At 49.9% G+C, this 72,089-nt stretch overlaps 1 protein-coding gene across 1 annotated transcript; it reads left to right on the top strand.

Moving 5' to 3' along the window:
* The first annotated feature begins 42,641 nt into the window (after positions 1-42,641).
* On the top strand, positions 42,642-71,679 carry LOC149470519 (uncharacterized). The gene is made up of 2 exons (XM_089662970.1): positions 42,642-42,754; positions 68,577-71,679. The coding sequence occupies exon 2, from the start codon at positions 68,881-68,883 to the stop codon at positions 70,111-70,113; it is 1,233 nt and encodes a 410-aa protein (XP_089519096.1). The 5' UTR covers positions 42,642-42,754; positions 68,577-68,880; the 3' UTR covers positions 70,114-71,679.
* Positions 71,680-72,089: the final 410 nt, after the last annotated feature.

Here is a 72,089-nt window from a genome sequence, read left to right as displayed (position 1 = left end):
AGGTAGGACATACTTGGCATTATGTTCAACCTGTATTTGCTTAGGTGATAGAGCCAACAACCATTGAGAAAATCTTTGGTTGGAAACTCCAGGAACATTTTTCTCAAAAAGAAACTTCAAAGTGCTATGTGGAGTTTGTAGAATAATTTTGTTGAATCCTACAATATGCTCTGTTGCTTTTACTGCATAATGTACTCCCACAAGTTGTCTGACACAATCATCAAAACCTTTCTCTACTGGAGTAAGCAGACGTGAGAAGTATCCAAGACTTCTCCAGACTCCTCCCTGTTTCTGAATCAAGACAGCTGAGATTGCAGTTTCTGAAGCATGCACTTGCAAAGCAAATGGTGCTTGCTTATCAACAGTAGCCAAAGCTGGAGCTGTTTGCAAATCATTTTTCAACATCTCAAAAGCTTTTTGCTGTATTTCTGTCCAGGGACCAAATACATTTTCCTCATTGTACTTCAACAAATCATACAATGGTTTGGCTTTTTCTGCAAATGATTCGATAAAATCTCTAGAGAAATTTACCAAACCCAAAAACTGTCTCAGTGCTTTGAATGTTGTTGGTACAGGAAGTGACGCAATAGACTCAATTCTTTCCTGTAAAGGCTGTCTCTTTCCTGGACCAATCAAAACTCCAAGAAATTTTACTTCATTTTTCATGAGCTGAACTTTGCGTGTATTCAGCTTGAGACCTTCATCTTGCAGAAGTGTAAACAATTCTGCTAAGAGAGTCCTGTGTTCAGTTTCAGAATTCGTCATAAGCAAAATATTATCCACATATTGTATTAAACAATCAGGTCTAGAAAATTTAGACAAAACATTTGCTAAAGCCTGATGTAAGATATACTTAGCAGAATGATATCCTTTTGGAAGACGTTTGAGACAATATTGGACATTTTTGTGGACAAATGAAAACTTGTATTGGCAACTCTCAGCCAATTTAATACTAAAAAATCCATTTGCAATGTCAAGAACAGAGAACACTTTCGCATTGGCATTTATTTGTGACATGATGTCTGGAGTTTCTGCCACAATGGGTGTACAACTTGGAGTGTATTTGTTTAACATTCTTAGATCTATCAATAATCTATATGCACTAGGGTCATCACGCTTTGCCACTACCCACAAAGGATTATTAGTAACTGAATTAGCTTTCCTGATGATACCCTGTTCCAAAAATTCTTGTATGATTACTGATACAGGTTCATCAGATTCTGGCGGCAACTTGTATTGTTTTAATGGGGGATGGTCTGTGCCTTGAATATTAACTTCAATATTCTTGAACAGTCCAGCTTCATTTTTACCTTGACTCCACAGTTTTTTGTGTAGTTGTACTAAATGTTTCAATTCTAGATTATCTCCAGTATCTGGCCATTTATAGTCAGCATCAATTGCTTCTGTCAAACAGATGCTACCGACTTCACAATAATCTGCTGGGTCAATTACCATAGGCTTACGATTAGCAGAGCCCTGCCAAACAATGCCATTGGCTAAATCAAGTATCCACCCTCTTTGAGACAAAACATCAGCACCAATAATGTTCTCTGATCCTTGACAATACCAAAAGTCTATCTCCATTTGCGAACATCCTGGTATTTCAAAAGACACATTTTTACATTTTTTAGCTTGAACATCACCTTTTCCATTGAAACCTACAACTGTGCATACTGTTGCATTAGATGGAATTGGTATTTTCATGCCTAAAACACTTATTTGGGCTCCTGAATCCAATAAAATAGAAGATTTCTGTCCATTAATTTTAGCTTTTACATAAGGGCGGCCACACTTGTCCAAGAAAATTGGAGCTACATATTCCAGACAATGGAGTTCAACTTCCTTTTCTTTTGCTAGTCATGGTGAAGGTAATAATGGCTGTCTTGAAGTACTGGATGAATGTGAGTTGTTCACATTTCCTCCATTACTAATTGACATTTCACTAATCTCTCTGATCAGAGGAGCGTAGGGTGAAGATGACTTAACTTCCTGTGAACGAATTGGAGCTGACGGTTCAGGAGAAATAAGTCCATTTTCTTTACCCAAATTTCTCATCTGAATGTCTTTCAAAAACTTCCTACACTGCCATTTCAAATGCCCAGGTTTTGCACAATAGTAACAAGTGAGTGGTCTTTGATTCCCTTGTCTTACTCTGTCATTCCTGCGGGGGGCAGCATTTCCTGTCTTGACTTTATCCTGACTGTCAGTCTTAGGATAATTATTCTCAATTAAAGCAATTCTTGGTCTTACATTATTTAGCTTTAATTGTCTCCTAATTTTGTCAATAATATAGGCAGCGTCATCCAAATTATCCTTTTCATTAGCAATCAATAAAGATGCTGGATCAAGGTACTTAAATTTTTTTACAAAATCCTTGACCATAGCAGGGGTCTCATCTTGTAAATTAAAAATCATCCTGTATGCCTTAGAATATCTAATCCTAAAATCATAAGGGTCATCATTAATAGTAGCTCTTAAGGAGTCTAAAATTTCCAAACTAGGTGTCTCCTCTCCTGTTGTGAACAGTAATAACTGTCGTAGTCTATCAGTAGCATTGCTATGAATTTCCATATCATCCTCATTCATGAAAGGAGTCTTGACTAACCTACGAGCCATAAAACTGGGGATCCACAACCCAAAAATGCGATTTCTTTGCTCATCAGTTAATTGAAACCTATCACAAAAATTCTCAAAAACATCGGAATTATGGAAAGAATTTTCTCTCATGTTATATGCTGGTATATCCTTCAATATTTTCATTAACTGATCCTGAATCTGTAACTTCAACTTAGATGCTCTAGCAAGTAATTTCTGTCTCTGAACAGTAGTCTCACCACCTTCCTCATCACCCCTGGGTGTGTCCGGGATAAATGAGGCCTGGGCCATTTCTGATTGTTTTTTCTTCGCTACCACAGCTATTTGCTTATTTTTTAATATTGCAACATTTTGAGATTCAATTTCTTGCTCAAGATGTTCAATATAGGTACAAAAAGTTTCACAGTTTGCACAATCGGATTCAACAGTATCCTGCATGTCTGTACTCTGTAAGACATTTTTGCTATCTGTCTGAACAACACAAACCACATTTTTCTCTGGCAATTCAAACACCATAGAATTGAAAACTCTAACTAGCTTCACAATGTTACGCAATTTTCTTTTCATCTTATTAAACGTAAATCTAGAGCTATCAATATCAACATTAGCCTGCATACATTGATCATACATAGCTTTCCATAAACCAGTATCAGAAGCATGGCTAGCTAAACCTTGAAATTCCAATTTACTTTCATTAGCTAATGAATCAATAAATTCCATTTTTCTACTCACCGAATGTAGTAAATTTCCTCTTTTGTCCTGACTTAGAGACTTTTCTGGTCACCACTTGAATCCTCAGATCTCCACAACCAACGTTTTCCGTTCCAGGTTCTGCAATCTTTCCGAAGCTTAATCAATAGAAATAGTTCATCTCAATCCCCTCTGAAGAAGCGAGGATAAATTGAAAAAACGTGGAAAAATCGAATGGCTGGCACTCGCCAATAATGTTAGATTTCCAGAGTTATGAAAAAACTCTATTAATATTTCTAGGTTCTTGTAGATGGTTGTGGGAAGAAATCCTTATGAAAACCAGGTCAGTATGAGCAGTGTGACTTTATTTGATCACACACCAAATACAAAGTCAATAAAAAACAGTAAATTCAGACATATGTAGCTTAAAATGAAATAAAAATAAAGAATAAATTGCCTTGAATATTAGGAAATAATGTAGTTCCTTTGCATATCTTAGATAGAAGTTTTCTTGGCCTAGTTTAAGAAATGACCTTGTGAGATTCAATTTCTTTTGTTCTTTGTCCAAGCATGTGCTTTGAGTAAGAGTGTGTGAAAAGAATGTCTCTGTGTGTGTGAGTGAATGAAGTGAAGTGTAGTCTATCTGAGAAACTTCTGCCTCGTTGTTTGAAAAGCTGCATACTTAAAATGCATGAGAAATTAGATCCTCCCATTAAGCTTTGTTTCAAATTCGCGGGCTTCTAAACCACTCCCATAATCAACTCCTAGTTTGAATAGAAACAGATGTTCCCATTCAAACCACCAAGTCATTATCATGATTGACATACAGATTATGAGAAAGGTTTCTAAAGTTCTTATATTACATACAACTGTCAAAATCCATGATTTATGACTACAATTTAAACTCTCAGACTCATTAAACGAATTCACAGTATGGTATACATTACATGAGTATTTTAAAAGAAAACATGACTTTAAACCTCTACTGATTACCTAGACTCAAACACAAATAATTCACATCTGACCACTCTAATACAAAACCTCACATTCACATCCAATTAAGAGGGAATATATATATATTCTGCCAGCATATATTTCAAAAACTACTAAAGACCGAATTAAAGTTTGGATATTAAAAAATTAATATTACAGACACAGAATTGTTACTGAGGGCCACAGAACCGTTACTTAGGGCCACAGAAACGTTAATCAGGGACACAGAATTGTTACTGAGGGCCACAGAACCGTTACTTAGGGCCACAGAATTGTTACTCGGACAGACACAGAATTGTTACTCAGAGACACAGAATTGTTACTGAGGGCCACAGAACCATTACTTAGGGCCACAGAATTGTTACTCAGGGACACAGAATTGTTACTGAGGGCCACAGAACTGTTACTTAGGGCCACAGAATTGTTACTTGGACAGACACAGAATTGTTACTCAGGGACAGACACAGAATTGTTACTCAGGGACACAGAATTGTTACTGAGGGCCACAGAACCGTTACTTAGGGCCACATAAACGTTAATCAGGGACACAGAATTATTACTGAGGGCCACAGAACTGTTACTTAGGGCCACAGAATTGTTACTTGGACAGACATAGAATTGTTACTCAGGGACACAGAATTGTTACTGAGGGCCACAGAACCGTTACTTAGGGCCACATAAACGTTAATCAGGGACACAGATTTGTTACTGAGGGCCACAGAACCGTTACTTAGGGCCACAGAATTGTTACTCAGGGACAGACACAGAATTGTTTCATGAGGGACACAGAATTGTTACTGAGGGCCACAGAACCGTTACTTAGGGCCACAGAAACGTTAATCAGGGTCACAGAATTGTTACTGAGGGCCACAGAACCGTTACTTAGGGCCACATAAACGTTAATCAGGGACACAGAATTGTTACTGAGGGCCACAGAACCGTTACTTAGGGCCACAGAATTGTTACTCAGGGACAGACACAGAATTGTTTCTTGAGGGACACAGACTTGTTACTGAGGGCCACAGAACCGTTACTTAGGGCCACAGAAACGTTAATCAGGGACACAGAATTGTTACTGAGGGCCACAGAACCGTTACTTAGGGCCACAGAATTGTTACTCAGGGACAGACACAGAATTGTTTCTTGAGGGACACAGAATTGTTACTGAGGGCCACAGAACCGTTACTTAGGGCCACAGAAACGTTAATCAGGGACACAGAATTGTTACTGAGGGCCACATAACCGTTACTTAGGGCCACATAAACGTTAATCAGGGACACAGAATTGTTACTGAGGGCCACAGAACCGTTACTTAGGGCCACAGAATTGTTACTCAGGGACACAGAATTGTTACTGAGGGCCACAGAACCATTACTTAGGGCCACAGAATTGTTACTCAGGGACACAGAATTGTTACTGAGGGCCACAGAACTGTTACTTAGGGCCACAGAATTGTTACCCAGGGACACAGAATTGTTACTGAGGGCCACAGAACTGTTACTTAGGGCCACAGAATTGTTACTCGGACAGACACAGAATTGTTACTCAGGGACACAGAATTGTTACTGAGGGCCACAGAACCGTTACTTAGGGCCACATAAATGTTAATCAGGGACACAGAATTGTTACTGAGGGTCACAGAACCGTTACTTAGGGCCACAGAATTGTTACTCAGGGACACAGAATTGTTACTGAGGGCCACAGAACTGTTACTTAGGGCCACAGAATTGTTACTCGGACAGACACAGAATTGTTACTCAGGGACACAGAATTGTTACTCAGGGACACATAATCGTTGAATTAAAGAGTATGTCAGACAACATGCAGAGGAGTGGCAGAGGAGGCAATGTTTTAGGAGCGAGCAGACATGGCAGCAGAGGAAGGGGTCGAGGCAGCACTATTCGCAGCCAGAGGCCAGTGCTCCCGGTGTCATCCAGCGGTCGTGTCTCCACCGACAACCCTGCCGTCATCGATTGGTTGGCTCGGTCGTCTTCCTCTTCCCAGGTCACCTCTGACACCTACAGCCAACGGTCGGTGGGTACGTCAGACACAACCGTTAGTTGGCATGGCCCGGGAGCAAGCCCACTGAAATCACATGTCCTCTACCTGCCCCTGTCCTTTGCTGTTCCCTCACCAAGCGAAGTATCGCATGCTGTGGGCTCAGCCCCACTGTACAGTGAGGAAGAGCTAACAGAGGGCGGTCAGGAACGGGGGGAGACATCCGCCTTTTCAGCAGCCAGGCGAACAAGTACTGGCGAGGAGAGTGGCTCGGTAGCCGGTCTAGAGACAGGTCTGTCTTCTGACCCAGACGCAGCCGAGGGGGCTAGTAGTGAGGCGGAGACCCTACTTGATGATGAGGAGGTTGATCGCACTTGGCTGCCTCGTCGTCATCAGGCAATTTCTTCTGCATCATCAGGAGAAGAGGGTGCCAGCTTGGCAGCGAGCGAAACAGTCGGTGGGTTGCCCAGGAGGCAGCAGGGTCGCATCAGTGTCAGTGGAGCCAAACGGCCACGGAGTAGAGCACCAGCTCCACTGCAGCCTACCACCACGGCCAGTAGTGGTGCCGGTGCGCACGGAGGAAGTAGCAGTCAGCCAGTGAGGAGTAGCGGGGGCAAAGTTTCCTACTCGGTGGTGTGGCAATTTTTCGTCAAGCCGCCCGAGGAAGTAAACGTAGCCGTATGTCGACTATGTGGCCAAAAATGCAAGCGTGGCCATGGGGCCCATGTTGGGACTACAGCGTTGCGTCAGCATATGCAGCGTCACCATTCGGTGGCCTGGGAAAACCGTGATAAAGATACGGCGGTTTTGCCTGCCCCAGCCCCCGCTCCATCACCCGCTCCGTTACTTGCTCCGTCACCCGACGTCGTCAATCGCCCTCTATCAGCCAGTCAAGGCTCCAACACCTCTGCTGAGGGGAGTTGTCGCTCGTTGGCATCTTCCGCTCGTTCAGATGCTCCTTCTCCTGCTACTCCTCTTCTCGGATTCCGTCAACAGTCTTTCTTGGAAGCCGTTTCCAAGAGACAACAGTTTGCGAGCACGCACCCGACGGTGCAAAAGCTGAACGTCCTCCTGTCCAAGTTGCTGGTGCTGCAGTCCCTCCCTTTCCAACTGGTGGACTCAGCACCTTTCCGAGAAATGATGGCTTGTGCCGCGCCGCGGTGGAGAGTGCCAAGCCATCATTTCTTCGCCATAAAGGCAGTGCCAGCCCTGCATTCACATGTAGAAGAGATGGTGGGCCAGTCTTTGAGCATGTCGGTCTCTGCCAAAGTGCACGGCAGCGCCGACGTGTGGAGCTGTAACTACGGTCAGGGACAGTACATGTCATTTACGGCCCACTGGGTGAACGTGGTGCCGGCACAGCCGCACCAGCAACTTGGACAGGTCACGACGCTTTTGCCTCCACGTTTGCACGTCCTTGGTCCAGCAAACATGTCCGCCTCTACCACCTCTTTTTCCGCCATGTCCTCAGCCGCCACACCCATGCCAAGTCCCATTCCCGACCGGCATATCACATGTGCAGGGCGCAACGGTGTCACGCTGTGCTGCACCTGGTATGCCTTGGCGAACGTAGTCACACAGGGGAGGAACTTCTGAGTGTAATGAACAGAGAAATCGACAGATGGCTGTCTCCGCGCAAACTGAAAATCGGAACCATGTTGACCGACAACGGAAAGAACATGGTGTCTGCTCTGCGTCAAGGAAGGTTGTGCCATGCGCCATGAATGGCTCACGTGTTCAATCTGGTTGTCAAGCGGTTCCTAAAATCCACCATCCCACTGCAAGACATCCTTAAAATGTCACGTAAACTGTGCATGCATTTCAGCCATTCCTACACCGCAAAGAACACCCTCATTGAGCTGCAGCGGCAGAACGGAATTCCACAGCATCGCCTGATCTGCGACGTTGCAACAAGGTGGAATTCAACCCTACACATGTTAGACCGCCTTTACGAGCAGCGAAAGGCCATCACCGATTTCCTGATGTTACAAGCGGATAAAGGTACTCCCCTGTGTAACTTCGATGTCAGCCATTGGCAGCTCATGCGTGACACCTGCCGCTTGCTCAGGCCCTTTGAGGAGGCCACGCTATTCGTGAGTCGGCAGGACTATGGGATGAACGACGTCATTCCTCTGTTGCACGTCCTGGAACAAATGCTGTTAACAATGGCTGGTCAGGGTGCGGTAGACGTGGCGCACAGATCTCAACGCCACATGACCCCTGTGGGGGCAGGACAGGAAGAAGAGGAGGAGGTAGAGGAGGACATTTGTGCTCAGGAATTATTGAGTGAAATGGGTGGTTTTTCCACTCAGCGGACAGGAGTGGAGGAGCAGGAGCATCTGGTAGAGGAGGAGGAGGAGGAGACAGAGGACCCAGACGCACTGTGGCAGTATGCTGTGGAGATGGAGGCAGGGAGTCCCTCGTATTCCTTGGCACAAATGGCCCATAGCATGCTCGGTTGCTTGCGTAGCGACAGCCGAATAATAACCATCAGACAGAGGGATGACTTTTGGCTGTCCACCTTGTTGGACCCTCGCTATCGTTCCAAAATGGTGGCCTTTTTCACACCTGCTGAGAGGGAGGCCAAAATTACGTACTATAAAAACCACCTATGTAGTCAGTTGGTCTCTGCCTTTGTGCGCCAACGTCCATCCTCAGACACTGTGGGCCCTGTGCGCTCGCGTTCCGCTGCCATGGCAGCAGGGGAGGGGTGGGGTGGTAGGAGCAGTGGCAGCTCCACCAGCAGCGGCTGCCTCAGTCTGCAGTCGATGATGAGTAGCTTTCTTCACCAGCGCAGTGAGGAAACTACTAACCAGCCGCAGCAGCAGCATCAGGTGGACCTGGAGCAGGAGCTCAAACAACAGGCTTGGGCCTACTTGGACAGCACCCTGCCAACCGAGGTAGACAATCCCCTTGACTACTGGGCAACAAAACTTGACCTTTGGCCCCAACTAGCTGAATTTGCCCTTGAAAGGCTGTCATGCCCGGCCAGTAGCGTGGCATCGGAGCGCGTGTTTAGTGCGGCAGGAGGTATTGTAACTCCGCGGAGGACACGACTGTCCACCCAAAGTGTGGAGAGACTCACGTTTGTGAAAATGAATCAGGCGTGGATTAGTCTGGATTTCAAACCACCAGTTCCTGACACAACTGACTAAATCCACCATGAATCATGCCACAAACATGTGCCACTTTCAGGTCTCCTCACACACTGCTGGTGTGTTCCATTTTTTGTCATAGGGTGCTGGCAGATTACGGGCCTCCCATTGCTGCTGTCTCCATCGCCACACTCTGCCATGTGCCACATTCAGGTCTCTTCACACTGCTGGTGTGTTGAATTTTTTGACATAGGGTGCTGGCAGATTATGGGCCTCCCATAGCTGCTGCCAGGCCCCTAATCTGCCATGGGCCCCTATATACCGCCTCCTCATGCTGCTGCCAAGTCCAGAGTCTGTCATGGGTCCCTGTACGGCCTCCCATTGCTGCTGTCTCCATCGCCACACTCTGCCATGTGCCACTTTCAGGTCTCCTCACACACTGCTGTTGTGTTCAATTTTTTGACATAGGGTGCTGGCAGATTACGGGCCTCCCATAGCTGCTGCCAGGCCCCTAATCTGCCATGGGCCCCTATACCGCCTCCTCATGCTGCTTCCAAGTCCAGAGTCTGTCATGGGTCCCTGTACGGCCTCCCATTGCTGCTGTCTCCATCGCCACACTCTGCCATGTGCCACATTCAGGTCTCTTCACACTGCTGGTGTGTTGAATTTTTTGACATAGGGTGCTGGCAGATTACGGGCCTCCCATAGCTGCTGCCAGGCCCCTAATCTGCCATGGGCCCCTATATACCGCCTCCTCATGCTGCTGCCAAGTCCAGAGTCTCTCATGGGTCCCTGTACGGCCTCCCATTGCTGCTGTCTCCATCGCCACACTCTGCCATGTGCCACATTCAGGTCTCTTCACACTGCTGGTGTGTTGAATTTTTTGACATAGGGTGCTGGCAGATTACGGGCCTCCCATAGCTGCTGCCAGGCCCCTAATCTGCCATGGGCCCCTATATACCGCCTCCTCATGCTGCTGCCAAGTCCAGAGTCTCTCATGGGTCCCTGTACGGCCTCCCATTGCTGCTGTCTCCATCGCCACACTCTGCCATGTGCCACTTTCAGGTCTCCTCACACACTGCTGTTGTGTTCAATTTTTTGACATAGGGTGCTGGCAGATTACGGGCCTCCCTTAGCTGCTGCCAGGCCCCTAATCTGCCATGGGCCCCTATACCGCCTCCTCATGCTGCTGCCAAGTCCAGAGTCTGTCATGGGTCCCTGTACGGCCTCCCATTGCTGCTGTCTCCATCGCCACACTCTGCCATGTGCCACATTCAGGTCTCTTCACACTGCTGGTGTGTTGAATTTTTTGACATAGGGTGCTGGCAGATTACGGGCCTCCCATAGCTGCTGCCAGGCCCCTAATCTGCCATGGGCCCCTATATACCGCCTCCTCATGCTGCTGCCAAGTCCAGAGTCTCTCATGGGTCCCTGTACGGCCTCCCATTGCTGCTGTCTCCATCGCCACACTCTGCCATGTGCCACTTTCAGGTCTCCTCACACACTGCTGTTGTGTTCAATTTTTTGACATAGGGTGCTGGCAGATTACGGGCCTCCCATAGCTGCTGCCAGGCCCCTAATCTGCCATGGGCCCCTATATACCGCCTCCTCATGCTGCTGCCAAGTCCAGAGTCTCTCATGGGTCCCTGTACGGCCTCCCATTGCTGCTGTCTCCATCGCCACACTCTGCCATGTGCCACTTTCAGGTCTCCTCACACACTGCTGTTGTGTTCAATTTTTTGACATAGGGTGCTGGCAGATTACGGGCCTCCCTTAGCTGCTGCCAGGCCCCTAATCTGCCATGGGCCCCTATACCGCCTCCTCATGCTGCTGCCAAGTCCAGAGTCTGTCATGGGTCCCTGTACGGCCTCCCATTGCTGCTGTCTCCATCGCCACACTCTGCCATGTGCCACATTCAGGTCTCTTCACACTGCTGGTGTGTTGAATTTTTTGACATAGGGTGCTGGCAGATTACGGGCCTCCCATAGCTGCTGCCAGGCCCCTAATCTGCCATGGGCCCCTATATACCGCCTCCTCATGCTGCTGCCAAGTCCAGAGTCTCTCATGGGTCCCTGTACGGCCTCCCATTGCTGCTGTCTCCATCGCCACACTCTGCCATGTGCCACTTTCAGGTCTCCTCACACACTGCTGTTGTGTTCAATTTTTTGACATAGGGTGCTGGCAGATTACGGGCCTCCCTTAGCTGCTGCCAGCACCCTAATCTGCCATGGGCCCCTATACCGCCTCCTCATGCTGCTGCCAAGTCCAGAGTCTGTCATGGGTCCCTGTACGGCCTCCCATTGCTGCTGTCTCCATCGCCACACTCTGCCATGTGCCACATTCAGGTCTCTTCACACTGCTGGTGTGTTGAATTTTTTGACATAGGGTGCTGGCAGATTACGGGCCTCCCATAGCTGCTGCCAGGCCCCTAATCTGCCATGGGCCCCTATATACCGCCTCCTCATGCTGCTGCCAAGTCCAGAGTCTCTCATGGGTCCCTGTACGGCCTCCCATTGCTGCTGTCTCCATCGCCACACTCTGCCATGTGCCACATTCAGGTCTCTTCACACTGCTGGTGTGTTGAATTTTTTGACATAGGGTGCTGGCAGATTACGGGCCTCCCATAGCTGCTGCCAGGCCCCTAATCTGCCATGGGCCCCTATATACCGCCTCCTCATGCTGCTGTCAAGTCCAGAGTCTCTCAAGGGTCCCTGTACGGCCTCCCATTGCTGCTGCCAGGAGGCAGCAGGGTCGCAGCAGTGTCAGTGGAGGCAAACGGCCACGGAGTAGAGCACCAGCTCCACTGCAGCCTACCACCACGGCCAGTAGTGGTGCCGGTGCGCACGGAGGAAGTAGCAGTCAGCCAGTGAGGAGTAGCGGGGGCAAAGTTTCCTACTCGGCGGTGTGGCAATTTTTCGTCAAGCCGCCCGAGGAAGTAAACGTAGCCGTATGTCGACTATGTGGCCAGAAAGTCAAGCGTGGCCAGGGGGCCCATGTTGGGACTACAGCGTTGCGTCAGCATATGCAGCGTCGCCATTCGGTGGCCTGGGAAAACCGTGATAAAGATACGGCGGTTCTGCCTGCCCCAGCCCAGGGTTCCATTTTGTCATAGGGTGCTGGCAGATTACGGGCCTCCCATAGGTGCCGCCAGGCCCCAAATCGGCCATGGGCCCCCATACCGCCTGGTCACGCTGCTGCTGAGCCCACAGTGTGACCTGGGTCCCTGTACCGCCTCCCATTGCTCCCACTCTACCATGTGCCACTTTGAGGTCTCCTCACACTCCTGCGGTTTTCCATTTTGTCATAGGTTGCTGGCAGATTACAGGCCTCCCATAGGTGCCGCCAGGCCCCAAATCGGCCATGGGCCCCCGTACCGCCTGGTCATGCTGCTGCTGGTCCCACAGTGTGACCTGGGTCCCTGTACGGCCTCCCATTGCTCCCACTCTGCCATGTGCCACTTTGAGGTCTCCTCACACTCCTGCGGTTTTTCAATTTGGCATAGGTTGCTGGCAGATTTCAGGCCTCCCATAGGTGCCGCCAGGCCCCAAATCGGCCATGGGCCCCCGTACCGCCTGGTCACGCTGCTGCTGGTCCCACAGTGTGACCTGGGTCCCTGTACGGCCTCCCATTGCTTCCACTCTGCCATGTGCCACTTTGAGGTCTCCTCACACTCCTGCGGTTTTCCATTTTGTCATAGGTTGCTGGCAGATTACAGGCCTTCCATAGGTGCCGCCAGGCCCCAAATCGGCCATGGGCCCCCGTACCGCCTGGTCACGCTGCTGCTGAGCCCACAGTGTGACCTGGGTCCCTGTACGGCCTCCCATTGCTCCCACTCTGCCATGTGCCACTTTGAGGTCTCCTCACACTGCTGGTGTGTTCAATTTTTTGACATAGGGTGCTGGCAGATTACGGGCCTCCCATTGCTGCTGCCAGGCACGTAATCTGCCATGGGCCCCCGTACCGACTCCTCATGCTGTGACGTTGCAACAAGGTGGAATTCAACCCTACATATGTTAGACCGCCTTTACGAACAGCGAAAGGCCATCACAGATTTCCTGATGTTAAAAGCGGATAAAGGTACTCCCTGTGTAACTTAGATGTCAGCCATTGGCAGCTCATGCGTGACACCTGCGCTTGCTCAGGCCCTTTGAGGAGGCCACGCTATTCGTGATTCGGCAGGACTATGGGATGAACGAGGTCAAATCTGCCATGGGCCCTCGTACCGCCTGGTCACGCTGCTGCTGGTCCCACAGTGTGACCTGGGTCCCTGTACGGCCTCCCATTGCTCCCACTCTGCCATGTGCCACTTTGAGGTCTCCTCACACTCCTGCGGTTTTCCATTTTGTCATAGGTTGCTGGCAGATTACAGGCCTTCCATAGGTGCCGCCAGGCCCCAAATCGGCCATGGGCCCCCGTACCGCCTGGTCACGCTGCTGCTGAGCCCACAGTGTGACCTGGGTCCCTGTACGGCCTCCCATTGCTTCCACTCTGCCATGTGCCACTTTGAGGTCTCCTCACACTCCTGCGGTTTTCCATTTTGTCATAGGTTGCTGGCAGAGTACAGGCCTCCCATAGGTGCCGCCAGGCCCCAAATCGGCCATGGGCCCCCGTACCGCCTGGTCACGCTGCTGCTGGTCCCACAGTGTGACCTGGGTCCCTGTACGGCCTCCCATTGCTTCCACTCTGCCATTTGCCACTTTGAGGTCTCCTCACACTCCTGCGGTTTTCCATTTTGTCATAGGTTGCTGGCAGATTACAGGCCTTCCATAGGTGCCGCCAGGCCCCAAATCGGCCATGGGCCCCCGTACCGCCTGGTCACGCTGCTGCTGGTCCCACAGTGTGACCTGGGTCCCTGTACGGCCTCCCATTGCTTCCACTCTGCCATGTGCCACTTTGAGGTCTCCTCACACTCCTTCGGTTTTCCATTTTGTCATAGGTTGCTGGCAGATTACAGGCCTTCCATAGGTGCCGCCAGGCCCCAAATCGGCCATGGGCCCCCGTACCGCCTGGTCACGCTGCTGCTGGTCCCACAGTGTGACCTGGGTCCCTGTACGGCCTCCCATTGCTTCCACTCTGCCATTTGCCACTTTGAGGTCTCCTCACACTCCTGCGGTTTTCCATTTTGTCATAGGTTGCTGGCAGATTACAGGCCTTCCATAGGTGCCGCCAGGCCCCAAATCGGCCATGGGCCCCCGTACCGCCTGGTCACGCTGCTGCTGGTCCCACAGTGTGACCTGGGTCCCTGTACGGCCTCCCATTGCTTCCACTCTGCCATGTGCCACTTTGAGGTCTCCTCACACTCCTTCGGTTTTCCATTTTGTCATAGGTTGCTGGCAGATTACAGGCCTTCCATAGGTGCCGCCAGGCCCCAAATCGGCCATGGGCCCCCGTACCGCCTGGTCACGCTGCTGCTGGTCCCACAGTGTGACCTGGGTCCCTGTACGGCCTCCCATTGCTTCCACTCTGCCATGTGCCACTTTGAGGTCTCCTCACACTCCTGCGGTTTTCCATTTTGTCATAGGTTGCTGGCAGATTACAGGCCTTCCATAGGTGCCGCCAGGCCCCAAATCGGCCATGGGCCCCCGTACCGCCTGGTCACGCTGCTGCTGGTCCCACAGTGTGACCTGGGTCCCTGTACGGCCTCCCATTGCTTCCACTCTGCCATGTGCCACTTTGAGGTCTCCTCACACTCCTGCGGTTTTCCATTTTGTCATAGGTTGCTGGCAGATTACAGGCCTTCCATAGGTGCCGCCAGGCCCCAAATCGGCCATGGGCCCCCGTACCGCCTGGTCACGCTGCTGCTGGTCCCACAGTGTGACCTGGGTCCCTGTACGGCCTCCCATTGCTTCCACTCTGCCATGTGCCACTTTGAGGTCTCCTCACACTCCTGCGGTTTTCCATTTTGTCATAGGTTGCTGGCAGATTACAGGCCTTCCATAGGTGCCGCCAGGCCCCAAATCGGCCATGGGCCCCCGTACCGCCTGGTCACGCTGCTGCTGAGCCCACAGTGTGACCTGGGTCCCTGTACGGCCTCCCATTGCTCCCACTCTGCCATGTGCCACTTTGAGGTCTCCTCACACTCCTGCGGTTTTCCATTTTGTCATAGGTTGCTGGCAGATTACAGGCCTTCCATAGGTGCCGCCAGGCCCCAAATCGGCCATGGGCCCCCGTACCGCCTGGTCAAGCTGCTGCTGGTCCCACAGTGTGACCTGGGTCCTTGTACGGCCTCCCATTGCTTCCACTCTGCCATGTGCCACTTTGAGGTCTCCTCACACTCCTTCGGTTTTCCATTTTGTCATAGGTTGCTGGCAGATTACAGGCCTTCCATAGGTGCCGCCAGGCCCCAAATCGGCCATGGGCCCCCGTACCGCCTGGTCACGCTGCTGCTGGTCCCACAGTGTGACCTGGGTCCCTGTACGGCCTCCCATTGCTTCCACTCTGCCATGTGCCACTTTGAGGTCTCCTCACACTCCTGCGGTTTTCCATTTTGTCATAGGTTGCTGGCAGATTACAGGCCTTCCATAGGTGCCGCCAGGCCCCAAATCGGCCATGGGCCCCCGTACCGCCTGGTCACGCTGCTGCTGGTCCCACAGTGTGACCTGGGTCCCTGTACGGCCTCCCATTGCTTCCACTCTGCCATGTGCCACTTTGAGGTCTCCTCACACTCCTGCGGTTTTCCATTTTGTCATAGGTTGCTGGCAGATTACAGGCCTTCCATAGGTGCCGCCAGGCCCCAAATCGGCCATGGGCCCCCGTACCGCCTGGTCACGCTGCTGCTGGTCCCACAGTGTGACCTGGGTCCCTGTACGGCCTCCCATTGCTTCCACTCTGCCATGTGCCACTTTGAGGTCTCCTCACACTCCTGCGGTTTTCCATTTTGTCATAGGTTGCTGGCAGATTACAGGCCTCCCATAGGTGCCGCCAGGCCCCAAATCGGCCATGGGCCCCCGTACCGCCTGGTCACGCTGCTGCTGGTCCCACAGTGTGACCTGGGTCCCTGTATGGCCTCCCATTGCTTCCACTCTGCCATGTGCCACTTTGAGGTCTCCTCACACTCCTGCGGTTTTCCATTTTGTCATAGGTTGCTGGCAGATTACAGGCCTTCCATAGGTGCCGCCAGGCCCCAAATCGGCCATGGGCCCCCGTACCGCCTGGTCACGCTGCTGCTGAGCCCACAGTGTGACCTGGGTCCCTGTACGGCCTCCCATTGCTCCCACTCTGCCATGTGCCACTTTGAGGTCTCCTCACACTCCTGCGGTTTTCCACTTTGTCATAGGTTGCTGGCAGATTACAGGCCTCCCATAGGTGCCGCCAGGCCCCAAATCGGCCATGGGCCCCCGTACCGCCTGGTCACGCTGCTGCTGAGCCCACAGTGTGACCTGGGTCCCTGTACGGCCTCCCATTGCTTCCACTCTGCCATGTGCCACTTTGAGGTCTCCTCACACTCCTGCGGTTTTCCATTTTGTCATAGGTTGCTGGCAGATTACAGGCCTTCCATAGGTGCCGCCAGGCCCCAAATCGGCCATGGGCCCCCGTACCGCCTGGTCACGCTGCTGCTGGTCCCACAGTGTGACCTGGGTCCCTGTACGGCCTCCCATTGCTCCCACTCTGCCATGTGCCACTTTGAGGTCTCCTCACACTCCTGCGGTTTTCCATTTTGTCATAGGTTGCTGGCAGATTACAGGCCTCCCATAGGTGCCGCCAGGCCCCAAATCGGCCATGGGCCCCCGTACCGCCTGGTCACGCTGCTGCTGAGCCCACAGTGTGACCTGGGTCCCTGTACCGCCTCCCATTGCTCCCACTCTGCCATGTGCCACTTTGAGGTCTCCTCACACTGCTGGTGTGTTCAATTTTTTGACATAGGGTGCTGGCAGATTACGGGCCTCCCATTGCTGCTGCCAGGCACGTAATCTGCCATGGGCCCCCGTACCGACTCCTCATGCTGTGACGTTGCAACAAGGTGGAATTCAACCCTACATATGTTAGACCGCCTTTACGAACAGCGAAAGGCCATCACAGATTTCCTGATGTTAAAAGCGGATAAAGGTACTCCCTGTGTAACTTAGATGTCAGCCATTGGCAGCTCATGCGTGACACCTGCGCTTGCTCAGGCCCTTTGAGGAGGCCACGCTATTCGTGAGTCGGCAGGACTATGGGATGAACGAGGTCAAATCTGCCATGGGCCCCCGTACCGCCTGGTCACGCTGCTGCTGGGCCCACAGTGTGACCTGGGTCCCTGTACCACCTCCCATTGCTCCCACTCTGCCATATGCCACTTTGAGGTCTCCTCACACTCCTGCTGGTTTCCATTTTGTCATAGGTTGCTGTATGGCCTCCCATTGCTGCTGCCTCCACCGCCACACTGTGGCTCCAAACACTGGTTTTGGCCCCGTGACTGGCCAAATGAGTGAAGTGTGCGGTGATTCTAAGATCGACGGCACTCATCTGCATGTCATACTGACTGACAGTATTATTTCTCTTCCCCAGCAGACTCCAAGGGCATTTAAATTAAAGGTACAGTGTTCTGCACTAATATTAAGTCTCTCTGAAGCCTAGAAACACCCTTTTTTAAGTTAAATTCACAGCGAATATATTCGACTCGAATCAAATATTGTCCACGAATTCGCCGAATCAGTCGAATCAAATTTTTGAATACTTCGCTCATCTCTAGTTGTCACCTTCTCACCAAGCTGCTTGGCCATAGTTTGGTAGCCCAGTCCAGCCTTGTGTAGGTCTACCATCTTGTCCCTGACATCCTTGGACAGCTCTTTGGTCTTTGCCATGGTGGAGAGTTTGGAATCTGATGGTTTTATGGCTCCTGTGGACAGGTGTCTTTTATACAGGTAACACAATGAGATTAGCAGCACTCCCTTTAAGAGACTGCTTCTAATCTCAGCTTGTTACCTGTATGAGAGACACCTGGGAGCCAGAAATCCTGCTGAATGATAGGGGATCAAATCCTTCTTTCCCTCATGAACATGCAGATCCGTCATCATTTGTTAGACGCATTTCTGCTGAATTTGTTGTTGTATTCTGTCTCTCAGTGTTACAGCGAACATTCCATTGTTAGACCGATCATTTCTGTGTGAGGGGGAACATTCCATTGTTAGACCGATCATTTCTGTGTGAGGGACGAACATTCCATTGTTAGACCGATCGTTTCTGTGTGAGGGGCGAACATTCAACATCAGTAGGGGAGCAAATACACATTTCCTGCACTGTATGGGGGATTATAATGTTTCTCTCTTAGGACGTCCTGTGTGAAAAGTTCTCCATCAGCTGATTGTTTTTGATCTTCCCTATACTGCCCCTCCCCCCATAGTGACACCACATTGCCCCCCCATGGTTCCTTTCCTCCCTCCCCAGTGTCCCCCTGTACCCCCCTCCATGGCCCCCCTTCTTTCCTGATCTCTCCAGAAGTTTCTCCTTCAGCTTCTTGTCTGTGTCCGTTCTTGTAGCTCAGAGAGGGGTAAGGGTGTCCTCCATGTTCTTGTACCTCAGAGAGGGGGAAGGGTGTCCTCCATGTTCTTGTAGCTCAGGAAGGGGGTGTCCTTCCTGTTCTTGTAGCTCAGAGAGGGGGAGGGGTGTCCTCCATGTTCTTGTAGTTCAGAGAGGGGGAGGGGTGTCCTCCATGTTCTTGTAGCTCAGAGAGCAGGAGGGGTGTCCTCCATATTCTTGTAGCTCAGAGAGGGGGAGGGGTGTCCTCCATGTTCTTGTAGTTCAGAGAGGGGGAGGGGTGTCCTCCATGTTCTTGTAGCTCAGAGAGGGGAAGGGAGTGTCCTCCATTTTCTTGTAGCTCAGAGAGCAGGAGGGGTGTCCTCCATATTCTTGTAGCTCAGAGAGGGGGAGGGGTGTCCTCCATATTCTGGTAGCTCAGAGAGGGGGAGGGGTGTAACATAAATGTAGGAGTAGGGTAGTTGAGCTGTGATCCCAGTGGAAGTCATGGTTGTCACACGGGGTGGAGGATCCATCCCTACTGTGTCTATGACTTGTGTTTCTTTGATCCAAAAATCTGAAAGTCAAGTGACAGAAGTGGGCGGAGCAGATCCCACCAATGAAGGAGGCTGTGTGAATAGTATGCAGCCAGTTACAGCAGGTAACAATGTTTCAGCTGGACTCTGAGATACGGGACCTGAGGATGTCCTAGCTCTTCCAGGATTGGGGAGTTGTGAGGATGTGGTCACAAAGGAAGCCACAGTTATAACAGGGTGGGTTGGGAGGAGTCACTTCTGTGCTACCTACAGCTTGTGTTGCTTTGCCCCAAGGATCCAGAAACAAAGTGAGAGAAGTAGGTGGAGCAGATGCCACTAACATACTGTCGGGTACTGACCTGGGGGAGTGGGTAGCCCAAAACAAGCCAATGTCAACCCCTCTGAGGTCTACATCTCCACCTGAGGCCCCGGATTCACGTAACGTACTGTTGAGTGATTCAGTGCACATTGAGAATTCTGGGGAGGGTCAGGGGGTGAATGACCATGTACCGGGTCCTGGCCCTAGTGGCTCTCTGGAGTCAAGGCCTGGGGAAGAACTTAAAACCACAACAGACTCTTAAACTGACAATGTTTTGTGTGATGTAAAATATCAAGACGTGTGCAGTGCAGACCCTCCCTCTGTTGCAGTGAGGACCCTCAGCGCCCACCAGTCATCCTCACCCTGGCCCCTGCCCACTGCTACAGAGGAACTGTCTGAAGAGGAAGCTGATCAGTTCAGGTCAGACCCCTCTGAACTTGGCCCAGAGAGCCTGAGGTCTCCTCAGAATGTTGTCCACCTGGCACCTGTGGCAGATAGCTCTGAGTCCCTTGAGGCTGTAAAAATTGATGGCAGGAGAGAAGGATCTCAGGGGTCTGGCTGAAGGACCACCAGCAGTGGATGGCAGGATGAGGGTGTACAGGCAACAGGAATTTGGTTTTGTACCCATATGTAAAGAAACAGAATGTACTTCTGAAGTTCCTGGGGAAGAGGGACATTGTGTTTCAGTAAGTCCTGGTATAGACCCGTATTGTGTGCCTCTATCCCCTTGTGGGAGGAAGTTTTCTTTTGTCTGTTCCCCTGTCACCACAGATACCAGTACTGCCATTTTGGATCCTGGATGTGGAGCACAGAGGAGGGACCACACGGTGAGGGTTTAAATCTGACTCTACTCCCTCAGCAGCTGCGGCTGACGGCACTGAGTTTCCAGAGGTGGATATATTTGATGCCAGCCCAGAGGAGCTCAGGTGTTGTGCCAACAGAAGGTCGGCTAAGGACGGGGTAGAAGTGTGTGACGTGGGTCGGAGGGGAACCCCTGGTGTGTGACGTGGGTCGGAGGGGAACCCCTGGTGTGTGACGTGGGTCGGAGGGGAACCCCTGGTGTGTGACGTGGGTCAGAACACAACCCCTGGTGTGTGATGTGGGTCAGAGGACAACCCCTGGTGTGTGACGTGGGTCAGAGGACAACCCCTGGTGCTTGATGTGGGTCAGAGGACAACCCCTGGTGTGTGACGTGGGTCAGAGGACAACCCCTGGTGCTTGACGTGGGTCAGAGGACAACCCCTGGTGTGTGACGTGGGTCAGAGGAAAACCCCTGGTGTGTGACGTTGGTCAGAGGACAACCCCTGGTGTGTGACGTGGGTCGGAGGCCAACCCCTGGTGCTTGACGTGGGTCGGAGGAAAACCCCTGGTGTGTGACGTGGGTCGGAGGGCAACCCCTGGTGTGTGACGTGGGTCGGAGGACAACCCCTGGTGTGTGACGTGGGTCGGAGGGCAACCCCTGGTGTGTGACGTGGGTCGGAGGACAACCCCTGGTGTGTGACGTGGGTCGGAGGGCAACCCCTGGTGTGTGACGTGGGTCGGAGGACAACCCCTGGTGTGAGACGTGGGTCGGAAGGCAACCCCTGGTGTGAGACGTGGGTCGGAGGGCAACCCCTGGTGTGCGACGTGGGTCGGAGGACAACCCCTGGTGTGAGATGTGGGTCGGAGGGCAACCCCTGGTGTGAGACGTGGGTCGGAGGGCAACCCCTGGTGTGCGACGTGGGTCGGAGGACAACCCCTGGTGTGAGACGTGGGTCGGAGGGCAACCCCTGGTGTGCGACGTGGGTCGGAGGACAACCCCTGGTGTGCGACGTGGGTCGGAGGACAACCCCTGGTGTGCGACGTGGGTCGGAGGACAACCCCTGGTGTGTGACGTGGGTCGGAGGACAACCCCTGGTGTGTGACGTGGGTCGGAGGACAACCCCTGGTGTGTGACGTGGGTCGGAGGACAACCCCTGGTGTGTGACGTGGGTCGGAAGACAACCCCTGGTGTGTGACGTGGGTCGGAGGACAACCCCTGGTGTGTGACGTGGGTCGGAAGACAACCCCTGGTGTGAGACGTGGGTCGGAGAGCAACCCCTGGTGTGCGACGTGGGTCGGAGGACAACCCCTGGTGTGTGACGTGGGTCAGAGGACAACCCCTGGTGTGCGACGTGGGTCGGAGGGCAACCCCTGGTGTGTGACGTGGGTCAGAGGACAACCCCTGGTGTGAGACGTGGGTCGGAGGGCAACCCCTGGTGTGAGACGTGGGTCAGAGGGCAACCCCTGGTGTGCGACGTGGGTCGGAGGGCAACCCCTGGTGTGCGACGTGGGTCGGAGGACAACCCCTGGTGTGCGACGTGGGTCAGAGGACAACCCCTGGTGTGCGACGTGGGTCGGAGGACAACCCCTGGTGTGCGACGTGGGTTGGAGGACAACCCCTGGTGTGTGACGTGGGTCGGAGGACAACCCCTGGTGTGTGACGTGGGTCGGAGGACAACCCCTGGTGGAATCCTTTCTCCTGTAACTTTCCCCTCTGTCACAACATTCTTGGGTGCTGCCAGTTCAGACTCATTTCTGTGTGTTGCAGAGGGAAGTCTACAGGATGTTGGGGCAAATTCAGCCCAATCAGTGTCTTCCACCTCAGGAGCTGCAGCTGACATCACTGAGGACTTCCAGGCTGATAGATCTGATGTTGGCCCAGAGGAGGTCAGGTGTTGTGCTGACAGACATCCTGCTGAGGAGGACAGAGTAGAAGGGTGTGGCACGGGTCAGAGGATGACTTCTGGTGGAATAAAGTCTTCTGTGGATTTATCCTTTGTCCCCACAGCTATGAGTATCATGATTGAGGATTCATTGCTGTGCACAGCAGAGGAAGGTCCGCAGGATGATGGAGGAACATTGACCGATCACTCAGGAACGACCTTATGCCAGGCTCAAACATCTGGGTGCGGTAACTAATAGAGACCCACCAGGTGACCATGGGCAGGGGATGAAGATGATGACAGAACACAATGAAAGGTTTGCCTGTACCCTTCCAGTAGGTAGTCGGTGGCCAGTGGATGAAGTGGATCTGCAGGGCGATCTGCTGGCCAGTTCTGATCCAGACCCTTTAGGATCACTCAGAGATAGCTAGTCGCCGTGGGCGTGTGTTGTATCCGGGACACAGCGCAGCTCACCTCGTCACTAATAGCAACAACCCGCTCACCGCTCTGTCCTCTGATTGATTTTTCTTTGTTATTTTCATCGTTTTACTGTTTTGGTTCTCCAACAGTTCAGTGTGGACAGCATGGAGTCCCAGCGGGGTTTGTGCTTTGTCCTTTTTCTGTGTTCCTTTCACACGTTTCCCCTTTTTTCTCTTCTTTTATCAATTTTTGTTTTTATATTTTGTTTATCTAATTGGACCAGCACCATCTAGTGTCTGCTCTTCATACTGCCCCCTCAGTATTATCAGTCTGGAGTCACTTCCTGTCCTGTGTCACTTCCTGGTCCGTGTCACTTCCTGTCCTGTGTCACTTCCTGTACCTGTCACTTCCTGTCTCTGTCACTTCCTGTCCCGGGAACACTTTCCTCCTCTCAGCCATTTAGGATCGGCTTCCAGAAGGTCTTGTGATTGTCGGTCTCCATCCTGAACACACGGCCACCATAGGGCCAGCATGGGATCTTCTCCATGTCAGAGCACACGGGTAAGTCAGGTGGATCTCCTATTCCTGGTCCCGGCTATAGATGATCTGCGTGTATACATGTATATATATATCTCAGCATCTACTTCTCAGTGTTGGTTTCCTCCTCATTGCCGGCCATTAAATGGGCCTCAGAATGGCTCCGGTATTCCCTCCTAGGAAGGACATTCAGGCCGATCTCCCACCATGTTATTATTATACAGGATGGATATGGCGCCAACAGTCTGCGCAGCGCTGTACAATATAAGGGGGGCGGTACAATTACAATACATTTCAGTACAGAAGGGATAGGAGGGCCCGGCCCGTGGAGCTTACAATCTAGAGGAAGGGGGAGGTGGTACAGAAGGTGATAGCTGAGGGGGATGGTCTGGTGGAGGTGACCCAAGTACAGTTCTTGGGTGGGGGTGGGGTGAGCTTCCCTGAATAAGTGAGTTTTCAAAGATCACCTAAAGGCAGACAGGGTGGGGGCTGACCGGACATACTGGGGTAGGGAGTTCAAGAGGATGGGAGAGGCTCTGGAGGTGAGCGAGGGAGGAGGTGACAAGGGAACCAGAGAGGAAGATGCCTTGGGAGGAGCGGGCGATGTGGGCAATATCTGCGGATGAGGTTGGTGATGTAGCCGGGGGCGGGGTTGTGGATGGCTTTGTAAGGTGTGGTTAGTATTCTGAATTTTATACATTGGGTTAGTGGAAGCCAATGAAGGGAATGGCAGAGAGGGGTGGAGGACACTGAGTGGAGGCCAGTGGAGGGATTGGCAGAGAAGGGTGGAGGACACTGAAAGGAGGCCAGTGGAGGGATTGGCAGAGAGGGGTGGAGGACACTGAATGGAGGCCAGTGGATGGATTGGCAGAGAGGGGTGGAGGACACTGAATGGAGGCCAGTGGAGGGATTGGCAGAGAGGGGTGGAGGACACTGAGTGGAGGCCAGTGGAGGGATTGGCAGAGAGGGGTGGAGGACACTGAATGGAGGCCAGTGGAGGGATTGGCAGAGAGGGGTGGAGGACACTGAATGGAGGCCAGTGGATGGATTGGCAGAGAGGGGTGGAGGACACTGAATGGAGGCCAGTGGAGGGATTGGCAGAGAGGGGTGGAGGACACTGAGTGGAGGCCAGTGGAGGGATTGGTGTAGAGGGGTGGAGGACACTGAGCGGAGGTCAGTGGAGGGATTGGCAGAGAGGGGTGGAGGACACTGAATGGAGGCCAGTGGAGGGATTGGCAGAGAGGGGTGGAGGACACTGAGCGGAGGTCACAGGAGGGATTGGCAGAGAGGGGTGGAGGGTGTATATGGGAAGTTAGGTGATCTGAGGGATCTGGGTGTATATGAGGGAGGTAGGTGATCTGGGTGTATATGGGGGAGGTAGGTGATCTGTGGGATCTGGGTGTATATGGGGGAGGTAGGTGATCTGTGGGATCTGGGTGTATATGGGGGAGTAGGTGATCTGTGGGATCTGGGTGTATATGGGGAGGTAGGTGATCTGTGGGATCTGGGTGTATATGGGGAGGTAGGTGATCTGTGGGATCTGGGTGTATATGGGGGAGGTAGGTGATCTGTGGGATCTGGGTGTATATGGGGGAGGTAGGTGATCTGTGGAATCTGGGTGTATATGGGGGAGGTAGGTGATCTGTGGAATCTGGGTGTATATGGGGGAGGTAGGTGATCTGTGGAATCTGGGTGTATATGGGGGAGGTAGGTGATCTGTGGAATCTGGGTGTATATGGGGGAGGTAGGTGATCTGTGGAATCTGGGTGTATATGGGGGAGGTAGGTGATCTGTGGAATCAGGGTGTATATGGGGGAGGTAGGTGATCTGTGGAATCAGGGTGTTTATGGGGGAGGTAGGTGATCTGTGGGATCTGGGTGTATATGGGGAGGTAGGTGATCTGTGGAATCTGGGTGTATATGGGGGAGGTAGGTGATCTGTGGAATCTGGGTGTATATGGGGGAGGTAGGTGATCTGTGGGATCTGGGTGTATATGGGGAGGTAGGTGATCTGTGAGTGCAGGGGAGGTAGGTGATCTGTGAGTGCAGGGGAGGTAGGTGATCTGTGAGTGAAGGGGAGGTAGGTGATCTGTGAGTGCAAGGGAGGTAGGTGATCTGTGAGGGAAGGGGAGGTAGGTGATCTGTGAGTGCAGGGGAGGTAGGTAGTCTGGGAACTCTCTGGTTGTTGGGGAGTTGAGTCATCTGTGTCCCGGGAGGTAGGTAGTCCTTCGGATCTGTTTGTGGAGGAGGTAGGTGATCTATTGGATTATTTTTTGGGGGGAGGATGGTGAGCTCTGGGAACTGAATGTAAGATATGTATGGGGGAGGGGTGAGAAGCTGGGAGGGATGTGTATGGGGGAGGGGTGAGAAGCTGGAAGGGATGTGTATGGGGGAGGGGTGAGAAGCTGGAAGAGGTGTGTATGGGGGAGGGGTGAGAAGCTGGGAGGGGTGTGTATGGGGGAGGGGTGAGAAGCTGGGAGGGGTGTGTATGGGGGAGGGGCGAGAAGCTGGGAGGGGTATGTATGGGGGAGGGGTGAGTAGTCGGGGATGGGTATGTATGGGGGAGGGGTGAGAAGATGGGAGGGATGTGTGTGGGGGAGGGGTGAGAAGATGGGAGGGATGTGTGTGGGGGAGGGGAGAGAAGCTGGGAGGGATGTGTATGGGGGAGGGGTGAGAAGCTGGAAGGGATGTGTATGGGGGAGGGGTGAGAAGCTGGAAGAGGTGTGTATGGGGGAGGGGTGAGAAGCTGGGAGGGATGTGTATGGGGGAGGGGTGAGAAGCTGGAAGAGGTGTGTATGGGGGAGGGGTGAGAAGCTGGGAGGGATATGTATGGGGGAGGGGTGAGAAGCTGGAAGGGGTGTGTATGGGGGAGGGGTGAGAAGCTGGAAGAGGTGTGTATGGGGGAGGGGTGAGAAGCTGGGAGGGGTGTGTATGGGGGAGGGGTGAGAAGCTGGGAGGGGTGTGTATGGGGGAGGGGCGAGAAGCTGGGAGGGGTATGTATGGGGGAGGGGTGAGTAGTCGGGGATGGGTATGTATGGGGGAGGGGTGAGAAGATGGGAGGGATGTGTGTGGGGGAGGGGTGAGAAGATGGGAGGGATGTGTGTGGGGGAGGGGTGAGAAGCTGGGGAGGGATGTGTGTGGGGGAGGGGTGAGAAGCTGGGGAGGGATGTGTGTGGGGGAGGGGTGAGAAGCTGGGAGGGATGTGTATGGGGGAGGGGTGAGAAGCTGGGAGGGATGTGTATGGGGGAGGGGTGAGAAGCTGGGAGGGATGTGTATGGGGGAGGGGTGAGAAGCTGGGAGGGATGTGTATGGGGGAGGGGTGAGAAGCTGGGAGGGGTGTGTATGGGGGAGGGGTGAGAAGCTGGAAGGGGTGTGTATGGGGGAGGGGTAGGAAGCTGGAAGGGGTGTGTATGGGGGAGGGGTGAGAAGCTGGGAGGGGTATGTATGGGGGAGGGGTGAGTAGTCGGGGATGGGTATGTATGGGGGAGGGGTGAGAAGATGGGAGGGATGTGTGTGGGGGAGGGGTGAGAAGATGGGAGGGATGTGTGTGGGGGAGGGGTGAGAAGATGGGAGGGATGTGTGTGGGGGAGGGGTGAGAAGCTGAGGAGGGATGTGTGTGGGGGAGGGGAGAGAAGCTGGGAGGGATGTGTATGGGAGAGGGGTGAGAAGCTGGAAGGGGTGTGTATGGGGGAGGGGTGAGAAGCAGGAAGAGTTGTGTATGGGGGAGGGGTGAGAAGATGGGAGGGATGTGTGTGGGGGAGGGGTGAGAAGCTGGAAGGGGTGTGTATGGGGGAGGGGTGAGAAGCTGGGGAGGGATGTGTGTGGGGGAGGGGTGAGAAGCTGGGGAGGGATGTGTGTGGGGGAGGGGTGAGAAGCTGGGGAGGGATGTGTGTGGGGGAGGGGTGAGAAGCTGGGGAGGGATGTGTATGGGGGAGGGGAGAGAAGCTGGGAGGGATGTGTATGGGGGAGGGGTGAGAAGCTGGGAGGGGTGTGTATGGGGGAGGGGTGAGAAGCTGGGAGGGGTGTGTATGGGGGAGGGGTGAGAAGCTGGAAGGGGTGTGTATGGTGGAGGGGTGAGAAGCTGGGAGGGGTATGTATGGGGGAGGGGTGAGTAGTCGGGGATGGGTATGTATGGGGGAGGGGTGAGAAGATGGGAGGGATGTGTGTGGGGGAGGGGTGAGAAGATGGGAGGGATGTGTGTGGGGGAGGGGTGAGAAGATGGGAGGGATGTGTGTGGGGGAGGGGTGAGAAGCTGGGGAGGGATGTGTGTGGGGGAGGGGTGAGAAGCTGGGGAGGGATGTGTATGGGGGAGGGGAGAGAAGCTGGGAGGGATGTGTATGGGGGAGGGGTGAGAAGCTGGGAGGGATGTGTATGGGGGAGGGGTGAGAAGCTGGGAGGGATGTGTATGGGGGAGGGGTGAGAAGCTGGAAGGGGTGTGTATGGGGGAGGGGTGAGAAGTAGGAAGAGTTGTGTATGGGGGAGGGGTGTGTATGGGGGAGGGGTGAGAAGCTGGGAGGGGTGTGTATGGGGGAGGGGTGAGAAGCTGGGAGGGGTGTGTATGGGGGAGGGGTGAGAAGCTGGGAGGGGTGTGTATGGGGGAGGGGTGAGAAGCTGGGAGGGGTGTGTATGGGGGAGGGGTGAGAAGCTGGGAGGGGTGTGTATGGGGGAGGGGTGAGAAGCTGGGAGGGGTGTGTATGGGGGAGGGGTGAGAAGCTGGGAGGGGTGTGTATGGGGGAGGGGTGAGAAGCTGGGAGGGGTATGTATGGGGGAGGGGTGAGTAGTCGGGGATGGGTATGTATGGGGGAGGGGTGAGAAGATGGGAGGGATGTGTGTGGGGGAGGGGTGAGAAGATGGGAGGGATGTGTGTGGGGGAGGGGTGAGAAGCTGGAAGGGGTGTGTATGGGGGAGGGGTGAGAAGCTGGAAGAGGTATGTATGGGGGAGGGGTGAGTAGTCGGGGATGGGTATGTATGGGGGAGGGGTGAGAAGATGGGAGGGATGTGTGTGGGGGAGGGGTGAGAAGCTGGGAGGGGTGTGTGTGGGGGAGGGGTGAGAAGCTGGGAGGGGTGTGTATGGGGGAGGGGTGAGAAGCTGGGAGGGGTGTGTATGGGGGAGGGGTGAGAAGCTGGAAGGGGTGTGTATGGGGGGAGGGGTGAGAAGCTGGGAGGGGTATGTATGGGGGAGGGGTGAGTAGTCGGGGATGGGTATATATGGGGGAGGGGTGAGAAGATGGGAGGGATGTGTGTGGGGGAGGGGTGAGAAGATGGGAGGGATGTGTGTGGGGGAGGGGTGAGAAGATGGGAGGGATGTGTGTGGGGGAGGGGTGAGAAGCTGGGAGGGGTGTGTGTGGGGGAGGGGTGAGAAGCCGGGGATGGGTGAGCAGTCTGGAACGGGTATGTATGGGGGAGGGGTGAGAAGCCAAGGATGGGTATGTATGGGGGAGGGGGTGTAAGGACTCATAGGGCTCATTCCCAGCACACAGCCCATGGTATTGTGTGTAGAATGCGTGTTTTCTGGTGTGCAGTGGGGGGGCGCTGTTGTGCGGTGTAATGAGGTGTTAGGACACAGGGCGGAGCTTGCTTTCCTCTATACCAGTGGTTCTTAACCTTGTTGGAGGTACTGAACCCCACCAGTTTCATATGCGCATTCACCGAATCCTTCTTAATTGGAAAAATAAAATATGATTTTTAAAATTCAAAACATAGGTATATATTTATACATAGGTGCACAAAATGAACAAAACCGTTAAGAACATGATTTTCACACAAAAACAAAAACATAATAATGAATATTTACTGCACAAATCATATGAGTCGGGTGTGGGTCTTCACCTCTGCCGAACCCGCGAGACTGACTCACTGAACCCCTGGGGTTTGATCGAACCCAGGTTAAGAACCACTGCTCTATACAATGCTGTGGGCGGGGCTCTGTGTCATATCATACAAGGTGTGGGGACGCTCTGCACACACAATACAACCTCACATTGGTTTCTTGGATGGGGATGGAAGTCAGAGAACATCGGGAACATGGCCTTGTTCAGCTCCCATACACTAGGACAATCTCCTGCCAACATTCTCCCTGGAAGATCCTTCCATCCATTCTCCAATCATTAGTGACATCCAATAGAAGGGGATTCTGACAGCAGTGAGAAGATGATGGAAGACGTTTCCGGAATGAAGACGTTTCTAGCAGTGAGAAGATGATGGAAGACGTTTCCGGAATGAAGACGTTTCCAGCAGTGAGAAGATGATGGAAGACGTTTCCGGAATGAAGACGTTTCCAGCAGTGAGAAGATGATGGAAGACGTTTCCAGCAGTGAGAAGATGATGGAAGACGTTTTTGGAATGAAGACGTTTCTAGCAGTGAGAAGATGATGGAAGACGTTTCCGGAATGAAGACGTTTCCAGCAGTGAGAAGATGATGGGAGACGTTTCTGGAATGAAGACGTTTCTAGCAGTGAATGAGGTTTCATTCAGGAAAGTCCATTCATTCCAAAACAAAGGTTTTCCCCAGGAAATGAGAAGGACATTGGTCATGTCATCCGAGGTACAGATGACAATTGTCACATGAATGTTTGTACAGACGGTCATTGGAAAACCTACTAGTGTATGGCCAGATGGACTGTTGGTGAGAATGAGCCCTAAAGGTGACCATACACGATACAATCTGATTGTACAATCTCCTTTACATCCACCATCAACTCTATAGTACAAGGATCTGCCCCATTCCATACAGACTGATGGGGTGTCTGGGGGTCCTCCTATTACATCGTTTGGGGAAAGTAAAAAGAAATAGTTTTCTGTTCCAGAACCCCCCAATATGTACCTTGTCACCCCCTCCTATGTTCCCTGCATTGCCCCTCCCCCCATAGTGACCCCACATTGTCCTCCATAGTTCCTCCCCTCCATTATGATGACCCCACATTGTCCTCCATAGTTCTCCCCTCCATTATGATGACCCCACATCGTCCTCCATAGTTCCTCCCCTCCATTATGATGACCCTCCCATTTTCCTCCATAGTTCCTCCCCTCCATTATGATGATCCACTATTGTCCTCCATAGTTCCTTCCCTCCATTATGATGACCCCACGTTGTCCTCCATAGTTCCTTCCCTCCATTATGATGACCCCACGTTGTCCTCCATAGTTCCTCCCCTCCATTATGATGACCCCACGTTGTCCTCCATAGTTCCTCCCCTCCATTATGATGACCCCACTTTGTCCTCCATAGTTCCTTCCCTCCATTATGATGACCCCACATCATCTTCCATAGTTCCTCCCCTTCATTATTATGACCCCACATCGTCCTCCATAGTTCCTCCCCTTCATTATGATGATCCAACATTGTCCTCCATAGTTCCTCCCCTCCATTATGATGATCCACTATTGTCCTCCATAGTTCCTTCCCCCCATTATGATGATCCACTATTGTCCTCCATAGTTCCTTCCCTCCATTATGATGACCCCACGTTGTCCTCCATAGTTCCTTCCCTCCATTATGATGACCCCACATCGTCTTCCATAGTTCCTCCCCTTCATTATTATGACCCCACATCATCCTCCATAGTTCCTCCCCTCCATTATGATGATCCCCCATTGTCCTCCATAGTTCCTCCCCTCCATTATGATGATCCCCCATTGTCCTCCATAGTTCCTCCCCTCCATTATTATGACCCCACATCCTCCATCAACTCCGTAGTACAAGGATCTGCCCCATTCCATACAGACTGATGGGATGTCTGGGGGTCCTCCTATTACATTGTTTGGGGAAAGTCAAAATAAATCATTTTCTGTTCCAGAACCCCCCAGTATGTACCTTGTCACCCCATCCTATGTTCCCTGCGTTGCCCCTCCCCCCATAGTGACCCCACATTGTCCTCCATAGTTCCTCCCCTCCATTATTATGACCCCACATTGTCCTCCATAGTTCCTCCCCTCCATTATGATGACCCCACGTTGTCCTCCATAGTTCCTCTCTTCCATTATGATGATCCCCCATTGTCCTCCACATTTCCTCCCCTCCATTATGATGACCCCACATTGTCCTCCATAGTTCCTCCCCTCCATTATGATGACCCCACATTGTCCTCCATAGTTCCTCCCCTCCATTATGATGACCCTACTTTGCCCTCCATAGTTCCTCTCTCCTTTTCTTTTAGTGACACCACATTGCCCCCCCCCATGGTACCCCCCCACTTAGTGACACAACATTGCCCCCCCATGGTTCCCCTCTTTCCCTTCAATAGATGCTGTGACCCCAGTAGTCTCCCTCTATGGCTTCTTCCATCCTGATCTCTCCAGACATTTCTTCTTCAGCTTCTTGTCTGTCTCCGACTGCAGCTCCATGTAAGAGGGGGAGGGGTGTCCTCTAGTGCAGGAAAGGATGGGTAAGAGGTGATCTCAGTGTAGAGGGTGTCTTTAGTGGGGGAGGGGTGTCTTCTGTGGGGGGGAGAGGGGGTGTCTTTAGTGGAGGAGATGGAGGGTTTCTTGGGGGGAAATAACACCAGATCTAAATCCTCCTGAGAAGACAAGGGTCATTGGGGTGACATGGCAGAACTTTAGCTGAACATTAGACAGCACCGCGTATGCCAAGGGGGCTGGGAGGCCAACTGAACCCAGCTTTGTTTGTGGACAGGGAGGAGTCCAATGGTCTGTTTGCGGACAGGGAGGAGTCCAATGGTCTGTTTGCACAAGTCCTAAACAAAAGCTCCATTGTTCTCATTTCCCAAGAAGGAAGAAGCTGCTCTGGCTGTACAGATCACACAGGTGGAGTCTACACTGCAGTCTGCATTGTCAGCCGAGCAGCTGAAGGAGTCCAACATCTAACCGTCTACTAATCAGGCGTACTCCTGGAGCACCACCTACACAAGACTCACCTCGTCCATCTAGACTGCTCACTAGACCTTCTTCTACAGCCTCTGAGCCATCACTTCCCTCCTCTGCTGGTGGAGCTTTATTAGGATCTATAGAGGGACGACACCGGCCTCGTATTGTCCATCAGAATCAAGGAAACGGCAGAGATCCGGCCATAGGGGAGGTAGGAAACATCAACACTGCAACAAGGGATCTCCCACTCAGCCTACCATCCCAACAGACGATTCATCATCAACAGAAATAGACGGAATTGTCGCCTTCACCTCCGCTGGACTGACATTGGGTAAGATGGACCTTCTGGGGAAAGGTTTGGGCTTTAGCCCTAAAGGTATCATGAAGGTTTGTTGGCACAGGACTTGTATAGATGTTTCAGGAATATTAGATTGAAGGGACATTATTCCTGGAGAGGCCATATTGAGGGACCACCTGTAGTCACACCACTGAGTAGGTCTGTCTGAGGTTTACAGACAAAATGGAAGTTTCCACCACCCACTACATATGCAGCAGCAGAAATGTTCCTTCATTTGGATGGTAAAGTATGACAGTCTATAATCAGGAACTATGGGGTCATGTCCTAATCATGGGACCATTGAGGAGAAAGGTGCATTGTCATCATTAGCAGCAAGAGGAGATATAACAATGAAGCCAGCTGATAAGGGGGATGGGTGGTCATTCTGGACACAGCATATGATGACAATGAGGTCATGTGACAATCATCTGATTTACATGTATATGAGAAATTGTCAGGTGACCCTGTATTAGGTCTACAGAGAACATTGAGATCTATATTAGATGGAGGGCTGAGGAAGGGGGGCATTGCAAAGGATATTTCAGAGGATTTATGGACACAACATCCCATTACACTGCTATTATATACATTACCTAAGATACAGAAACCTCCACCCTTCCCACCAGGTAGGTCAGCAGTGGGGGGAGGGGGATCTTTATATTTTCCAGCAGATACTTTACCTGATAAGGTGCCGTCACCTCTGGTACAGAAAACTAAAGCCTATGTCAGGGTGCAGCAGATTTGTTTAGTAAGATGAGATCTCTATTCCTGGGAGATTTGGACATTTATGGAAGGATTTGTTTGTATCTTTCTGTAGGATGCCATGGGCTCTCCTTAGGTCGGTGTCGTCGGGGTCCCAGTGTTTGTATCTTTCTGTAGGATGCCATGGGCTCTCCTTAGGTCGGTGTCGTCGGGGTCTCGGTGTTTGTATCTTTCTGTAGGATGCCATGGGCCCTCCTTAGGTCGGTGTCGTCGGGGTCCCAGTGTTTGTATCTTTCTGTAGGATGCCATGGGCCCTCCTTAGGTCGGTGTCGTTGGGGTCCCGGTGTTTGTATCCTCCTGTAGGATGCCATGGGCTCTCCTTAGGTCGGTGTCGTCGGGGTCTTGGTGTTTGTATCTTTCTGTAGGATGCCATGGGCCCTCCTTAGGTCGGTGTCGTCGGGGTCCCGGTGTTTGTATCTTTCTGTAGGATGCCATGGGCCCTCCTTAGGTCGGTGTCGTCGGGGTCCCGGTGTTTGTATCTTTCTGTAGGATGCCATGGGCCCTCCTTAGGTCGGTGTCGTCGGGGTCTCGGTGTTTGTATCTTTCTGTAGGATGCCATGGGCCCTCCTTAGGTCGGTGTCATCGGGGTCTCGGTGTTTGTATCTTTCTGTAGGATACCATGGACCCTCCTTAGGTCGGTGTCGTCGGGGTCCCGGTGTTTATATCTTTCTGTAGGATGCCATGGGCCCTCCTTAGGTCGGTGTCGTCGGGGTCCCGGTGTTTGTATCTTTCTGTAGTATGCCATGGGCCCTCCTTAGGTCGGTGTCGTCGGGGTCTCGGTGTTTGTATCTTTCTGTAGTATGCCATGGGCCCTCCTTAGGTCGGTGTCGTCGGGGTCTCGGTGTTTGTATCTTTCTGTAGGATGCATGGGCCCTCCTTAGGTCGGTGTCGTCGGGGTCTCGGTGTTTGTATCTTTCTGTAGGATGCCATGGGCCCTCCTTAGGTCGGTGTCGTCGGGGTCCCGGTGTTTATCTTTCTGTAGGATGCCATGGGCTCTCCTTAGGTCGGTGTCGTCGGGGTCTCGGTGTTTGTATCTTTCTGTAGTATGCCATGGGCCCTCCTTAGGTCGGTGTCGTCGGGGTCTCGGTGTTTGTATCTTTCTGTAGGATGCCATGGGCCCTCCTTAGGTCGGTGTCGTCGGGGTCCTGGTGTTTGTATCTTTCTGTAGGATGCCATGGGCCCTCCTTAGGTCGGTGTCGTCGGGGTCTCGGTGTTTGTATCTTTCTGTAGGATGCCATGGGCCCTCCTTAGGTCGGTGTCGTCGGGGTCCCGGTGTTTGTATCTTTCTGTAGGATGCCATGGGCCCTCCTTAGGTCGGTGTCGTCGGGGTCTCGGTGTTTGTATCTTTCTGTAGGATGCCATGGGCCCTCCTTAGGTCGGTGTCGTCGGGGTCTCTGTGTTTGTATCTTTCTGTAGGATGCCATGGGCTCTCCTTAGGTCGGTGTTGTCGGGGTCTCAGTGTTTGTTATTGGAGACAGTCTGTAAGGTGTTCCTTAATGCTTTGTATTCTCTGTTGATCCATTTATTGGGTTGTTTGTTGGATGGTTTCTTGTGGATGACTTTTCTCAGCTGGGATGTTTCTACAATGGTGTATGATATTTTATGGAGGTTCTTTGCTGCTGGGTTCACACCTCGTGCACTTACCTCATAGGTGTAGTTTTCTGGCAGTTTTTTGGTTTTCAGTTTCAGTTACCTCTCTGCATTTTGTGGTAGACTGTTTGTTTGGACCATTTAAATAATAGTGGCAGGTTGCAGAGATAAGTCTGGAGGTTTAGAGATGGTTTGTTTGAAGATTTATTTTATATAGAAGTAGTTGGTTGTGGTCTGATAGATGTTTGTGGATTAACTGTAAGGACATTGATGAGTGATGGGTTCACATCTGTGATGGCATAGTCTACCACAGTAAGGACATTGATGAGTGAAGGGTTCATATCTGTGATGGCATAGTCTACCTCTGTAAGGACATTGACGAGTGAAGGCCTCATATCTGTGATGGCATAGTCTACCACTGTAAGGACATTGACGAGTGAAGGGTTCACATCTGTGATGGCATAGTCTACCACTGTAAGGACATTGACGAGTGAAGGCCTCATATCTGTGATGGCATAGTCTACCACTGTAAGGACATTGACGAGTGAAGGGTTCACATCTGTGATGGCATAGTCTACCACTGTAAGGACATTGACGAGTGAAGGGTTCATATCTGTGATTATAACACAACATAGGACTCTGTGTATATTGTGGCCTCAAGGGTGATATACCTCGCTCTTGCCTCACACATCCGGTAAAATCCAGGACATAGGTGATGGTGGAGAGGTCAGCTTAAAGTGGAGTCCACTCTCCCTTTCAAAAACTAAGTCAGCATCTCCAAAAACTGTAACTGCTAACTTCTAAAAATCAGCCACTTACCTGTCCCTCGGTCCTGCGGTGTGTCCCCCTCAGCCCGTTTCACCAGTTGTCCTGTATTCCAGGAGGCCGGCATCTTCAGTGTGGGCACCCGGCTGTGATAGCTTGCGGCTTCACAGCCGGGTACCCACTGTGCATTCACGAGTAGTGCTTCGCTTGAATGGTCCTGTAGTCTTCTGGGACCTGTCACATGTCCCAAAAGACTTCAGGGAGGGAGGACACCTTCCGTTTCCGATCACCCAGGCGATAAGACCGGAAGTGGGAGCGGGTACTTGTCAAATTTGGGTACCGCTCCTCCCCCGCCCCCAAAGGTGCCAATCCTTAATGGGGAGCGGGGGAGCAGTCCTTAAAGCAGAACTTCCCCTTTTGGGTGGAGCTCCGCTTTAAGTCTTCTTCTGCTCCTCAAGAAGATGATAATTTATTGATCCCGGCCTTATTCACCTTGGGACCGAGTCTTATTGATAAGGCCGGTGATCATGTCAGGCCAGGAGCAGATAGCGGGGCAATCAGTTCAGATGTGCTGACTGCAGAAAGTTCAGGAACAAGAGCACATACCTTGAGCAGGTCTATAAACAGAGCAGGCTGGCTGGTCCTTGTGGTGCACTGCTGCTGATGTGATGAAACAGCAAGAGACTGGTGTGTATCAGGTGTTGGGGTATATGGAGGGATGGTGTGCCAGGTGAATGGCAGGCTCTGACCTGGTTTTGTCTGCCAGCTCTGTGTTGATACGTTGGATTATGGTGTTTGCTGTGTCCTTCCTCAGAAGTCGGGAGGACAGGATTACTTTGGAATGGGGACATTTTTGCTGTGCAATGTCTGCTAGTTGTGACAGTTTGTGGGCGATGACTTCCTGTTGTCCCTGGATGATGTTCGGGTCGGTGTGTATGATGAGATGTTTGGTGTTGGTGAAATATGGATTATTAATGACTCCTACTAATTATTCAATTGTTGAACGGTGAATGTTGGAGACTCTTCTTCCTGGGAAGAGCCGTTTGGTGTTTAGATATTTCCCATTGGAGTCTATTATTAGGACAATTTCAGGAGTATGTTGTCTGTTCTTGTGGTTTGGTGATTGTCTGTCTGTGGTCTCAGGATTATCGGACTTGTCTTGGCTGTCGCTGGTCTTTGTCTCGGTCATTGTTGGACATTGATTAGTCTCACCGGTCTGTTGTTCCTTGAGGGGCACTTTGTCTTCCTGACTGTGGAGCTGCATTTGTGTTTTCAGGGTCATTGTCTCTTCCATCAATTGAGTATTTTCTTGTTGGAATAGTTACATTGTAGGTGGAATTTCTTGTAGGACAGACCTGTGTCTATCCTACAAGACCCTGGGAGTGCCACTGGGAGAACACAATCGCTCCACGGGATGGATTGCCCCATCAATACTTACTATGTGGATAGGGGAATCAAGTCATTTTCCGTGGTTGCAGGAAAGAAAATCCCAGCATGTATGGGCTGCCTTACATTTATGTCACCTGTCTATAAAGTCATTCCATGTATTGTACAATGTCTCTCCCTATATGAGATAAGCAGTCTATGAGGAGTTGGGGGGCATTGCTATTTGGGACATGAGGCAGGCATGTCTTTGGACAATGTCTCAGTTGGCATCTTTCCTCACAATTTCTATCTGAAGTTTGTAGATCCTTCTAGATGTTGGTGAGGGGGGCGCACTGGACACCTTAGCTGCCATTGTGCTATATGCTGGGTGTCCAGTGCGCTCCTGTACCTTTAAGGAGGGGTGGGCTCCCTCAGGTTCACCTGCCCTCGGTCTATCCATCCAATACATGTGCCTCTACTATGGGGGCTCTCAAAATGTGTAGAGTTAGGAAGTGCAGAATATCGGGGTGCAGCAAAGAGGCTGTGCAGCTTCTACATGTATTTGTAAATGTGTGCTAACTGAACCCCTGTGTGTAACACATCCTGTTAGACAGGACAGTGCGGTTTGTTTGCAGGCTGGTTGGTACGTTGAGCTGGGAATTGTTCTCTTTTATTGTCTGACATGCGTCGCCCTTCCATGTGTTCCTGTGAAGGCCAGTTATAGACTGGGGCAGTGGCCAGTTGTTGTACCTTCTAGATGTTGGCCTGATCTTTAATTTAGGGGAAGACCTCTAATTTTCCTGGGTGCCTTGTGCCCTGATGGTGCCATTGTGGTGTATGTTCAGGGAGAGTACCGCACATTCATCTTCCTCATCCCTGACCTTGGTCTGCCGGCCCTTGCTGACACCGTCCTTTGTAATATTCCTGTAGTATTTGCAGAAAGCTGTAGGCCCCGCCGCCATGTTCTCAGGATGGAATAGGAAATACATTTACTTCTCTCATCATCATTACCGGAGAAGTCAGCAAACAGAGTCTCTGGTCTTTGCCCAAGTTTTGCTTTTTTCACGGCTCCATTGCTTTTTGTAACTTGGAACCAGGGGCGGACTGGCCATTCCAGCACTCGGGCACTGCCTGGGGTCAGTAGGGGGCCCCATGAAATGCTCCTGGTACCTTTTTTATAGGCTTTTTTGAGTGTGGGCAAGGACACGGGCCCCATGATCTCCTGTTTCCCGGGGGCCCCATGAGTTGTCAGTCCGCCCCTGCTTGGAACTAATTCAGTCATTTGTTGAAGCAGAAACAAATCCCAAATCTTTCTCTGTTTGCAGTCATTAGCCAACCAACCAGTTTTATAACTAAGAGACAAAATCTCTTCATCTCTCGGTGAGAAAACGACACTCTTTGTATGCAGAGCTCTGCTGATTGTCTGTGGAAACGGGAAACCAATCATTCCCATCCAGGACTCTCAGGGTTTTCTCTATGGGAGAAACAAATACAGAGAGAGGTCGGCTGAGAGAGAACTCCACTTCTTTCACTGTTTATGAGACAAAACAGTTCATAGTTCTTTTCTAGAGATGCGTTCTTCTAGCACTCACCTGCACCTCTCCGGAAATAAAGCAGCCAGCCATCCCCAGTGTCACCCATGTGTGGGAACCAGAGTCGGCCTCTACACCCTCCAGAAGCCCACAGACTCTCTCCCATCCCATGGCTGAGCTCACTTGGTCCCCATTTTCTGTCACCTGTCACATGAGTCCCTAAAAAATGCTGCCCAAGGCAAACGCCTTGTTTGCGGTAAATACGCCCCGTCCCTAACGTATGAAGTGTTTATATGCTTTACTATATATATATACAGAGCACCATACCAGACACAGTGCAGTCATGAGGAGAATGAGGTCACCATGTTGTTGTATCATTGAAATAAGGACGGTACAAACACCCCCTGTGATGGGGGGCAGGCAGGACAAGCACCCCCAAATACCAGGACAGGACAGTACACACCCCCTGTGATGGGGGGTAGGCAGGACAGGAAAAAAAACACCCCCAAATACCAGGACAGGACAGTACACACTCCCTGTGATGGGGGGCAGGCAGGACAAGCACCCCCAAATACCAGGACAGGACAGTACACACCCCCTGTGATGGGGGGTAGGCAGGACAGGAAAAAAAACACCCCCAAATACCAGGACAGGACAGTACACACCCCCTGTGATGGGGGGCAGGCAGGAGAGGACAAGCACCCCCAAATACCAGGAGAGGACAAACACCCCCAAATACCAGGACAGGACAAACACCCCCAAATACCAGGACAGCACAAACACCCCCTGTGAGGGGGGGTAGGCAGGACAGAAGACACAGAGCAGATGATAAACACACAAAGCTTTATTGAAAGAATGACAATCACACAATTGGGGTCAGCAGGTAGCGTCTCAGTGCCCAGTGTAGGGGAGGAGCAGGGAGAGGGCCCAAAACAATTGTAATCCAGCCCCAGGGGGCAAAGTCAGAGTCTCTGGCAGTTTGTAATCCAAACAGGGAAGAGAAAGGGGGGAGAGTTCATGGACGGTCCATAGGGGAATAAAACGGGTGCAGACACTCACGGGTCCAGCAGGGATGTCCTGGCTCACAGCAGATGATAGCAGGGGGCGACCCTCCTCAGCACACAGCAACAGCGGGTAATCCGGGCCCCAGAGAATTAGAGTATAGGGGGGCCCACAACAGGTAGTCCTAGCACACAGCAACAGTGGGTAATCCGGGCACCAGATTATTAGGCAGAGTATCGTGGGGCCCACAGCAAAGCAGTCCTTGGAGTATGGCAGCATGCCCAGCGGGTAATAATACTGTAAATCCCGGTATTACCGCAGAGTGTCAGCTGGTAATAATCCTCCCGATCCCGGTATTACCGCAGAGTGTCGGCTGGTAGTAATCCTCCCGATCCCGGCATTACTGCAGGGTGTCAGCTGGTGATAATCCTCCCGATCCCGGTATTACTGCAGAGTGTCAGCTGGTAATAATCCTCCCGATCCCGGTATTACCGCAGAGTGTCAGCTGGTGATAATCCTCCCGATCCCGGTATTACCGCAGAGTGTCAGCTGGTGATAATCCTCCCGATCCCGGCATTACCGCAGAGTGTCAGCTGGTGATAATCCTCCCGATCCCGGTATTACTGCAGAGTGTCGGCTGGTAATAATCCTCCCGATCCCGGTATTACTGCAGAGTGTCAGCTGGTAATAATACTGTAAATCCCGGTATTACTGCAGAGTGTCAGCTGGTGATAATCCTCCCGATCCCGGCATTACTGCAGAGTGTCAGAGTGTCAGCTGGTAATAATCCTCCCGATCCCGGGTAATACTGCAGAGTGTCGGCTGGTAATAATCCTCCCGATCCCGGTATTACTGCAGAGTGTCAGCTGGTAATAGTCCTCCCGATCCCGGCATTACTGCAGAGTGTCAGCTGGTAATAATCCTCCCGATCCCGGCATTACTGCAGAGTGTCAGCGGGTAATAATCCTCCCGATCCCGGTATTACTACAGAGTGTCAGCGGGTAATAATCCTCCCGATCCCGGGGTCTTTGCAGAGTGGCTGTGGGGGTCTTGCCTCACCGCAGACCTCCCAGCAGCTGTGTAGTGGACGGAACAACCTGGGACGCTCCTCATCGGCCTTCAGTGTAGGGCGCTCCCAGTCATCCTAGCAACCGTGGGGCAGCGTGCCACATTGCCCGGCAACGAGGCACACCGCCATGATATGGGCCACGCTCACAAGAGCACGGCCTTTTTCAGTCGGTGAGTGCAGGCATGGGAAACTCCCGAGCCCATGCTGTACTTGCCGGGGCCAAGCTGACTGCCACGGCCCGGAACATCCCTGCGGGGGTCCGCCCCTTCTCCTGCTGGATGACTGGAGGGGTGTGAACCTCACCTCAGGGAACTATCTCTCCCCCTCCAGCTGCTCTGGATAGAGACAGAGAGGTGACAGGAGTCACACCTCTCATCCTGGATGGCCGGGCTTCAAAGGGCCGTGACATGATGAGAGGGGGGAGAAGTGGGTGGAGCTGAAAGGGGGGAGAGGTGGGTGGAGCTGAGAGGAGGGAGAGCGCACAGCCTGGCACACCGTGACACTTGAGTTTGGTGTTGGGTCTGGTATGTTGGTTGGAGGAGGAAGCTTGACACTGGAGATCTCGTCACCAATTGTGTCCATCTTCTTGAAGTGACTGGCAATCTCCTGTGCAGTAAGTAAGTTGGTGGGCGGAGGCAGTGGGGGGCGGAGTAAGGAATTAAGGGTAGAGAAGAGTGACGAGGATTGGATGAGAGGGTCTTGATGAGAGTTGTAGTAGGTTTGCTTAGCAGCATGGAGGTTGGAGTTGTATTTGAGGACAACATGGAGTGGGAGACATTTTGGCTGAAATTTATAACTAACTTTGAGGTTACTTTGTATTTTTTATAGCCAAAAATACAAAATATTGTTTTTCTTCAAAATTTTTGGTCTTTTTTTGTTTATGGCGTGAAAAATAAAAAGCGCACAGGTGATGACATCCCACCGACAGAAAGCTCTATTTGTGTGAAGAAAGGACGGATATTTAGTTTGGGTGCAGCGTTGCACGACCGCGCAATTGTCAGTTACATAAAGAGGCGTGGCCATGAAGGGGTGTACATCCTGCGTAGGGGGAGGGGATAAGGACACAAATTGGCACTTTATTCTCATGGAGATCACATGGTTATTACTAGGAGGAGACGGAAACATTTGCTGGGTATTGGAGCTTTTGTGAGATGGATGGATTGGATGGCGACTGATTTGTATGGAGACATAATATAGAGCGGGAGGAATCCATGGTGTATTGTCACATGTATGAATGCAGGATTGGGGTACTATCCGTGTATTAGGGGGACCAATGACACCTTGGCTAGTATTGTAGATGAATCTGGGGGCGTCGGGGGCAATCTTCTTATGTTTATGGCCCTTTAGGGCAGATGTGATTTCTATGTATTTTATGGGAGATTTTCTCTGTATATTGGGAGTTTCCATCTTGTTGTATCATGAATGTAGTATGGAAGATGAGTCCTATGTACTAGGAATGGTCATTGGAAGGACAGAATAGGAGCCACATGATTGGCTGGCCAACCCCGTGACAGTATAGACTAGTGGGTGACATTGATTGAGATCCGCCCGCTGTGTGTATACAATCACCCGGCTAATGTCTAATATCAGGGGACAAAATGTGCCAGCATTCATATCAGACTAAGGGAAAATGGCCGCCGGAGGAGGGACAGGCGGGCTACAACAAAATGGAGGAGGGAGATCTAATCCACTGCAATGTGATGTGTATAACTGCGAGAACATTGATATCAGACTAAATGAAAATGGTCGCCTGAGGAGGGACAGACAGGCTACAACAAAATGGAGGACAGATATCTAATCCACTGTACTGTAATGTGATAACTGTGTGACATAGATATCAGACCAAGGAAAAATGGCTGCCAGAGGAAGGACAGGTGGGCTACAACAGAATGGAGGACAAGGCTCTAATCCACTGCACTGTAATGAGATAACTTGATGGCTTTCCCTGTTTTATGCTATTCAGCGGTTTTTGGACCAGCACCATCTAGTGTCTGCTCTCTATACTGCACCCTCTGTATAAATCTGTCCGGTGTCACTTCCTGTCCGGTGTCACTTCCTGTTTGGTGTCACTTCCTGTCCTGGGAACACTTTTTTCCTCTCAGCCATTTTAGATCATCTTCTAGAAGGTCCTGTGATTGTCGGTCTCCATCCTGAACACACGGCCACCATAGGGCCAGCATGGGATCTTCTCCATGTCAGAGCACACGGGTAAGTCAGGTGGATCTCCTATTCCTGGTCCCGGCTCCTGTCCCTGCTATAGACGGACCAATCATCTGTGACCGAACCTTCCTCCTTGTCATCGATGATCTGGGTGTATTATTATTATTTATTCCAGGTACTTATATAGCGCCGTCAGTTTACATCTATATTGTACATTCCTTGACCCTGTCCCCTCACAACTCCTCCGGTCACCCTCCCCCTCCATCCTACACTCCTTCACCCACATCTTCAATCTCTCCCTCTCTACTGGCGCATTCCCCTCCCCCCTAAAGCACGCGCACATCACCCCCATACTCAACCCTCCCTGGACCCCACCGACCTGAACAACCTCAGACCCATCTCCCTACTGCCATTCACTTCCAAACTCCTTGAGCACTTAGTCTACAATCGTCTGAGCTCCCACCTCACTGACAACAACCTCCTCGATCCCCTACAGTCCGGCTTCCGTCCCCTACACTCCACCGAACCCGCCCTACACTCCACCGAACCCGCCCTACACTCCACCGAACCCGCCCTACACTCCACCGAACCTGCCCTACACTCCACCGAAACCGCCTTACTCAAATCACCGACCTGCTAACCACTAAAGCTAATGGCCACCACTCAGTCCTCCTACTCCTCGACCTTTCTGCGGCCTTCAACACAGTCAACCACCCCCTCCTCCTTAATAAACTACACTCTCTCGGCATCAGAGACTCCGCCCTCTCCTGGCTCTCCTCCTATCTATCCCAGCGCTCCTTCAGCGTTACCTATAACGCTACCACCTCCCCCTCTCTGTTGGGGTCCCTCAAGGCTCTGTCCTCGGGCCCCTTCTCTTCTCCATCTACACCTCCTCCCTCGGCAAACTGATACACTCCCACGGCTTCAACTACCACCTCTATGCCCATGATACACAAATCTACCTCTCCACCCCCCACCCCTTCAGTCTCCGCCCGTATCACACACCTACTGAACGACATATCAAACTGGATGTTGCTCCATTTCCTCAAATTGAACCTTTCCAAAACTGAGCTCCTGATTGTCCCCCCAGCCCGTGCCCCCCCCCCCATACTCTCCATCACGACTAACAACGCCACCATCAGTCCCACCCCACAAGCCAAAGTCCTAGGTGTCACCCTGGACTCAAACCTGTCCTTCCAACCCCATGTCCAATTGTTGGCAAACTCATGCAGGCTCCTCCTCCGCAACATCTCCAAAATACGTTCATTCCTCACCCCAGACACCTCCCTCACCTCCCTCCTCACAGACTATCCCCACTTCAGTCTATCCTGAACTCAGCGACCAGACTCATCCACCTCACCAACCGCTCTGCTTCTGCCACCCCCCTCTGTCATTCCCTCCACTGGTCTCCACCTCCCACACCTGACTGCAGGACTTCCCCCATCCTCTGCAACTCCCTACCCCAATCCATCAGACTGTCACCCATCCTCCTCACCTTCAGGCACACCATGAAAACCCATATCTTCAGGGAAGCCTACCCCACCCTCACCTAACAGCCGATCTCCTCCTACCACTCCATCCCCCACAGCCACTTTCTCCTGTACCACTACCCCCTCCCTCCTAGATTGTAAGCTCCAAGGATCAGGGCCCTCAAACCCCTCATGTATTGTTACTGTATTGTCTCATGTTCTGCCCCCACTATAATGTACAGCGCTGAGCAAACCTTCTGCCGCTATATAAATCCTGTATAATAATTCCCATCAGTCCCCGCCCCCGAGGAGCATACAATCTAAGGGCCCTAACTCACATTCATACATACACATACTAGGGACAACTTAGGAGACAATTCACCTCCCAGCATGTCTTTGTAGTGTAGGAGGAAACCAGAGTACCCGGAGGAAACCCACCCAGGCACAGGGACAACATGCAAACTCCAGGCAGGTGGTGCCATGGCTGGGATTTGAACCAACAACCCAAGTACTGCCAGGTGGAAGTGCTAACCACTCAGCCACTGTGCTGCCCCGTGCTGTATATATCTCAGCATCTACTTCTCAGTGTTGGTTTCCTCCTCATTGCCGGCCATTAAATGGGCCTCAGAATGGCTCCGGTATTCCCTCCTAGGAAGGACATTCAGGCCGATCTCCCACCATGTTCCTCTGATGTGTCCGAGACAGAATAACAGGAGAGACACCAGGTATGTATGGGAGAGGGGTGAGATGCTGGGAGGGGTATGTATGGGGGCGGGGTGAGAAGATGGGAGGTATGTGAATGGGGGGCGAGGGGAGAAGATGGGAATTAATGTATATGGGGAGGGGTGAGAAGTTGAGGAGGGATGTGTATGGGGGAGGGGTGAAAAGCTGGGGAGGGGTGAGAAGCTAGGAGGGGATATGTATGGGGGAGGGGTGAGAAGTTGGGGAGGGATGTGTATAGGGGAGGGGTGAGAAGCTGGGAGGGGATATGTATAGGGGAGGGGTGAGAAGCTGGGAGGGATGTGTATGGGGGAGGGGTGAGAAGTTGGGAAGGGATGCAAATGGGGGAGGGGTGAGAGGTTGGGGAGGGCTTTTGGGTGCGGGGCCCATGGAACCCAGCTCACTTTGGGTGGGGGGCCCATGGAACACAGCTCACTTTGGGTGCGGGGCCCATGGAACACAGCTCACTTTGGGTGGGGGGCCCATGGAACCCAGCTCACTTTGGAGAGGTGGGGAGACCCCTGTCTCAGCACCCATATCACTCTTATGTGTAAGTCACCCTGTGCCTGTTAGGGGTGCAGGGTGAGATGTCCTGATATTGTGTAGACATGTATAGGTGGGGTGGGGGGGTTGTTCATTGTTTAATGCCATGTGGTTGCATCCCATTGTTCTATTGTCTGTCTGGATTGGGAGCAAACTATTATGGGATGTATGTGTTTGTGTGTATTGGTTGGTGGGGGGTGTCTCCAGCAGCCCTTCCTCCTGATGGGACTGTCTGCTGGTGTGAAGTTTGAATACCTGTGTGTCTCTTGTTACTAAATGTAATTGCCCCACCCAGGGTCATTATGCAGGGAGGGGGGATTGTCCCCTGAGTGTATATATCTTGTATCTGTGTTCAAATAAAGTAGTCTACCTCCTGGTTTACTTCAGGACTGGTGTCTAGTCTTGTATGGTCGGCTGTGGTGTCTGTGGTTGGTGTTCGGATGGGGAAGCAGTATTCTAATGGAAGTACTCAAGCGCAGTCTGGGGTCAGTTCCATTACAGCTGTGTATGGGGGAGGGGCGAGAAGCTAAGGACGATATGTATGGAGGAGGGGTGAGAAGCTGGGGAGAGATGTGTATGGGGGAGGGGTGTGAAGCTCAGAAGGGATGTGTATGGGGGAGGGGGTGAGAAGCTGGGAAGGCATATATATGGGGAAGTGGTGAAAATTTGGGAGAGGATATGTATGAGGGAGGTTTGGGAAGCTTGGGGGGATGTGTATAGGGGAGGGGTGAGAAGCTGGGAGAAATGTGTATGGGGGAGGGGTGAGAAGCTGGGAAGGCATATATATGGGGAAGTGGTGAAAAGTTGGGAGAGGATATGTATGAGGGAGGTTTGAGAAGCTTGGGGGGATGTGTATGGGGGAGGGGTGAGAAGCTTGGGAGGTATGTGTATGGGGGAGGGGTGAGAAGCTGAGGAGGGATGTGTATGGGGGAGGGGTATGTGTGGTGGAGGGATGACAAGTCGGGGATGAGTATATACGGGGGAGTGGTGAGAAGCCAGGGACGGGTATGTGTGGGGCAGGAGTTAGAAGCCAGAGACGGATATGTGTGAGGGAGGGGTGAGAAGCCAGGGACGGGTACGTATGGGGGAGGGGTGATAAGTCGGGGACGGGTATGTATGGGGGAGGGGTGAGAAGCCGGAGATGGGTATGTACAGGTGTTCTGTCTCTCCAATCTAAGCATTGATAGTGTGATCTCTGTAACTTACAGTTGTGATGAGATGGTGATAACTTCATCCTCAGTTGGATACCACAGTCAGTGACTCCATCGATAAGACATCTTGTAGATCTTGTGAAGTTTCTTCCATAAACTGAGAGAATCTTACAACAATGAACATTCGATCGGTCAAAAGATCATAATGTTTCTGCTTCTTGCCATGAGGCTAGAACTGCAATGCATTTCTGGGAAAGGGGGAGGGGCTATCTATACAACATTAAACCAAATAAACTTTAGTTCAAGTCCAATATAAATAATGAAGATTCTTTCCGGGAACATCTGCAAAACAAGAGGGAAGGGAAGAACAAAGGAAAACAATGCAAACATTCAGCATAATACTTGCAGATGTTGGTGTGGAAAGTCCAGGCTGAGACATGGAAATCCATATTCAGAGGAGAAGGCAGCAACATGCACCTTCCTTCTTACCTCCCTGTAATTCAGGTGGATGACTTGTCTTCCTCTTTGGTTCCTTTATAGGCCTGAAGTAAAGGTGTGCAGAACCTTCTTTCATGACTCTAACTTCTACCTTGCGTACCTTTCCATCGTTACTTGGCATAGTCTTTGTAATAAGAGCCATGGGCCAATGGTTACCATGGGAATCTGTCTCCTTCAAAAGAACTACGTCTCCCACTTGTAGATTGGGTTTGCTAGTTTGCCATTTATTACGACTTTGAAGGGTAGAAAGGTACTCCATCTTCCAGCGATTCCAGAACACATTAGCAAGATGTTGAACCCGTCGCCATTGATGCTTGTAAATGTTGGGGTAATCAAGTTCCTCTGTGGGAATAGTGGCTACCCCAGTTTTTTGGGTAAGAAGAGTGGCTGGAGTGAGCAACACTGGGAACTCGGGATCTGAGGACTCAGGGACCAATGGCCTTGCATTGATTATAGCGGACACTTCTGCAAGAAGAGTGACTAAGATTTCATGAGTAAATTGAGAAGTTTTCTGGTCCAGTAGCATAGAGTCCAGGATCTTTCTTGCAACTCCAATCATGCGTTCCCAAGAGCCTCCCATGTGAGGAATGAGGTGGGTTGAGTTCCCATTTACACTTATTGCCACTCAAGAAGATCTCTATCTTTTCTGCTGCTGTAAAATGAGTCCCACAGTCAGATCTCAGGGACTTTACAGGTCCTCGTACAGAAACAAAACTTCTGAAAGCATTAATGATACAAGAAGAGTCCATTGATTCTATCACATCAATGTGCACTGCACCAATGCTCAAGCAAGTGAACAGCACAGCCCATCGCTTATTGTTAGCAACTCCGCCACGAGTTCTGCGTGTAACAACAGTCCAGGGGCCACATATGTCCATGCCAACATTAGTAAATGGTGCTTCAGTGCTTAATCAGTCAGCTGGAAACTCTGCCATTTGTTGTTGTAGGTGCTTCCTGTGATGGGAGTGAGTTTGGGTGGGGGCCCATGGAACACAGCTCATGTTGGAGGAGTAGGGAGATCCCTGTCTCAGCTCCCCATATCCCTCTTATGTGTAAGTCACCCTGTGCCTGTTAGGGGTACAGGGTGGGATGTCCTGATATTGTGTAGACATGAATAGGTGGGGTGTGGGGGTTGTTCATTGTTTACTGCCATGTGGTATATCCCATTGTTCTATTGTGTGTCTTGCTTGGGAGCAAACTATTATGGGATGAATGTGTTTGTGTATTGGCTGGGTGGGGGGTGTCTGCTGATGTGTCTCTGGTTGCTAGATTTTATTTGTCCCGCCCTGTTGTAAGGGATTTCCAGCAAGACGAACCGTGATCGGAAATGTATGATCAAGCACAGCAAAGATTGGTGCCAGACGGCCTATTTAAGGAGTGTCTCTGCTCATGTTCAGTGCTCAGCAAGTTACAGCAGGGCCAAAGGCCTGTTGAGGAATATGTTACCGATTTCCGCATCTGGAGTTCCGATACTCAATGGAATGAGTCTGCTCTCCGCTACCAGTTTCGTCATGGCCTTTCTGACACCCTGAGCTTGCCCGAGTGGGGGTACCAACCAGACTGGAGAATCTGATAGACCTGACTATCCACATTGACCATCGGATTCGGGAGAGACAGGATGAGAAAACAAATGGGGAGATCTTGATATGTTCAGAAATGGGGACTCCTGTGCCCTCTACGACTGCTGTTCCATCAGAGTTACCCATTAATAAAGGAAAACATCTTAATCCATCTAGAAGGAGCTTTTGGAGACCACAGTTGTCTGCTGCAGAGCGTATTCGATGACAGAAGTTTTAGCTCTGTCTCTACTGTGGTGACGCATGTCAATATATAGTGACGTGTCCAATAAGACCTCATAAGCCCTCTCCCAGCTGGTTCTATATGATGCATCCCCAAGGAACAAGCCGAACGCATCTCCCCTTCCACCTTCAACTACAACTGGCCGAAGGGACGATCACGGTCCAGCCATTATAGACTCGGGTGCTTGTAGTTGATTTATGGATGCAAACTACGCTACCCAGAATAAGATTCTGCTCCGTACCAAGGCACAAAGACTTTAGGTTCATCTAGCGGATGGATCCGGTATCGGTTCTGGCCCTGTGACACAAGAGACCGTGCCAATGTTATGCATCACCTCCTCGGGACACCAGGAATTTCTGTGTCTGGATATTATTACTTCCCCGATATTTCCAGTTATTCTCGGCATGCCCTGGCTAAAAGCACACAACCCAACCATCAATTGGTTGTCTGGAGAAATCTTCTTCCCTTCGGAATACTGTCTGAACCACTGTATTCCTAAAGAACCAAGTGCAGCAACCTCTCTTCTTAGAATTCACTCTGATCCCGAGACCATGAAACTTGTTCCTGTTGTTTACCACGATTATCTGGACGTATGTAATAAAAAGATTGCCAATACTCTTCCTCCTCATCGTTCCTATGATTGTCCGATTGAGCTCCTGCCCGGCACCGAAATTCCTTTCGGACGAATTTACTCCCTATCCGAAGTAGAATTAGAGGTCCTCCAGGTTATATTGATGAGAGTTTGGAAAAAGGGTTTATTCAGCCTTCTACATCACCAGCAGGAGCTCGCATCTTCTTTGTTGAGAAGAAGGATCACACCTTCAGACCCTGTGTGGACTAACGTGACCTAAACAAGATAACATACAAAAATCATTATCCCCTGCCTCTAATTCCTGAGTTATTCCAAAGGCTGCGAGGAGCATGTTTCTTCTCAAAACTGGATCTGAGGGGCGCTTCCAATCTGTTTAGAATCTGCAAAGGTGACGAACGGAAGATGGCTTTTTGAACCCACTTCGGGCATTTTGAATACCTGGTGATGCCTTTTGGTCTCTGTAATGCCCCAGAAACCTTCCAACACCTTGTAAACGATATATTTCGGGACTATTTGGATCTGTTCATAATTGTTTACCTGGATGACATCTTAGTTTTCTCCAGTTTAATAGAAAAACATCGGGATCATGTGAAGAAGACTCTGGATAGATTACGCCAACATCACCTTTACGCAAAAGTTGAAAAATGTGAGTTTGAGAGACAGTCTATCCAGTTCCTCAGACTTGTGATCACCCCCGAGGGCATTTCTATGGACCCCCAAAAAGTGTCCTCTGTATTGGAGTGGCCCATTCCAGGAGACAGGAAAGCAGTGCAACATTTCGTAGGATTTGCAAATTTCTACAGGAAATTTATCAAATACCTCTCTGGGATCATCGCACCAGTAACATAGCTCACCAGGCAACATATCCCCTTCAAATGGACTCCTGAGGCCCAAGCAGCCTTTCAGCAATTAAAGACCTTGTTCACCTCCGCATCTATCCTGAAGCACCCAGATCCTGCTCTAGCCTTTGTCCTTGAAGTGGACACTTCTGAGAATGCTGTAGGAGCCATCTTGTCACAAAGACAGGGACTCAAATCCCTTCTACACCCTGTTGCATTTTTCTCCAGGAAGTTAAATGCCTCTGAAAGGAACTATGATGTGGGAGACAGAGAGCTGCTAGCCATCAAGGCAGCACTTGAGGAATGGCGCTACTTACTGGAGGGAGTATCCCATCCAATTCTCATCTTCACAGACCATAACCTTGAATACCTGAAAACGGCAAAACGCCTAAGGCCACGACAAGCAAGATGGCCACTATTTTTCACCCGCTTTGTCTTCCATTTGACATACCGTCCTGGATCAAAAACCGGTAAACCCGACGCACTCTCCCGTATGTTTCCTGACCCAATTTTACAGTCTAAACCTGACACGATTTTGCCAGCCAAGAAATTTTTACTGCTGCAGACAGACTTGTAACAAGTGGTGGATAATCATCCACCTTCCATAGATATGCATCTTCAGCTAAAGAATGGTCTGTATTTCCATAAAGAACAAATCTTTGTGCCCGAAGAACTCAGTACTCTTATCCTCAAAAGGTGTCACGATCACCCCTTGGCAGGTCACTTCGGGATTCACAAGACTTCAAATTTGGTCTCTCACTCCTTCTGGTGGCCAAACTCAATAAAAGATTGCCAGGACTATGTGAGGTCTTGTACAGTTTGCCTTAGAAACAAGTCTGACAAAGCCAAGACCTGGGGCCTGTTGGAATCTTTGCCCGTACCGGAAAAACTTTGGAGTATGATTTCCATGGATTTTATTGTGGAACTTCCCCCATCGGAAGGCTTTACCACTATTTTTGTAGTGGTTGACCGCCTATCAAAGATGGCCCACTTCAGTCCCTTGAAAGGGACTCCTTCCACCACGGAAACTTCTTCTGCTTTTATCAAAGAGATCGTAAGATTGCATGACGTTCCTATCAATATTGTATCTGACCGAGGAGTACAATTTACATCCAAGTTCTGGAAAGCTCTGTGTGAAGCATTAGAGATTGAATTACACTTCTCCTCTGCATATCACCTGCAAACTAATGGACAGACAGAAAGAACGAACCAAACTCTGGAACAATACCTCCGATGCTTCTCCTCATAGTCACAGGATGACCGGATATCTCTCCTTCTGTTAGCGGAGTTCGCTTACAATAATTCCATTCACTCGGCTACCAAGCAATCCCCCTTTTACTCCAACTATGGATATCACCCCTCCTTCCTTCTGGAAATACCAGTGGAACCCGCTGTCACGGCAGTACAAAAAAGGATGGAGTTCCTCAGGAGGAACGGGGAAATATTGCAGAAAACTATTTCTGAAGCTCGGGTGAGTAACAAAATTTTTTTTGACAAAAGAAGGGGCAACTTAAAACTGAAACAAGGAGATAGTCTGTTTATCCACGGCAAATCTGAAATTGAATTGTCCTTTGAGAAAGCTTGGTACAAGATACCTGGGACCATTTACTATCAAGAGTAAAGTTAACCCTGTAGCTTTTGAATTAAAACTGCCTGCTAATAAGATTCACACGGTGTTCCATTGCTCCTTGCTGAAACCACATATTCCAAGTGGATTTCCCAATCAAGATCCACAGGCATGAGCTCCACTGCTGGTTGAAGGAAATGAAGAACACAAGGTTGAGGCTATCTTGAATTGTAGGAAGAGGGGCGGACAGACACAGTTTCTCATAAAATGGAAAGGTTATGGTCCAGAGGACAATTCCTGGGAACTATCCACTAATGTCCATGCCCCACGCATAGTTCAAGCCTACCTCCATCTTCACCCTGAAAAACGAGCCCTAGTGGGCATCTGGAGGCTGCCCCTAAGGGGGGTTGGCAATGTAAGGGATTTCCAGACAGACGAATCGTGATTGGAAATGCGCGATCACGCACATGCACATGCACAGCAAAGATTGGCGCCAGATGGCCTATTTAAAGAGTGTCTCTGCTCATGTTCAGTGCTGACTGGTCTTCAGCTCCCCCATGTCCTGCTTGTTCCTGTGTGATTCCTTTGTTGCTGACCGGGCTTGTTCCTGACCTGACTGTGATTGCTCTCCTGATACCGGTTCCTGACTTCGGCTCTGCTCCTGACCTTCGCTTTTCCTTCTGATTCTGTACCGTGCTGCCCGACTGTTGATGACCCCGGCTATTCCATGAGACTGCTCCTGTCTCTTACCCTCACTACCTGCCTTGCTCTGGTGCACGCCTGGCAAGCGTCAAGACCTGCTCTGCTTGTTACTACTGTGCCTGAATCAGAAGATCATCGGTCTTCCAGAGTCATCATCTGCAATAGCAACAACTACTGGCTCTCTTGCTCCCCTGGGTCCTAGACTCCCTCTGTTCCAACTCCAGTGGGGTCAGGGCTGGTGACACAAGTGAGGCCGGCCTCGTCATTTCAGTCTCCCATCAGGTACGTGACACCTGTGTCCATATGCAGGGAGGTGGGTTGTTCCCTTGAATGTTTATATCTTGTGTCTGTGTTAAAATAAAGCAGTCTATTTCCTGGTTTTACTTTGAGTGGTGTCTGTGTTCGGACAGGGAAGCGGGAGTCTAATGGAAATACCCTAGTGCATTCGGGGTCCGGTTCAGTTACACTTCCCTCTTAGTTTTTGACTCTTGATGCATTTGAGGAGTATGGACGATATACACCTTTTCATGCCGACGATCCAGAAACCTGCAGACCTTACTGCTCCCTCAGAAAAGTGATGACCTTGGTGCTGAACTCGCTCATGGAAATGTCTAACTAACAGAGCAGTAATGTGATGACGTCCTTGAATAATGAGGGGATTTCTCTCTTCTCTGGACGAATCGGATCTTCCAATGCGACCACCGACTCACAATAGCTTGTTGTGGTCAATTATTGGAATTCATTTGCACAGCTATCCTTAGGTTGAGTCCTTTTGATATGTTAGCAATCTCTTGTGAGTACACTTCATGTTTGACACATTGAATAATGATCCTTTCTACTTGAAGGACCTCCTCAAAGGTGTGGAGGGGGGGGCTTTACAGATGTGCCAGTTGTGACACACTTTTTCAGTGCTAGAGCTGTTTTCAAACTGATGAGCAATGTGAACAAGACGTGCAATGGCTCGTACAACAGAGGACCACTTAGAAAAGCATTCAAAACGGTGAGGACTCAGCCCTGCCCTGGCTTTCATAGAGGTGTTGAGTGTGATGGTAACAGCTCTGATTTCCTTATCAGATTCCGGATGAACCAGTTCAAAGGTAGAATTTGTTGAACTTGAGATAAGTTTATCATTCAAGAGTACTGGTGGATATAGCCAAGATGTGTCCAGAAATGCAGTGGTAGGTACTGCACGACTGCCGCTGTCAGCAGGCTTGAGGCTAGTTGGAACATAGTGCCATTGTTCAGGTGTAGAGAACTTCGTTATGCGTTCCACTCTGTTGCCGACATACACGTAGAACCGTCTTGTGCGATTGTGTATATATCCTAGCACTATTTTGCTGTCTGTATAAAAGTCAAAGGAGTCTATTTCAACATCTGTGTCAAGTTCTACGAGCTCAGAAATTTCCACAGCTGACACAGCTGCACTAAGTTCAAGCCTTGGAATAGTATGTGTAGGTTTTGGTGTGAGCTTGGTCTTGCCCATGATAAATCCTACACCCACTTTACAGCTGGGATCCGTAGCTCGAAGATAAGCCACCGCAGCAATGGCTTCATTGGATGCATCGGAGAAGACATGAATCTCTCTTGTGGTGGCATTCATTAAGGATGCTTGGGTGTAAGAGCGTGGTATCTGGGGGAGTTCTAATTCTTTTAGAGACTGTTTCCAGGATTCCCACCTTTTGTTGTTTCTCCTTGGGTAAGGGCGTATCCCAGTCTGAGCTTTCAGAAGTAAGTTGTCTCAGCAGAATCTTACCCTAAATGGTGAACGGTGTAATGAAACCTAAGGGATCATAAATGCTGTTCACTGTAGACAATACTCTTCACAGGCTGATGTTTGAAATGTGAATGTGTCTTGTTTAACATTCCAAAGCAATCCAAGACTGCGTTGTGTAACAGGTCAGATTCTAGTTGGAATTTCTTCACACTGACAGCATGATCATCAGAAGGAAAGGCTATCATGACCTTGTCACTGTTAGAGATGATTTTGTGAAGTCTGAGGTTTGCAGTGGCAAGCATGTTCTGGGTTCTAGTAAGAAGATCAATAGCTTCTTCTTCATTGGGCACAGATTTGAGTCCATCGTCTACATAGAAATTCCTTTTGATGAATTGTCTTGCATCAGATCCAAATTCTTTCTCACCCTCTTGAGCTGTTTTCCTCAGTCCATAAATTGCTACTGCAGGAGAAGGACTGTTACCAAAAACATGTTCCTTCATTCGGTAGTCTATGACTTCATCGTTGGCATCATTATTGTGGTACCATCGGAACCTGAGGAAGTTTCTGTAATCTTTGTGGACGATGAAACAGTGGAACATCTGCTGAATGTCAGCCATAACAGCAAATGGTTCTTGTCTGAAGTGAAGTAAAACTCCTATGAGATTGTTGTTCAGATTAGGCCCATTGAGAAGATTGTCATTGAGGGAGACGCCTTCATGATGAGCACTTGAGTCAAAGACCACCCTAATCTGATCAGGCTTGCGAGGATGGTAGACACCAAAGCATGGTAGATACCAACCTTCTTCTCCTTCTGTAAGAGGAGGTGCAGGCTCAGCATGATCTTTCTCAAATACCTTCTGCAAAAAGTCCACAAAGTGCTTTTTCATCTCAGGCTTCTGGTTCAAACTGCAATTTAAAGAAACAAACCGTGATTATGCATGTACCTGTTGTTTGGTAGTCTCTTTCTTTGGGTACGAAATGGTAGAGGTGCTACCCAGCTGTTGGAATCATCTTGGTAGAGCTCCTGACTCATGGTTTTCAAGAATTCTTTGTCTTCTATGGTAGCTGCCAACTCATTGTCTTTAGTGGTTACCTCGAACACTGTGTTGCTGATGTTGTCATCCCAGAGATTAAGAGCTTTCTTATTGTCTTGTATGATGGGCCGTTGTGCACCTTTTTCAAACAGTCTTTCTTTCACAATATATTTATGTGGTCATTGTGCTGAACAAGTTGTTCGTCCATTTGACAGGACATGTGTTTTAAGGAAAGAGACTGAGTAGGACCTCCTGTCCTGGTCTAGGCAGTCATTGCCTATGATGACCCATGCTAGGTCCAGACGCTGAGCATATCGGGCATTGTGTGGACCGTTGATTTGATGACAAACTTTGTGCACCCTTAGAATTGAGCTCTTAGTATTCCCTCCAGCCCATGCCCCCTCCCCTGACTTCTCTATCAAGATCAATAACACAATCATCAGTCCCTCCCCTCATGCCAGGGTACTTGGTGTAATCCTAGACTCCCATCTGTCCTTTCAGTCCCAAATCCAATCGCTGTCCAAATCTTGTAGACTTCACCTCCGCAACATCTCCAAGATACGCCCGTTTCTAACCTCAAAAACCACTAAGCAACTCATTCACTCCCTTATTCTATCTCGCCTTGACTATTGTAACTCCCTCCTCATTGGACTACCTCATCACAGGCTATCCACTTTTCAGTCTATCATGAATGCTGCTGCCAGACTCATCCACCTTACTAACCGTTCTGTATCAGCCACCCCTCTCTGCCAATCCCTCCACTGGTCTCCACACAGTGTCCTCCACCCCTCTCTGCCAATCCCTCCACTGGCTTCCCATTGCCCAACGGATAAAATTCAAAATATTAACAATAACATATAAAGCTATTTATAACTCTGCCCCAAATTACATCACCGATCTTGTCGCCAAATATCACCCAAACCATACACTCCGCTCCTCGCACGACCTCCTGCTCTCTAGCTCCCTTGTCTCCCCCCATGCTCATCTCCAGGACTTCTCCAGAGCTTCCCCTATCCTCTGGAACTCTCTACCCTAATGTATCGCCTACTCTGCTCACTTTTAGGCGATCTTTGAAAACCTATCTCTACATGGAAGCCTATGCTGCCCTCAGCTAATAATGGAATCTTCTACTGTTCCAACCAGTCCATCAACCACAGTTACTACCTTTTGTACCACTAGCCCCTCCCTCCTAGATTATAAGTTCCCAGGATCAGGGCCCTCCTATCCCTCTTGTATTGAACTGTATTGTTGCTGTATTGTCTCCCGTTATATTGTAAAGTGCTGAGCAAACTGTTGGCGCTATATAAATCCTGTATAATAATAATGTCTTGGCCGAGTAACAGCAGGATATCGGCACTTTCATCGAGGGCTGGTATTCGGCTGGCTATGTGCTTTAAGTGAGAATGGTGATAAGCAGCTTCAGGAGTAGGGATCTCCTCTTTGGTGTTTGGAATCTGCTTGCACTCAGTGATAGTGGGCAAAGATATTTCCACATTGTCATTCAGAGAAGCAACTACAAGACCACTGGCTCTTCTACCTAAGACTTCTGTAGTGCCGGAACAAGTGCTTGGAGTATAAGGCAGAGCATCTCCACTTATGTTCAACAGTTCAAAAAACTGAGTTCTTGCAAGAGATCTGTTACTCTGATCATCCAGAATAGTATACAGTCTTATGGCCTTTTCAGGTTGACCTTTGGGGTATACACGGACCAATCATATCTTTGCAGAGGAGTTGTCGCAGAGTCCTTCTCCACAGACCTCTGTACATGTAGAGAACACTGGGGTGGTAGGTGCTGCTTGATCTGGACGCTCCCTGCCTTGTTTTGCCTCAGGAAGATTGTTTGTAAGCGTAGCAGAGTTGTGCGAATATTGATGAAGAGCTTGCACATGGTCATCACGGTCACACTCTATACATTTGATCGCTTTACAGTCCTTTGCAAAGTGTTCCATGGAGGCACAGCATTTGTAGCAAACCCCAAATTTCCTCTAAAGTTCTTTATGTTCTTTGAGGGTTTTCTTTCTGAAGCCGATACATTTCTTAAGTGGATGTGGTTAGTTATGTATTGGACATTGGCGATTTGGGTCCTCAATTCTCTTGTTTTGATCAGTCTTTTCAAGAACTGTAGCAGGTGCAGGTAGAACATTAGTCCTTTTCACTAATGCTGGACCTCTACAGTCTCTGCGCAACATATGTGTGTTCATAGGTCTTGGAGAGAGTGTATTGAGAAGGTTACAGTCCCCATATGAGAAACTTGGGTCATTCTCAGTGTCTGCAATTCTTTCGATGAACTCACAGAAGTAGGAAAAAGGAGGAAAGGCAACTCTATGTTATTCCTTATACTTTGATCCAAGCACTGCCCATCTTTCTTGTATTCCATATGGTAGCTTGAGAACAATAGGTTTGATGCCATGAGAGGTGTCAAGGTAACTGAGACCAGGTAAGTTGATGTCAGAATTAGCAAGTTGAAGCTTTAATAGAACATTGCTGAGTTCTTGAAGATTGTTGTTAGCAGGAATTCATGGGAAGCTTTGCAACCTTTTAAATAAAGCATCTTCAATGGCCTCTACGCTGCCAAAGGTATGTTCAAGTCTGCCCCAAGCAGCATTAAGGCCATCAGCAGGGTTGTCAATATGAACTACTTTGAGCCTCTTGATGCGTTCAGTGGACTGGGGACCTAGCCATTTGATGAGTAGATCTAATTCCTCAGTGGCATTGATGTCTAGGTCAGTCATTGTGGCCTTAAAAGTGGATTTCCAGCCTCTGTAATTTTCAGGCTTGTCATCAAACTTGGTGAGGCCTGTCTTAACAAGTTCTCTGAGGAGCATGTATTTAGCAGACTTTGACATGTCGTGTTTTCTGATTTTGGGTGCATGACTGCAGGTGGAACAGAGTTGGTTGTGACGGTTGGTGAACTTACATGAAGTGACTTGGGAACATATGTTGCTGCTAAGTCATTCAGTGCTGGAACTGGCTTAAAGTCCATTGGCATGTTAGTTTGTAGAGTAGTGCATTTGCTAGGAGGTACTCTGTTGGTGCCAAAGTATGATGGATGGTCTATTAAATACACACCAGTGTCTGCGGCTAGCTGAGATGCTGCAGTCTGATGTATTGGAGGATATAAGGGCAAATCATCTTGAGGTACAGTAGGTGCAGAGAAGAGACTTTGAGTAGTTTGGCTGTTGTGACAGGAAGTTGACATTCTGGAGAGGTGTGTGAAGAATCTGAGACATAAGATACAACTGAGTGTCTGGAACTGTTGTCTCTTTCGTTTTCACGAGCGGCTTGTTCTAAGACCCTTAACCTTTCCATGGCTGTGGCATGCTCACATTGTTTTTCCAAAACTTCAATTTCTGCCTTTTGGCGTGTGGCTTCAGCTTCTTTCTCTGCTTTCTGATGTGCGGCCTGAGCCTCCATTTCTGCTTTCTTTTGGGTGAAAGCTGCCTGAATTTTAGAAGCTTCAGCATCAGCACGGGCTTTTATTAGTTGTTGACTGAGTGTAGAAGACCTTGATTGTATGGATTTGGAAGATCTTGAGGAGCGTCTAGTAGATGCTGAGCGATAAGATCTGGATTCAGGGAGCTGTGTTATTCTCACTTCTGCCTTTGTCTTTGTTCGCTCCACTACATTGTCTCTTTCAGGATTGAGCTCCTCAAAACTCATTAATTCTTCCAATGACCTTTGAGTGTTGTACCACTTTAAGAGAGCAATATATTTAACACACAGTCTTTGATAATTCTCATAAGCAACATTCAAGTGCTGGATAGCGCCCCCTAGTTGTAATGGCTCATGAGATTGTTGGGAGGCAGCAGACATGCATTTAACAGTATTATAGTCCATAAGTCATTAATATTAGACAGCAATTCTAACTTGTCAGCATGAAGATTCTCCTGCATTTTCCAGGATGGTTTTCTTAAGCGTTTTTCTCTTTTGTATAATTCAGGGTTTAAGTCCTGCTCTGGATGAAGCTCTGATTATGGTTGTGTATTAGTTTCCCCAGACTGTATATTACTTTCCTGAAACATCATGTTAGCAAGGAGAGGGGTTGATAGAAAGTTTACAGAGAAATGTATCAATTTTTCTGTGGGTGAGTTCAGGTTTCCTAGGCAATGATTGCAGAAAGGTTTTCTTTCACTTATAATTTCACAGACAAGCCATGTGCTAATGCATACAGATGCAGTGTATAAACTTGCAGTTGTAAGACATTCACATCAATAATTTGTCCTGACACTCATGGGTGTTATGCTGAGATATACTTGCAGACATGTACAGGCGTGTGTAGAGATGGTGGCACTCTCTGTAGCTGCTATATCCATCTATGTAACATCTCACTGTGTGCAGCTAGCAAGGATCCTGTGAAGACATTTCACTGATCTGTTGACTGTTCTGTCTCTCCAATCTAAGCATTGAAAGTGTGATCTCTGTAACTTACAGTTGTGATGAGATAGTGATAACTCCAATCTCAGTTGGATACCACAGTCAGTGACTCAATCGAGATGATCTCTTGTAGATCTTGTGAAGTCTATTCCATATACTGAGAGAATCTTACAACAATGAACATCTGATAGGTCAAAAGATCATAATGTGCTCTGAGACATGAGGCTTGCTGAAATGCATTACTGGGAAGGGGGGTGGGCTATCTATACAGCAGGAATTGAACCAGAGGAAAGGGAGGAGCAGAGACAAAATATAGAGAACACTTAAAGGCATATGACAGTAATGTGAAACATGACAGACATCCTGGTCCAAACTACCCCTCTCATGGATGGGTTGTATCACGGTTGTAAAAAATGACAATTCTGCCCAAAATATTATACCTTTTTTGGGTCCTACCCATATATATACCTTCCTGTTTCCTCTGCATATTTGTGTCACCCTGTCAGGAATGGACTTGCCAGTAATGGTGGGACTCACCTGCCTTGTGGGCTGCAGTACCAGGGCTGGCCAGCGGGTGCTCCCAGCAATCAGAGACTCAACCCTGCAGCCAGCCAAACACCTGAAGTTGATCATGCAGGTGTATTTAAGGGATGGCCAGACCTGCAGTCTCTGCCTTGGTGTGTGTTTTTCCTGGGCCCTGTATCTTGTTCCTGCATTCCTGTTCCTGTCCCTGTCTCTGTCTGATTCATTGCTGACCCTGCCTGATCCGGACCTCTGCTGACTTCTCCTGTTTTATCCCTGGCTTGTGACCCCGACCATTCTCCGCCTGACCCCCTGTACCTACCTGCCCGATTGTTATTGACCCGGCCTGACTGACGACGCTTGCATTGTATGTACTGTCATCTGTGGGTGGTTGGTTTGGTTTGTTTGCACTGTGTTATGTTTTAGTATTGCACTGCGTTTATGTTTGTATTGTTAGTCTTTAATAAATTATATTGTTTATAACATATCTGAAGCCTGCGTTTCCCTGCGTCAGTTCACATACCTCTGGTTACACCCGGAGCCCTGACATTACACCAAGGCCAATCCTGACCAGAAGTGGCTGCACAGGGAAGCCATCTTGGCTTGTTGCTGGGAAGGATGGATCTTGATGAGGTTGTGTATTTATCTCTGCTAGTGTTTGATGACAGAGAATATGCTTATCAGACTCTGAGGGAGTATCCCCGGGATGAACTGCTAGAATGTATACGGATCGCTCATGTTCTAATAGATCAGGGCACAGAATTCTCTGAGGTGCAGCCATTGATTCAGGTTTGTGTAGAGTTGATTTCATCTGGTACCCCCGAATGCAGGGATGAATTTTTGCCGCCATTTAGTGCCGACCAGGTAGAGTCCCTGGTATGGTTATTAGAGGATGATGTGGATTACTTTCTGGAGCGTTATTCTGCATGTTCACCACAGGTACTAAGAGATTGTATAAACGCAGTGCAGTCTTTGACCAGACAGGCTTTGTGTAAGCTGAGTTTCGTCAACCCGTACTGCAGACATGGTCAGACTTGTTGCACCCAGCCTCAGTCAGCTTACAACATCATTCCTCCACTCAAGGCACTCTTCCTGCATCCCCGACAGCACCCCCAGTGACTGCCCAGTATACTCTGCTAACTACCACATACCATTCCTCTGCTCCCACTCGCTGCACCTATCCTTTCTTTAACCCTGTAAAGAAGTCCTCTGTAGCAACTGCTCCCTCCTCTGTTCCATCTTCCAGCTCTTTTCTGTCCTCAGCTGCTCCATTCGTTTGCAGACCTGCGTTTACTTGCAGTGCCCCAGTAGTTAAAACCAGAAAAAAGCAGAAATTCTTTCCAACCAATACCATCCTGCCAGTATCCAAACCGGTGAGCCTGCCGTCTAAGAACCTGCCTTCCGTGGTTCAGCCTGGTGCCTCGGCACCCGCACTTCAGCCTGATGTCTGTACCCAGCCTGATGTCTGTACCCAGCCTGATGTCTGTACCCAGCCTGATGTCTGTACCCAGCCTGATGTCTGTACCCAGCCTGATGTCTGTACCCAGCCTGATGGTCTGTACCCAGCCTGATGAACTGATCCAGCCTGATGAACTGATCCAGCCTGATGATCCTATCACGCCTGATGACCCAGTGCCCGCTGTTGAGCCAGACGATCCGGTACCTGATGACCCGATGCCCACTGTCATGCCTGGTGACCCAATGCCCACTGTCGAGCCAGACGATCCAATGCCTGATGACCCGGTGCCCGCGGTCATACCTGGTGACCCGATGCCCGCTGTCGAGCCAGACGATCCAATGCCTGATGACCCGGTGCCCGCTGTCGATCCAGACGATCCGGTACCTGATGACCCAGTGCCTGCTGTCATGCCTGGTGACCCGATGCCCGCTGTCGAGCCAATTGACTCAGAGCCCACTGTTGTGCCTGGTGACTCGGTGCCCACTGCCTTGCCAGATGACGCGGTGCCCGCTGTTGAGCCAAATGACCTGATGCCTGGTGACCCGATGCCCGTTGTCGTGCCTGATGACCCGGTGCCCGCCGCTCCGCCTGGGGGCCCGGTGTCTGCCGTCCCTCCTGGGGGCCCGGCGCCTGCCACCCCTCCCGGGGGCCCGGTGCCTGCCGCCCCTCCCGGGGGCCCGGTGCCTGCCGCCCCTCCCGGGGGCCCGGTGCCTGCCGCCCCTCCCGGGGGCCCGGTGCCTGCCGCCCCTCCCGGGGGCCCGGTGCCTGCCGCCCCTCCCGGGGGCCCGCCTCCCCGCCTGGGGTCCCGGCGCCCGCCGCTCCGCCTGGGGTCCCGGCGCCCGCCGCTCCGCCTGGTGGCCCGGTGCCCGCCGCTCCGCCTGGTGGCCCGGTGCCTGCTGCTCCACGTGCCGCTGCCCGGAGTCCAGCCCGGTGTGCCGCTGCCCGGAGTCCAGCCCGGTGTGCCGCTGCCCGGAGTCCAGCCCGGTGTGCCGCTGCCCGGAGTCCAGCCCGGTGTGCCGCTGCCCGGAGTCCAGCCCGGTGTGCCGCTGCCCGGTGTGCCGCTGCCCGGAGTGCCGCTGCCCGGAGTCCAGCCCGGTGTGCCGCTGCCCGGAGTCCAGCCCGGTGTGCCGCTGCCCGGTGTGCCGCTGCCCGGAGTCCAGCCCGGTGTGCCGCTGCCCGGAGTCCAGCCCGGTGTGCCGCTGCCCGGAGTCCAGCCCGGTGTGCCTCTGCCCGGAGTCCAGCCCGGTGTGCCTCTGCCCGGAGTCCTGCCCGATGTGCCAGTCTTTGATATCCCGCCAGTTACCAGACCCGGGCGGTGGAACATTTTGCCCAGCTAGGACTGTTTGGAGCGTCCTGAGGCTGCTCCTTGAGGGGGGGGTACTGTCAGGAATGGACTTGCCAGTAATGGTGGGACTCACCTGCCTTGTGGGCTGCAGTACCAGGGCTGGCCAGAGGGTGCTCCCAGCAATCAGAGACTCAACCCTGCAGCCAGCCAAACACCTGAAGTTGATTATGCAGGTGTATTTAAGTGATGGCCAGACCTGCAGTCTCTGCCTTGGTGTGTGTTTTTCCTGGCCCCTGTATCTTGTTCCTGCATTCCTGTTCCTGTCCCTGTCTCTGTCTGATTCGTTGCTGACCCTGCCTGATCCGGACCTCTGTTGACTTCTCCTGTTTTATCCCTGGCTTGTGACCCCGACCATTCTCCGCCTGACCCCCTGTGCCTACCTGCCAGATTGTTATTGACCCGGCCTGCCTGATGGCGCTTGCATTGTATGTACTGTTATCTGTGGGTGGTTTGGTTTGTTTGCACTGTGTTATGTTTTAGTATTGCACTGCGTTTATGTTTGTATTGTTAGTCTTTAATAAATTATATTGTTTATAACATATCTGAAGCCTGCGTTTCCCTGCGTCAGTTCACATACCTCTGGTCACACCCCGGAGCCCTGACACACCCCACCACTTATGTATGGGGCACTATTAAGCTGCATCTACCCAGGTCCATCCGTACCTCACCGAAACTTAGAGTGGTCTGGGGCTTCTGAACTTTGCAAGATATTTCCAAGCTGCACATCTTGCTCAACTCCCTAAATATCACGCAGTAAAAGTTACCCCCCTCCCCCCCATGGGTCGCTATTGAGTCAGTAGATTGTGACCCCTTATCAGATGCCAATTTATTATGGCTACACCCAAGAGGCCGTCGCTCACTCCAAAACCCAATTACTAAACACTACCTATCTATCTGGGACAGTCTAAAGTTCTGATACACCTTTCAGTCACCCCATTACCCACTCATGGCATACCTCCTCAATCCAGGCTTTTATCCGGCATGGATGCCTCCATCTTCTTTTCATGCTTGTCCTAGAGCTAGTCTAGTTCAAACTTACAATTTCCCAGCACCAGACTCCTTTATACCCTTCCAAACCCTATGTGACTCCCACAAAATATCTAGACCTGAAAGTTTTAGATATCTTCAGATCAATCACTTTTGTTCCTCCCACTTACATACCAACCCCCTCCCTCCTAGACATGACAAGGTTTGAACACATACAGTATGTAAATGTGACCCCCATGTCAGAGGTTTGATTTCCACCTTATATACACAGCTACCAGCTCCACCACCTTACACTTCATACCATATACATCCAAGTGGGAATGGGATTTAAATCTACATTTGGAAATCCTCCTCCCAAAATATAGTAGCCATGGAGACTAACCACAAAACTCGCATGCTCTGGTAAAAAAAAAATCACACAGGCGGTGCAAACACCTAGCGCATTATCCAAGCTTTATTAATAAAAAAAAAAGAAAGACAAAAAAACATACTCACAGAATATGTACATGAAAAAGCCTAAAAAGCCACAGTGATGGCCTAAACTGATGTCAGAGTGTCCGACTGGTGGTGCGGTCAGCCTGCTGATGCATTTCGGGGACGTGTCCCTGTCCTCAGAGCTGAAGCCGACAAGAGTTGATGCCCTAATATATATATATGTGTGACCAGTGCTGCCTATAGCAAAGACCTCTCCCCTCAGGTACCTGGTCCCTGCCCAGATTACTGCATTCATTCCATACTAATCCCTGACTTGTTTTCATGGCTGCTCTGAAGCAGTTACCCACCTTCACATGTGGTGGACCTGCCCGCTTGTTCAAACGTATTGGTGCAAAATAGCGAAGGCCTGGAAATCCCCCCACCTCAATACCACTGAAACTAAGAATAGTGTCACTCGAGCCACGATACATGTCAAAGTAGAAGCCGTCCTATTAGACAGAGTGCATAAAAATGAACAACTATGGCAACCATGGGTTGACCATTTCCTACCATCAAACTCTGATGAAACCTTACTCTCTTTGTAGTCCTGAGTCCATTAGGTAACCCACTACTCAGTTGCTACTCTATACAGGCACACACCCTCCCCCCTGGGGACCTCCTCTCCTCCCCCCTTATCTGTACCCCTTTCTTCACTACTCTTGCTCTTATCTCTCCATTGCTCTCTTCCTTTTCACCTTTCCTCTCATTAGGTCGTCATCCCTTATGGGGTTTTCCCAATTGGGGGAACCTACACTATCAGTTTGAATTTTCAGTGAGGAGGACAGGTCACCCACTCGTCTGCCACTGGTATCTGCATACAGGTTGAAGTACTAAATCTATACTCCCACTGTGAGAGTACCAGGAATGATACTATAGAGTATATAACATGTTTCAGTCCCTACATTCACTCCTCCCTTGATACTATAGCACTGTTATCTCTTGCTGAAGTTAAAGCAGAGCTCCACCCAAAAGGGGAAGTGTTGCTTTAACTAGTTGCCAACTGCAGGTAGCCAAATGATGGCTGCACTGAGGCCGGCGAGTTCTGGGAGGCCGTCATATGACGTCCTCCCAGAACACGCTCTTTGCGTGCCCCCGGTGATCTCCGTGATTGCTGTGTCCTATGACACGCTGGTCACCGGGAAATGCAATTGCCGGTTCTCAACTGTACTTTCCTCACGCTGTCAGAGCATGAGGAACGTACTGCCGGCAGTTGTCAGAGGATGATTGGTGCATAGAGGATCAATGCCCAACAATGCCACCCACCTTTGCCCAGCAGTGCCGCCAGTCAGTGCTGCCCAGCATTGCCACCAGCAGTGCCGCCTATCAGTGGTGACTATCAGTACCCATCATCAGTGTCACCTATCAGTGCTGGCTATCAATGCTGCCTATCAGTGTTGCCTATCAGTGCAGCCTCATCAACGCACATCAGTGAAGGAGAAAAATTACCCGTTTGCAAAATTTTATAATAGAAACAAAGAAAGCTTTATTTTAATTTTAATTGTTTGTTCTTTTTTTGTTTATAGCGCAAAAAAATACTCAGCAGGGAGTAAATACCACCAAAAGAAAGCTCTATTTGTGTGAAAAAAAAGATAAAAATTTCATATGAGTACAATGTTGCATGACCGCACAATTGTCATTTAAAGTGCGACAACTCTGAAAGCTGAAAATTGGCCTGGTAAGGAAGGGGATATAAGTGCCTGGTAGGCAAGTGGTTAAGGACCCCACTGGCACCTTTTGGGGGGTAACCGAAAATGACAGGTACCCGCTCCCACTTCTGCTGCAATCACCTAGGTCAGTGGTGGGCAACCTTTTTTTTCAACTGAGCCAAATCTCGCCAAAACCACGATTGAAATTTATTTTGAGAGCCACATTTTTAAAACTGAAAATACATCTCCCATATAGTAATTCATCCCCCATAGTAATTCATCCCCCATATAGTAATTCATCCCCCATAGTAATTCATCCTCCATAGTAATTCATCCCCCATAGTAATTCATCCCCCATAGTAATTCATCCCCCATATAGTAATTCATCCCCCATAGTAATTCATCCCCCATAAAGTAATTCATCCCCCCATATAGTAATTCATCCCCCATAGTAATTCATCCCCCCTATAGTAATTCATCCCCCCCTATAGTAATTCATCCCCCATATAGTAATTCATCCCCCATATAGTAATTCATCCCCCATATAGTAATTCATTCCCCATAGTAATTCATCCCCCATAAAGTAAGTCCCCCCTGTGTCAATTCACTTACCTTTGCTCCGCGGGTTCCTCTCGCCGTGTTCCTGCGCCGTTCTGGTCTTCAGGGCAGACTGTGAGAGGAGAGGAGTTTGTCACGCTGCCCCGCCTACATCCTGGCTGCCCTGCCTACATCCTGACAGCTGCAGAGTCCTGACTTTTGGGGCGGCCGCCCGAGAGGAGGGAGGGGGGCGGCCTCCCGAGAGGAGGGAGGGGAGCGGGCGCCCGGCACACAGAAGAGCCGCATTTATGTTTGTAAAGAGCCGCATGTGGCTCGCGAGCCGCGGCTTGCCGACCACTGACCTAGGTGATCAGAAGCGGAGGTTGTCCTCCCTCCTCCCTGTAGTCTTCTGGGACACATGAAAGGTCCTAGAAGATTACAGGACCATTCACAAAGCACAGAGAAACTCGCACATGCTCAGTGGGCACCCGGATGTGAAGCCTCAAGCTGTCACAGCTGAGTGCCCACACTGAAGATGCCGGCACTGGAAACACAGGGCGGCCGGTGAAATGGGCCGTGGGGAGGACACCACGAAATCGAGGGACAATGTCACTCCAATTCCTCAAATTAAACCTTGCCAAAACCGAGCTCCTAGATTTCCCCCCAGCCCATGCCCCCCCTGACCTCTTCATCACGACCAACAATGTCACCATCAGTCCCACCTCACAAGCCAGAGTATTAGGTGTCATTCTAGACTCCAATCTGTCTTTCCAACCCCAGGTCCAATCGCTGACTCCACCTCCGCAATATCTCCAAAATACGCACGTTCCTAACTCCAGAAACTTCAAAGCAACTCATTCACTCCCTTATTATATCACAACTTGACTACTGTAACTCCCTCCTCATCGGCCTACCCCAACACAGGCTATCCCCACTTCAGTCTATCCTGAATTCTGCAACCAGACTCATCCACCGTGTACTGTCTCCCATTATAATGTACAGCGCTGAGCAAACTGTTGGTGCTATATAAATACTGTATAATAATAATAGTGTTGTTGATGTTGATGGAGAAGTCGGGAGGGGGGGGGGGCACGGGTTGGGGGGAATACTAGAAGCTCCGTTTTGGAAAGGTTGAGTTTGAGGAAGTGGAGTGACATCTAGGCCGATATGTCACTTAGTAGGCTGGTGATGCGATTGGAGACTGAGGGGGTGAGGTGAGGGGTAGAGAGATAGATTTGTGTGTCATTGCCATAGAGATGGTAGTTGAAGCCGTGGGAGTTTATCAATTGGCCGAGGAGGAGGTGTAGATGGAGAAGAGGAGGGGTCCGAGGACAGAGCCCTGAGAGACCCCAACAGAGAGGGGGAGTGAAGGGGATGTGGCAGCATTATAGGTAACGCTGAAGGAGTGCTGTTATAGATAGGAGAGCCAGGAGAGAGCGGAGTCTCTGAGACCAACTACATTGGAGACCCATACTTGGGGTATGATCCTGGAGACACGGGCCTCATTGATTGGTGTCTATGTATGTACTGGGGGGAGTTACTTGCCGTGTACAGCTGAATTGTTCTAGGTTGTTTCTTCTTTTCTCTGTTCATTTGTTTATAAAAGGTAAAAGTGACACCATAGACAAAGCAAGTTATTGTTCTGTATGATCTGTAACAGTGCCACAACTGCCTATACGTGAGAATGTATGACTCCATTGTCTGGGCTGAATGTTGGGAATACTGTGCGCACTTAGAAACTTTATTAATAAAATCTATTTGATTAAAAAAATACTGTAGATAATGCTGTACATATTCTTTCTATTCATAAGATATATTTAGTAATGAACATTAAAAATAGAAAGCAAGTTTATGGAGCCCTTTATATAGAATTCTATCTTTTTTTCTTTCTCTACAGGTGGATTGATGAACCAAGTTTGTGGGACATTTTGGTCTTCATGAATACAGCTGAGTCACATGGAAAATAAAACACATGGGTGTCTTAATTGACTGAAAGTCTTTACTGCAGTTCACTGGAGGATTCACACGGGATACAAGTCATATCTGTGTTCTAAAAGTCATGGTTTGGATCCTCTTCCACATTGATCCAGCAGGAGAAAAGTAATTTCAGTGTTCTGGAAGTGACAATGGCTTTACAATAACGTCCAACCCAAGTATACATAAGAGGAGTCATTTCAAACTACTTGTTTGGAGATTTTACAATGGAGAGAAAATATATCACACACCAGAAGGCTTGCAATGGAGGGAAGTCATATCATTGTTCTGAATGTGACAAAACATTTATAAGCGAGAGATACCTTATAATACACCAAAGAGTTCACACTGGAGAGAAGCCATATCAGTGTTCTGAATGTGATAAAGCTTTTCCTCAGAAGTCACATCTTATCAGACATCAAATTGTTCACACTGGAGAGAAGCCATATCAGTGTTCTGAATGTGATAAAGCTTTTCCTCAGAAGTCACATCTTATCAGACATCAAATTGTTCACATTGGAGAGAAGCCATATCAGTGTTCTGAATGTGATAAAGCTTTTACTCGGAAGTCAGCTCTTCTTGAACACCAGAGGATTCACACTGGAGAGAAACCATATCAGTGTTCTGAATGTGATAAAGCTTTTACACGAAAGTCAAATCTTATCACACACCAGAGGGTTCACACTGGAGAGAAGTCATATCAGTGTTCTGAATGTGATGAAGCTTTTAGTCATAAGTCATGTCTTCTCACACACCAGATTGTTCACACTGGAGAGACGCCATATCAGTGTTCTGAATGTGATAAAGCTTTTACACGAAAGTCAAATCTTATCACACACCAGAGGGTTCACACTGGAGAGAAGTCATATCAGTGTTCTGAATGTGATGAAGCTTTTAGTCATAAGTCATGTCTTCTCACACACCAGATTGTTCACACTGGAGAGACGCCATATCAGTGTTCTGAATGTGATAAAGCTTTTACAGTGAAGTCAAAGATTATCAGACACCAGAGGATTCACACTGGAGAGAAGCCATATCAGTGTTCTGAATGTGATAAAGCTTTTACTGAGAAGTCAAATCTTATCGCACACCAGAGGATTCACAGTGGAGAGAAGCCATATCAGTGTTCTGAATGTGATAAAGCTTTTACTCAGAAGTCAGATCTTATCAGACACCAGAGGGTTCACACTGGAGAGAAGCCATATCAGTGTTCTGAATGTGATAAAGCTTTTAGACAGAAGTCAAAGCTTCTCACACACCAGAGGATTCACACTGGAGAGAAGTCATATCAGTGTTCTGAATGTGATAAAGCTTTTACACAGAAGTCATATCTTATCCCACACCAGAGGATTCACACTGGAGAGAAGTCATATCAGTGTTCTGAATGTGATAAAGCTTTTACACAGAAGTCAAATCTTATCAGACACCAGAGGATTCACACTGGAGAGAAGCCATTTTAATGCTCTCAATGTGACAAAACTTTTACAGTTAATGCCGGTCTAATCTATCACCGGAGGATTCACAAATTTCTGCATTGATTAAATTCTGGAATAAAAGAGATATTAAAGAAGTTTCAGGTGTCACAAGTTAGTTTCACATCCCCAATGTCATCCCACAAGCTAGAGAAGAAGGGAGAAGATAAAATGTTACTTTAAAAATAACAAACTAAAATCTGAGCAAACTGGAATGTAATGATTGGATGAACTGAGTTTAGTGCTTATGTCCATCAATACACAACTAGAAGGGATTTGAATATTTTATATTTTGATAATTTTTTTTAAGATAAGCATCAATAACTGAACAGCTTCCCTCATGATTCTCATCTTTATCTTTTTTTATGGAGCTTTGACTGAACATGCAATGTATTTTCATGATACACCAACTGAGTTGTGTTTCCAAGCATTTTCTTCATTTCTGGATCCTGAGGTAATACATGACCAACACTGCCTCAGTACCAGAGACTAGGATGGGGTCTATTGTCATCTTACCAAGTCTCTGAAGCCTCAGTGGGAGAGTCCATTCCAGGTTCTTCTGACTATTGATACATGATCAGCCAGGCTTGAGGTCTCCAGCTAAGCCCACCTTGTCCACTCCTCCCATTACCTGTTCCATCTCCTCTCCCATTATCAATGCCTTCTTTCCACATTTCATCTCTCATTAATATTATTATTATTATTATACAGGATTTATGGTGCCAACAGCTCAGCGCTTTACAATATAATGGGAGACCATACAGTTTAATACAAGAAAGATAGGAGGGCCCTGCCCCTCAGAGCTTACAATCTAGGAGGGAGGGGCTAGTGGTACAAAAAGTAACTGTGGGGGATGGACTGGTAGGAAGAGTAGAAGATTCCAGTATTAGCTGAGGGTGGGATAGGCTTCCCTGAAGAGAGAGTTTTTCAGAGATCACCTAAAAGTGAGCAGAGTAGGCAATAGTCTGATAAATTGGAGTAGAGAGTTCCAGAGGATGGGGGAAGCTCTGGAGATGAGTATGGGAGGAGGAGACAAAGGAGCTAGAGAGCAGGAGGTCATACAAGGAGCGGAGAGTACGGTTTGGGTGATATTTGTAGACAAGATTGGTGATGTAATTTGGGTCAGAATTATAAATGGCTTTATATGTTAATGTTTTGAATTTTATCTGTTGGGCAATGGGAAGCCAGTGGAGGGATTTGCAGAGAGGGGTGGAGGACACTGAGTGGAGGCCAGTGGAGGGATTGGCAGAGAGGGGTGGAGACCAGTGGAGGGATTGGCAGTAGGGCTTGTCGCAAACGTGCACACCAGAGTCTGACGCAGTCCGCCATTTTGTTAATCTCCATGCCCTTCTGCTCAGAAACTTGATCTGCTTACATCCAAGGCCTAATGGCAAGTACCTTAACCCTTTCACCTCTCTCTGTTATCTCTTTGCTGTGCTGTTATTCTCTGTATATTTATATATATATATATATATATATATCTTACATATTTTTCTGTAAATATTTTTATTGCACCCGTTTGACCTTTTTAGTAATAAATCTTTCTTTCTGAAAGTGTTGAACTGTTTCTATAGCTCTGTATTGCAATTTACAAATTACGGCCTCTAAAGGGACGCTACTGTATTTGTTTAACCCTCTGCATAATCAGCCTGCGATGACCGTAGTATGCAGACGATTATCTCAATCATTATAGTGTTATAGCGGATATCGCAGAGTTTCCTCTTTCTCTGTACAAAAAGGAGGTGGTGGCAGTGTGAAGGGTTAATTGCATAATTAACCTGACCCAGTAATAATCATTCAGGCTGCCGGTAAATCGATCTGTGGTCCATTAACTGGAAAATCGTTGTGCAGGGTGCAGCTGGGTGTGGCATTAATCAATCAATAAGCTCCTATGTTGTAACCCTACACACAAAATCACAACTTTCTCCCTAGAAAGTATACAATCTAATAAATCCTTTTTTGTG

This window comes from Staurois parvus, unplaced genomic scaffold (assembly GCF_062004578.1).
Source record: "Staurois parvus isolate SC_StPar_1 unplaced genomic scaffold, SC_StPar_1.0 ptg000040l, whole genome shotgun sequence".
In the NCBI taxonomy this organism is placed as follows: Eukaryota; Metazoa; Chordata; class Amphibia; order Anura; family Ranidae; genus Staurois; species Staurois parvus.
Note: the sequence above shows the minus strand (reverse complement) of the source record. Positions and strands in the feature narration are given on the sequence as shown.

Coding starts and splice junctions, on each gene's coding strand:
- LOC149470519 (XM_089662970.1), top strand. CDS start 68,881: ATGGAGAGAAAATATATCACACACCAGAAGGCTTGCAATGGAGGGAAG.